We start from the raw sequence: 72089 nt of genomic DNA, 5'->3' as shown, positions 1-72089 counted from the left end.
GCGGTATGGGATCCGTACCAGATAGGATTGAGGGACGTCGTCGAAAAAGTTCAGAGAAGGGCAGTCCGTTTTCTACTGTCGCCAGATAGTGGACAGAGTGTCACAAGTACAATACGCGAGTTGTTGTGGAAATCTTTAAAATAAAGGCGTTTTTCTTTGTGACGAGATCTTTTCACGAAATCTCAACCACCAACTTCCTCCTCGGAATGTGAAAAAGTTTTGTTGCAACCCACCTGCATAGAAAGAAATTATCATCGTAATAAAATAACAGCAATCAGAGCTAGCGCGATAAGATTTAAGTCCTTGTTTTCCCGCGCACTGTTCGAGAGTGGAACGGTAGAGAAAAGTGCGAAAGTAGTTGGAATAACTGTCTGGCAGGAACTTTGGGGTGAAATATAGATTGAATTCATCATCCTCATTCGGTGCACAGAGAAATCACCTATGATTCGCACAGCCAATATCCTGGACAGCAGCTCTGTCATTTCTGCCGTGTTGTTGTAGGTGGCTATACTCTATATTAGAGATGTCTGTGGGTTTATATTTCAACAGGATAACACAATACTGCATGTAGCCCGCACTGTCCTGCCCTTCATTGGTACGGATAGTATTGAAATGATGACCCATACAGCATGTTCTCTGGCTCTTTCTCTCGTTGAAAGCCCCTGATAATTAGTTGCAGACAGTGGCCATTACGATTGATGGATTCTGGCACAGATTTGAAGCAGCGTGGAATGTCACAGCCGAGCTTCTTGACTCGATGCCAAGTTGTGTTACAACAGTTGTCGCTGCTGGAGGTGGCTTGGTTGACAGACGACTGATAACGCCTATTGTGTAGTATAGTTTTGGTATTGTTATGGGTGAACACGGAACTGAAAGGAAGGTGGAAGATGAAATTTTATGCGAAAGAAGGATTAAGGTCTATCCTCTCGTCGACGAGATAGAGCACATACTTGAACTGGAGATAGTTGAGGAAGGGTATCGACTGTATCCACTTCAAATGAAGTGTCCTGCACTTTAGCGGTTTAGGGAAATCGCCGAAAATGCACATCTGAATACTAGACAGAGGGTCAACCTGTTCCTCCCGGATAGCACAGAACCTACTCTTCAGCATTGTGATTAACTGCGCCACTCAGCTTGATGACCTCATCGGAAGGACGGATCATAATTATTGGCTTACAGCCATCAGATGAGGAAATATTCGTACAGGACGTCTTCTCGTTAGATAAACACTGTATCAGGACATTTTCTTCCATCAACAAGATTCGAATTGCCTCGCTACGCTTAGAGTAATCTGACAGAGGCGTACAAAATCGATATGTTACATGTGTATTGTTTCTATAAATTTATCTATCAAATATTTCACTTTCACTCTTTTCTTCAATTCCTACTCCGTATAGGACCCTCCGCCTAATTTATCACGGTCTCTCACTGTTTGGCCTCTTAGCCTCTGCTTCTGTCTGCCGAGATTGGAGGGGGAAAAGCTGGTCACTATCAATCCCTGCGTCCATGATCACCGTTGCCCGTGTCCGCCGCATGGAGTCAGGCTATTTCCTATAATCTTATTTTTTTTGTTGGATCAAATATTTACTTATCTAATTCAAAATAACAGTTTCGTAAAATGGAAATATAAATAAATTGTTTGATAATTTAGAAGATGTCTGTGGATGAATCCATCAGTATTTCTTATCCAGCCATTAACGCCCAAATCCATTCTTGTTTGCGTGTCATTGGTAGGACAATTTGATTAAGCTACACTACTGGCCCTTAAAATTGCTACACCAAGAAGAAATGCAGATGATAAACGGGTATTCATTGGACAAATATATTATACTAGAACTGATATGTGATTACATTTTCACTCAATTTGGGTGCATAGATCCTGAGAAATCAGTACCCAGAACAACCACCTCTGGCCGTAATAACGGCCTTGATACGCCTGGGCATTGAGTCAAACAGAGCTTGGATGGCGTGTACAGGTACAGCTGCCCATGCAGCTTCAACACGATCCCACATTTCATCAAGAGTAGTGACTGGCGTATTGTGACGAGCCAGTTGCTCGGCCACCATTGACCAGACGTTTTCAATTGGTGAGAGATTTGGAGAATGTGCTGGCCAGGGCAGCAGTCGAACATTTTCTGTATCCAGAAAGGCCCGTACAGGACCTGCAACATGCGGTCGTCCATTATCCTGCTGAAATGTAGGGTTTTACAGGGATCGAATGAAGGATAGAGCCACGCGTCGTAACACATCTGAAATGTAAAGTCCACTGTTCAAAGTGCCGTCAATGCGAACAATAGGTGACCGAGGCGTGTAACCAATGGCACCCCATACCATCACGCCGGGTGATACGCCAGTATGGCGATGACGAATACACGCTTCTAATGTGCGTTTACCGCGAAGTCGCCAAACACGGATCCGACCATCATGATGCTGTAAACAGAACCAGGATTCATCCGAAAAAATGACGTTTTGCCATTCGTGCACCCAGGTTCGTCGTTGAGTACACCATCGCAGTCGCTCCTGTCTGCGATGCAGCGTCAAGGGTAACCGCAGCCATGGTCTCCGAGCTGATAGTCCACGCTGCTGCAAACGTCGTCGAACTGTTCGTGCCGATGGTTGTTATCTTGCAAACGCCCCGATATGTTGACTCAGGGATCGACCCGTGGCTGCACGATCCTTTACAGCCATGCGAATAAAATGCCTGTCATCTCGACTGCTAGTCATACGAGGCCGTTGGTGATCCAGCACGGCGATCCGTATTACCCTCCTGAACCCATCGATTTCATATTCTGCTAACAGTCATTGGATCTCGACCAACGCGAGCAGCAATGTCGCGATACGATAAACCACAATCGCGATAGGCTACAATCCGACCTTTATCAAAATAGGAAACGTGATGATACGCATTTCTCCTCCTTACACGAGGCATCACAACAACGTTTCACCAGGCAACGCCAGTCAACTGCTGTTTGTGTATGAGAAATCGGTTCGAAATTTTCCTCGTGTTAGCACGTTGTAGGTGTCGCTCTGAATAGCTAATAATTTGCATATCACAGCATCTTCTTCCTGTCGGCTAAATTACGCGTCTGTAGCACGTCATCTTCGTGGTGTAGCAATTTTAATGGCCAGTAGTGTATATCTAACTGGCTGGGAGTAGAGCTAAGGTCATCTAAAGGTTTATAAACCGAGGTGACAATAGTTATCGGATACCTCCTAATATCGTGCTGGACCTTCTTTCGACCGGCGTAGTGCAGCAACTCGACGTAAATTGTGAAAGTGTTGTCGGTGCTGGATGTTGTGCACGGACTGAGGTCTCGATTACGTCCCATAAATGTTCGACGATACTCCTGTTGGGCGGTCTGCATGGCCAAATGATTCGTTCGAACTGTCCAGAAGTTTCTTCAAACCAATCGTGGACAATTGTGGCCCGGTGACGTGACAGATAAAGTCCATGAATGACTGTAAGTGGTATCCAAGAAGCCGAACATAGCGATTTCCAGCCAATGATCGGTTCGGTTGGACCAGAGGGCCCGGACCATTCCATGAAACACACTCCAGCACCATTATGAAGCCATCACCAATTTGAAGAGTGCCTTATAAATAACTTGGGTCCATGGCTTCGTGAGGTCTGCGCCACACTCAAACTCTACCATCAGCTCTTACCCACTGAAATCGGGATTCATCTGACCATGTCACTGTTTTATAGCCGTCTACGGTCCAATTGAGCCGGCCGTTGTTGTCGAGCGGTTCTAAGCGCTTCAGTCTGGAACCGCGCGACTGCTACGGTCGCAGGTTCGAATCCTGCCTCGGGCATGGATGTGTGTGATGTCCTTAGGTTAGTTAGGTTTAAGTAGTTCTAAGTTTTAGGGGACTGATGACCTCAGATGTGAAGTCCCATAGTGCTCAGAGGCATTTGAACCATTTTTGGTCCAATTGATATGGTTACGAGCTCAGGAGGTTTTCACAGACTATGTCGTGCTGTCAACAAAGGCACTCGCACATTCCTAACGGATACCTTCGTCGTACGTCCCACATTGATTTCTGTGGTTATTTCGCGCAGTGTTGCTTGTCTGTTAGCACTGACAACTCTACACAAACGCCGCTGCTCTCGCTCGTTAAGTGAAGGCCGTTGACCACTGCGGTGTCCGTGGTGAGAGGTAGTGCCTGAAATTTTGTATTCTCTGCACACGCTTGACACTGTGGATCTCGGAATACTGAATTCCCTAACGATTTCTAAAATGAAATGTCCCATGCATCTAGTTCTAACTTCCATTCCGCTTTCAAAGTCTGTCATTTCCTGACGCGTGGCCATAATCACGTATGAATCCTTTTCACACGAATCACCTGAGTACAAATGACAGCTCCGCCAATACACTGCCCTCTCATACCTTGTGTACGCAAATCTACAGACACCTGTATTCGTCCAACGACTTTTTGTCACCTCAGTCTAAGGGTCTTACGTAATCGGCACTGTTAAAAATACTGCCTTAAACTTACGCATGGTTTTAAAGTCTCCTTTCGGTAAGAACGACCGATCTGTATTCAGCCTCACGCATCTCTATGCAATAAGTCTGTTGTCAAAGTGCCTGTAGTCCATAAACAGTTAATATTCAACTGTCTCCCCCTCTTTCTTCTTCTTCCAACTGAGGTATTCCCTCGTTTAATTGTACATCGACTTGCCCTCAGTCTGACCTAGTGAATACACATTCTTTGTAAGTCTTTTTTACACACTTCGTCTGCTTATTAGTTTTGATGTTTCTATTAACCAAACGGCTTCTTATAAATGGCATTCATCGCGGGAGCGAATATTTTTCATTGCTAGGTTCCAATAATTAGTTCAGTATGGAGCGCATGCCTCTCGTATGCCAGCGAGGTCCGCCGAGTAATCTACATGCACCAAGAGCCGCGAGCATTTCTACGGCGCGTTCCGTCGCCCACGTGCCATGGACAAACTGGGAAGGACGGCGTCTATGAGGAAAACACCAAGTTTGGACCGACCACTGGAGCGGGCACATCTGAGGGAGCCAAGTCCACATTTCACAGCACGTTTCTTTTAATTAGTCACGCGGAGGAATGAGGTGTGGCTGCAGCGGCTCCTCTCGCCATTGGCCGGCGTCCTTGGAGCCCTGGCAGGAAAACGACACCTTGCAGCCGCACCGCACCCAGCGAGTCCAGGTCGGCACCGGCGCTGCCGCCCAGTTACGTAATGCCGCACAGCAAGTACGTTCTCCACTCCAGCGGCCTCCGCAAACCAGTCCTTTTCCTGCTGGCGACCTTACTCCAGAGACACGTGTACCGCTGAATCTTTCTTTTTGCTTCGACCACTTTCGGCACAATTTATTTCACAGCAACTCGTATCTTACCGCCGGCCTTGTTAGCCTACTCGGTGAATTTGTAACGAGGGTGTTTGGTGATTGGCGGATGCGAAAGAAGGTTATAGTTTAACATTTCGTCGACACCGAGACCTTTAGAAAAGGAGAAATTGCTGATTACGTTGGAGAGGGAGGAAGAGAGAAAGCAGTCGACAGTGAGTTTAACTTTCCCAAGCATTCAATCCGAGATTAACCTGGAGTGCATCAGAATGTGGTACCTTTGCGGATGTTATAACTAATCTGCTTGGAGGAATAGCAAGATAACAAATTTCTAATAATATTTTTTTCTCTTTTTTGCTTAAAAAAGTGGTTCTCCGCAAATAGACTCTATGTTAATGTTAGAAGAACAAAGTATAATTAGTCCTGCGCAATATCTACATCTACAGCTATATGACGCCTTTACAATTCACGCCAAAGTGTCTGCCAGATGGTTCATCAAATTACTTTTACGCTTCTTCTCAACCGTTCCACTCTCGAACTTTTCCATTTAGTACTCATTTGGAAAGCTCTGGTTTCTGTTAGTTTTCTCTCTATGCAGGTGGGCGGAACAGAATATTTTCGCATTCGCAGGAGAAAGTTCGTGGTTGAAATTCGTGAAAAGGTCTCGCCACGACGAAAAGCTTCAGTGTTTTCATGATTTCCTGTACAACTCGTATTTCATACCCGTGAAGATCTCTTCCCTGTCTCGCGATAACACAAAACGAACAGTTCTTCTTTGAACTTTATCTGTGTCCTCCGTCAGTCCTTTCTGGTACAGATCCCATACCGCGCAGCATTACTCCAGAAGAAGACGGACAAGTTTAGTGTAGATAGTCTCTGTAATAGGCCCATTGTACCCTTTAAGTGTTCTGCTAATAAAACTCAGTCTTTGATTCGTTTTGACAACGTTATCTATGTGATCATTGTAATTCAAATTCGTCGTAACTGTAATCCTTAAATATTTAGTTGAATTGACAGCCTTTCGACTTTCGTGGTTTATCATGTAACTGAAATTTAACTTTTTCCATTTAGTACTCATTTGGATGACCTTATTTAGAGAGAAATAACACTTTCACACTTGTATAAATAATTTTGCAATTGGTTTCGGTCTCCTGATGATTTTACTACACGGTAAACGACTGTATCGTCTGGAAACAGTCAAAGTGGACTGCTCAGATTGTCTCCTAAATCGTTTATATAGACTAAGAGCAACAGAGGCCCTATAACTCTTCCTCAGGGAATGTCAGGTATCAATTTTGTCTTACTCGATGAGATTCTGTCAGTTACTACGAACTATGGCCTTCGTGACACTAAATCAGGAATCCAGTCACTCAGCTGAGACCGTACTCCATAGGTGCGCAGTTTGTTTAGGAGGCACTTGTGGACAATGGTATCCACATATGGAAATATAGAAATGTGGAATCAATTGGAGATCTCCTATCGGAAGCATTCATTACTTCACGAGAAGTGGGTGGAGGCAGAATGCACCATATTAAAACTCGGTGAGAGCTTTGCAAGTGATTTATTGTTTCCAACTACAGTGCCCTCGTTCCTCTCGGTCTGTGTCACAGGGCCCCGCAATGCTGAGGACGCACCCCAGTGGCTCTTGCAACACAATGCTGTGTCGTGCTGGCCTTGGACAGCCACGGAATTGTGACGGCGTCAGGATGCACCGACAGTTGGCTCAACGGTCTGCATCCCTGCCGACTCTGTGCTGCTCGGTGTGAGCCGCAGGCGGCCAACTGCTGCTTCCTCTCGCCGGCATCGCTGAGATCGCGGTGATGAACAGCGCCTGTGATCCGGTGTCCAAATCTGCGGCCCTCACCTTGGGATGCCTCCTGCATGTGTTGGCAGCCAGGACGACTGCCCACGGTAGTGAGCTGTGGAGTGGCCCGCCTCTGGCTGGCTGGCTACGGACCCAGTGTCGGCCTCAGGGGGTCAAACCGATGACCCGTCGTGGACTGGAATGCTGGCGCCCCATCTGCTGCTGTGTGTAGTCGGTGGTGTAACACGCCCCGCCGTCCAGGAGATCTGCCACACTTGAAAGAATCTCGCTATCAAACGGCACCTATTTATACTCAGATGCATGCCTCTGTTTTGCCAAGCATGCCGCTTCGTGTCAAGTACTCATAACACGCTAGGGTGGCCAGTAGATCCCCTCTGCCTGCAACTTGCGACATGCATAACAGCTACATATACTCTTTCAGCAATTTGACGGCCCTGTGGCCTCTATTCTACTTCACAACTGTTTTGGTATGTGTAATTCACTGCAATCCAGCCCACACCTGCTGTAACCTGTGCTCAGAATATCGCACAAAACTAACTTTCCCTATCCTAAACGGTGGTGCCGCTACACCATGCTAAATTCTGTGTTAGTAAGATAGTTTTGTTCTAGGGAATTCATAAAGTCAAAACACAGCATATGTTCCAAAATCCTATTGAAAATCGACATCAGTGACCGAAAAATACCAACCGTTGCTGTACTATATGAACAGAAGACAATTGCTAATGTGGAAAGCCCTAAAACTTATCTGGAGAGCCTGTTTACTTATCTCTGTATTTGAATACATATGTCTATACAAGTTTCTTTGATGCTTCACCGTATTTTGCATGTAACGAATAAGAGCGGAAATGTTTAAACTCAGAAAAGTATTCCGGGAATCACTCTGTAGCAATTCTGATCATGTGGGGTGTCGCATTGTCCTGCTGGAATTGCCTAAGTCCGTCAGAATGCACAATGGACATGAATGGATGCAGGTGATCACACAGGATGCTTACGTACGTGTCTCCTGTCAGAGTCATGTCTAGGCATATCAGGGGTCCCATGACATTCCATCTGCACACGCCCCACACCATTGCAGAGGCTGCACTAGCTTGAACAGTCCTCTGCTGACATGCAGGGTCCATGGATTCATGAGGTTGTCTCGATGCCCGTACATGTCCATCCACTCGATACAATTTGAAACAGACTTGTCCGACCAGGCAACATATTTCCAGTCATCAACTGTCCAATGTCGGTGTTGACAGACCTAGGCGAGGCGTAAGGCTATGTTTCATGCAGTCATCAATGCTACACGAGTGTGCCTTCGGCTGCGAAAGCCCATATCGATGACGTTTTGTTGAATGGTTCGTATGCTGACACTTGTTGATGGCCCAGCACTGAAATCGGCAGCAATTTGTGGATAGGTTTCATTTCTGTCACGTCGAACGATTCTCTTCATTTGTCGTTCCTGCAGGATGTTTTTCCGGTCGCAGCGATGTCGGAAATTTGATGTTTTACTGGATTCCTGGTATTCTCGGCACACTTGTGAAATGGTCGTACTGGAAAATTCCCACCTCATTGCTACCTTTGGGATGCTATGTCCCATCGCTCGTGCGCCGACTGTAACACCACATTCAGACTCGCTTAAATCTTGATAACCTGGCATTGTATCAGCACTAACCGATCTAACAACTGCACCAGACACTTTTTGTTTAGGGACTGACGAGCGCAGCGCCGTATTGTGCTTGTTTCCATATCTCTGTATTTGAATACGCATGTCTATACCCGTTTCTTTGGCGCTTCAGCGTGTTTTGCATGTAACGAATAAGGGACGGTACAGTTATCTTCATTTTATCTTCATTTTATTACGATGCAGTTAGTCTCACGAATTAAAGGGAGAGAATGGAAGGAAAGGAAGAAGAAAGAAGTAACGAGAGAAACGAAGAAAGAAAAACTGGTAGGGCATTTTTGCGTGGGTGACTCCGTTAACAATGGCAATATTTGTGGCCTTGGGTAAACGTGAGACTGGTGTCCCTTTATGAAAGAAACAGAAAGTGTACTGGATTGTATCTTTACTACGGCGAATGGACACAGTGGCTATTGACAAGCGTAGAAACTGGGGTTGGCCGACTTTTCCGAGTAGGCTGTCGGTTGGACTTACTCGCAGATCCAGCGTCAGATGGTAGCGGCCGTACAGAGTTAACTTTTGATTGAGACTAAGGATGAGTGTGACAAGTTCGTGGAAGTTTTTTTTAGAGAGGTGGAGCCCCTCCACGCCCACACCGGCATGATGGCCAACTCAAAACGTCTACTGCCATCTTTGCATAAGGGTTAGTGTTCACTATAGTGAGGTGTCGCAGGATGTGAGTACTGCGATGTTTGCCTACGTCTGGGTAAGGTTAACCATTTATATGCGCTCATCTGGAGATAGATTGGGTCGAAAGACGACCGAAGGGTAGCGGTTTGAAGAGCTGAGGGAAAAAAGTTCAAAAATGGTTCAAATGGCTCTGAGCACTATGGAACTTAACTTCTGAGGTCATCAGTCCCCTGGAACTTCTGAAACAATACTAATTATACATGTTAACCCACCTTCTGAGATGATTTGTGGGTCGTAAAATGATACATAAATTGGATTACAATGCAGCTTTTACAACTACAGTTATGTTATTGAGCTACAGTTTAACTACTACAATGTGTTAGTTTTAGTTTTCTACAACAATGGGCAATTTGATCTAACTACTTGTTACTTCACTAATCTAGTATGACTATTACCTGCAGCGCCACAGGTGTGCCAGTAGAGTACAAACCTACTTAGGATAGCCAGGCTCCACGAGCTAAACCCGAGGAGCATGCCCCTGGCACTGGGCTGGCCAAGGTTAGTAATCGCTGCAGTTTCCTAAATTAATGTCCTAATCTAAGTCCTACAAAACTAACTTAACCTACGTCGTATCCGGTGCTTTGTCGTAATCGGTGGTGGTGACCCCCCCCCCCCCCCGCCCCGCCTAGCCCTGTACGTGGCGGATTCCAACTATGGTGGAAGTCGGCCAGCCCACGCACAGGCGGTATGGGAATGGGATATGGTCTCAATCGGTTTGATTTACGAGTTTATACCTATTCTAGGTTCCTCAGGTATTCTGCTAACACTTTCCGTGATACACCATCTGCCAATGCATTCAAAGTGTGAAAAGTGTCTTCTTGTCTGAGTAGTTGGTATGTGTTATTATTTGGAAGTCTGTCTCGGAGTGTTGTCGCGACATCATTGAAGAGAGGGCATTGGAAATTAGAACTACTTAAACCTAACTAACCTAAGGACACCACACACATCCATGCCCGAGGCAGGATTCGAACTTGCGACCGTAGCGGTTGCGCGGTTCCAGACTGTAGCGCCTAGAACCGCTCGGCCACACTGGCCAGCGGGACAAAAGTGCCAAGGCATGTGCCAAGGGAAAAAAACCGTCTGCGATAGTTAGGTCGGGTAGTAAGAGCAATAGCGGATGTCTTTGCGATGGGTTAAGTTAGAAGAGGGTATCATGCGATCAGATACCATGTCATGCCAAGTTTCGTCATAAGAGATCAGTCCTAGACGGTGCTGCAGCCCGGTGTGCTGCATTGTGAGCTGTGAGAGCCCCTGTCGCGCTGTCAGTGGTGACTTCGCGCGGGGGAGGGCCCAGGTCGTCCATCGGTGTCTGGTGGGCGTGCGTCGAAGCCAAGCGCTCGGAGATGCGTGGTCGCGTAGCGGCACCACTGCTCGCCTGTTGGCTGCGCTGACAGGCTCAATGATGGCCGCGGCTGAGTGTTCCCCGTGTAGCGGACGACGTAGCCCGTGCCCTCGAGCGTCCTGATCGCCCTGGTAGCCCACTCGTCGGAGCAGAGCTGCCCGGAGCCGATGGACTCGGGCGTTGTTGCGGCGCATTCCGTCTTCTTCTTCTTCGGTGTGTCCAGAGTGTCCGCCGCGGTGTGTCCTTCCGCCGGCTGCTCCGTCAGCGGAGCGGCGGCTGGCGTCTTGTCTTCCCCTGCGGCGTCCGCACAGATGTTGTGCGCCATCTGCGAGCGCAATTGCCGCAGCTGGCTGCATGCCTCCGCCGTCTCTGCAGTCATGGTGGCCTTAAAGGCTGCCCTATCCGCGTCCATGGCGGCTTTGAAGGCCGCAGCCGCCTCCTCCGCCGCGGCCGCCAGCAGGGCGCGCATCTCCTGCACTTGCGGCGCCTGCGGCTCTACCGCCGGCGCTCGGTCCCCCGCGCCACTCTCACTGGTGCGATATTCAGGCCGCGCGGCGTCGTCGTCGTTGCCTCTCGGTTTGCTCCTTCTCTCCAGCGCAGCCGTCAGTGGCGAAAGTCGGGCAGCCACGCCAGTTCGCCACATGTGGCCCTCCGCAGTGGGCACAAGTCGGCCTCTCTTTTCTTCTTCTGTCACAGGTGTGGGTGTCGTGCGCGCCGGCGTAATTTCTGCATCGCGGCGATTTGCGGCAGTATATAGCAACGTGCCCTTCGGCTTGGTACCTAAAGCACTGTGGCTTAGGGTCCATGCCTAGGGGGAGATCATCGGTGGTCACAGGAAAGCCTAAGAGCTTGCTTAACCCGAAGATGTCGCTGCCATCCGTCGCAGTTCCCACTAAGACGATTTACAGCGGCGGCCTCTTCTTATTCGTCCGGTTGTGCTGCTTTGTAGTTGCGCCCCGGAATCAGGCAAGTGACAGCCCTTCTTGGACCGTCATCTCGTTACATATCCAAGGCAGCCCCCTGGTCAGGGCCTTGGATTGCTTCTCGCGCTGTTTCGGCGCCGTCGTCTTCTCCACAGTAGGTGAATCAACAACATGGGCGGCCACAGCGCTCCTCAGTACGTGGTGGTCGGCCGCCCTCGCTGTATGCAGTTGGACGATGGCGCCTGATTCAAGGGACTCTACGCCTACTTCTTCACTGCAGTAGCTGCCTACGACATCATATATCTCTGTCCACGACCCTCTACAGCACTGAATATACATAAGGGGGATAGGTACATGATGCTCTTCGCGCTTTCGATCCGCATTCCTGCTGGGTTGCGGATTCGAAGGCTTCTCCTCTCCACCTGTCTTCTTCTTCTGTCCGTTTCTGCCCATTCTGTGACGCGTGGACACGAAAATTCTGCTGTGTCGTAAAATCGATGCACGACAATTTGCGTTAGCGTCACGCCACAGTCAGAGCACACCTTCACAGCTCTTCTTCTGGCCAAGCATTTATTTTAGCAACTTTTGTACACAAAACAAAACAAAAATTACAAATCTCAGGGTCGATTTGACTGGGCGTGGACACGTCTCAGCTATTAAGGGGAAGAAGGGGAGGAGGGGAATGAATCATCTCACTACTCTTCATAGACGTCTGTCGTGTGGTGGCGGCGGCGGCGGCAGGCGCTGGGTCGGGACGGGGCATCGCCTCGGAGCTGTGTGGGTTTAGTCGGCCACTCAGCCCAGCAGCACGTGGCTGTGCGGCGAGGGCCCGGAACGATGTCCGCGTTGACAGGTCGCCGTGTGTTGACGTGGCCGAAGCAGCGTTATCACGGTGTCGGAAGATAGACGTAGGCGACGGATGGAAGAGCCCCCATGTCCTCTAGCTTCCGCGCTGTCTCACTGACTCCTCCTTTTCTCACGCCTCATCTATCTCTCAGCTCCACTACTCTTCGATTTTTTTTTCCTCTCGGCGATGTCATTGGAGGACTAAATTCACACTGCGGGGTGGATATTTCCTATCTTCCGTGGGCTGGTGTGAGACTCGGGAATTGGTATGTTTCTCACGATTTCGCTGTCAAGGCTGCTCCCAGCGTTGCTGGCACATTGTTTCGATGTTTTTCTGCATTCCTAAGTTTTTGTGAACGCAGTCAAACAACACTTCAATGTAACGGCTCTCTCCATATGAGGAGTGGACAGTCTCATGTTTGAAACTTCCTGGCAGATTAAAACTGTGTGCCCGACCGAGACTCGAACTCGGGACCGTTGCCTTTCGCGAGCAAGTGCTCTACCAACTGAGCTACCGAAGCACGACTCACGCCCGGTACTCACAGCTTTACTTCTGCCAGTACCTCGTCTCCTACCTTCCAAACTTTACAGAAGCTCTCCTGCGAACCTTGCAGAACTGGCACTCCTGAAAGAAAGGATATTGCGGAGACATGGCTTAGCCACAGCCTGGGGGATGTTTCCAGAATGAGATTTTCACTCTGCAGCGGAGTGTGCGCTGATATGAAACTTCCTGGCACATTAAAACTGTGTGCCCGACCGAGACTCGAACTCGGGACCTTTGCCTTTCGCGGGCAAGTGCTCTACCAACTGAGCTACCGAAGCACGACTCACGCCCGGTACTCACAGCTTTACTTCTGCCAGTACCTCGTCTCCTACCTTCCAAACTTTACAGAAGCTCTATTGCGAACCTTGCAGAACTAGCACTCCTGAAAGAAAGGATATTGCGGAGACATGGCTTAGCCACAGCCTGGGGGATGTTTCCAGAATGAGATTTTCACTCTGCAGCGGAGTGTCACAAATGTCAACATGGAAAACACACAACACAGTAATAATTGTGACATGTGACACAAAAGTTGACCTTACACAGTTGTAATGTTCCTCAACGAGCTCTGAAAAATGGATACAAAGTGGGTATTAGTTAAAATACTTAGTCATTCAAAACATTACGTTTTCGGTGACATACATTATTGGACTGCCATGGGCCAAGCCAGATAGCATTGGATGGATAACTTGTTAACGTTTTTACCACCAGTGCACTGTGTTCATTCTCAGTGAGTTTCTGTTCGTAACGGGTTGTGACTCCACAGAACATTGCAGCAGTTGAAGCCATAGTGAAGGAAGGAGGTGGTTTACAAAACACTCTTTCGACCTATACTTGAGTATTGCTCATCAGTGTGGGATCAGTACCAGGTCGGGTCGACAGAGGAGATAGAGAAGATCCAGGGAAGAGCGGCGCATTTCGTCACAGGGTTATTTGGTAAGCGTGATAGCGTTACAGAGATGTTTGGCAAACTCAAGTGGCAGACTCTGCAAGAGAGGCGCTCTGCATCGCGGTGTAGCTTGCTGTCCAGGTTTCGAGAGGGTGCGTTTCTGGATGAGGTATCGAATATATTGCTTCCCCCTACTTATACCTCCCGAGGATGGTGCAAATGGCTCTGAGCACTATGGGACTTAACTTCTGAGTTCATCAGTCCCCTAGAACTTAGAACTACTTAAACGTAACTAACCTAAGGACAGCACACACATCGAGGCACGAGGCAGGATTCAAACCTGCGACCGTAGCGGTCACGCGGTTCCAGACTGTAGCGCCTAGAACCGCTCGGCCACTCCGGCCGGCCCTTCCGAGGACATAAAGAATATAAAATTAGAGAGATTCGAGCGCGCACGGAGTCTTTCCGGCAGTCGTTCTTCCCGCGAACCATACGCCAATGGAACAGGAAAGGGAGGTAATGACAGTGGCACGTAAAGTGCCCTCCGCCACACACCGTTGGGTGGCTTGCAGAGTATGAATGTAGATGTAGATGTAATAACACTTGCGAAAATAAGACGGGTACCTTGTTTTCTGCTACAGAACCTACAATCATTATACATGAAGTACGCATCACTGGTATTTGGGAGGCGTCCTTCTTATTTACTAGGTGGCATAGTATCGGTGTGCGAGCCACATAAACGGACTTGAAAGTCAACAATAAAAATAATCGTGCTTGTACCTAACTACAGTAATTTGAGATTTTAACCTGCCCTTAAATTCTAACATACAGAATAATCCTAATGTGCTCCAGTCCACCTTTCATGCACTACTCTACAAAGATAAAAAGTGTTATTCGCGAACGGAATGGCACCTTTGATGCGCCGTTATGAGCTGCAAAAGAAATCTCATCATATATTGATGCATGTGTGGTTCTCAGCATCCACTCCAGCGTCTTTCAATTCGACACAACGTATGGTAATGCGATAAATGATGGACACAACACACTGTATTACTGTTGAGTATATTGAACAACAACAGAAATAATGTACATGGAAATGGCAATGCGTCTTCGTGAGCTGAGTTGCAATCCCGCGTATGGGAAGTCTTATGATACAAAGTGCAGGCGGCTGTTCTCAGCCTTGTGTTGCGCATTGTGACGCCACATAGAACACACGCTCACACTCATAGGCGCGTCAGATCACCTCTCCTCGTACACACAAAGTGTCCTACAGTCCAGAGGCACACAAAAATGGCTATCGAAGACCAATAAATATGTAGTAATTACTATTACAGAGAATCTATTCACAACATACAAGGTGTTGTTAAGAGTCATCTACAATTTTCGATACCGCTATTGTTATATACTACTGTACTGAGCCAAATAAGCTCTCACGCTGTGGGCGTTGCGGTCACCATCATAAACTGTGCAGGCATTGCACTGAGTGTGGACAGTCGTAAAGGTGGAACAACTTTGTCATCTTTTTGTTTTCGGCATCCGACATCCTATGCATTCTCTCGGGGACTCGATCCCCGATCTTATAACTCTTCGTCCTTTATCCCTGCTCACTTTTGATTCTTTTTATCGCCTTCTTCATAATGAATTCACGTTGCTGGTGTGTCTCTGCGTCTCCTCCCGTCGGTTTAACAGTCCTGCCAGCCACGGCCTTCTTCAGTTTTTGGAACTGTAAGTACGAGGGCCGTTCAGAAAGTAACCTCCGGTTGATTTTAAAAAATACACCAAGTTAAATAAAAATATTTTAATATATACATCTTACAACTACATCTTTGCACTATTTTTCTACATAGTCTCCATAGCGATTGAGGCACTTATCGTATCTCTTCACAAGCTTTGAAATTCCTTCTGCATAAAAATCACCCGCTTGTGCCTGGAGCCAGCCTGTGACCGCATCTTTGAGCTCTTCGTCGTCATCCAACCGCTGTGACCCGAGCCATTTCTTCAAATGCATGAAGAGGTGATAATCACTTGGCGCCAGGTCTGGGCTGTAAGGTGAATGGTTGATAACGTCCCACTTGAAGGACTCAAGAAGGGCCGTTGTTCTGCGAGCAGAGTGAGGACGGGCGTTATCGTGCAAAAAAACGATACCGGAAGTCAGCATACCACGGCGTTTGTTCTGTATAGCCCGTCGTAACTTTTTTATTGTTTCACAGTACACGTCTTGATTAATGGTCGTACCACGTTCCATGAATTCAACCAACAACACCCCTTTGGCATCCAAAAACACCGTTGCCATCAGTTTTCTGGCAGAAAAATCTTGCGAGGCTTTTCTTGGTTTGGTAGGCGAATTTGAATGTGCCCACATCTTTGATTGTTCTTTTGTCTCAGGGTTCACGTACTTAATCCAGGTTTCGTCACCGGTCACGATTCTGTTTAACAATGGTTCTCCTTCGTCCTCATAACGTGACAGAAAGTCTAATGCAGAGGCCATTCTTTGAGTTTTGTGGTGGTCGGTAAGAATTTTGGGCACCCATCGTGCACAGAACTTACGGTAACCCAATCTTGCTGTCACTATCTCGTACAAGAGAGTCTTAGAAATCTGTGGAAAACCAGTAGACAACTCCGACATTGAGAAACGTCGATTTTCACGAACTTTTGCATCAACTGTCTGAATGAGTTCGTCAGTCACCAATGATGGTCTACCACTCCTCTCTTCATCATGAACGTTTTCTCGTCCACTTTTAAATAAACGTACCCATTCACGGACAACTACTTCACTCATAACTCTTGGTCCGTACACGGCACAAAGCTCACGATGAATAGCTGCTGCAGAATATCCTTTGGCTGTAAAAAACCTTATGACAGCACGCACTTCACATTTGGCGGGGTTTTCTATTGCAGCACACATTTCAAACTGCCACAAAAACTAAACTAGCGCAGGTACGACGTTCACTCGACCACGGCTTGATGCCGACTGACCTGTTGAGTGCGTGAACGCACAGATGGCGTCGCTACTCCCCCCACAACCCGCACTGTGACCAATCGGAGGTTACTTTCTGAACCGCCCTCGTATATTGGTATGCATCCTGTATTGCAATACACAGTTTCATTGAAGTACTTCTGTATCTTTAATAGGTACTGGACCCAGACATTGAGTTCGTCAGAAACCAATATCCTACTGAACCCTCCCACCTGTTGTATCTATCTTCTGCAGGACTGAATTGAGGGTTTTCAAATTAGGAGAATCTCACTTTGATTCCTTCCTTTTCTAATCCTGCCTTCCAACTCGGGGACGTGAACATTGTAGCGTGGTCTGAGAGGACTCTCTTGGGCTTACCACATGTGTGCACATAGCCACATAATCTTCCATCAAAATTTATGGAGCCATTTGTGGAGTAAAGCCTGACATGCTCAGTAAATGCGTCCACAACAACGAAAATAAACTGGTGCCCCCAACTGCCCCTTTGGCACAGGGCCGAAATGATCAACACACACGAGATCATTTGGTGCTGTAGTTTGATGGTATGCATTTCACTGGTAAAATCGCGTTCGGCTGGTTTGCACGCTGGAACATGTCGCATTTCCTAACTATCTTCGCAAATTTCCGTCTGAATATGGCATGTTCCCACTCCTTTGCGACTGTCGCATACGATCTCGTCGCTCCGCAGAGGCCAACGTGCTCGTGGTGGTGCTCGATTAAATCCCCCAAAAGTGCCTGAGAGAGAGAGACAAACATTTCACCTTCGTTCTTTCACATTCTACCGAGCACATACCCTCCGCCTGACGGACCACAATTCTCGCATCCTCTCCACCAACACTGTACAGCAGAGAGACCTTTATTCTCCAGATTCTGGCTGTTGATTTTGTATGTTGGCTAACTCCCTCCTATATTATTGGATGGAAGCCTGGTCCAATTGGTGTAACACTGCCATTGTAATATCATTCTTTGTCGCTCGACGAATTCGTCGCTGTCCTTTCATGAAGAATTTCAGCTTAACCAGTTAGCAAATTTGTTATGTTTAAGCCGGCAATAAGCGATTTCCAGATCGCATTCCTGACTCACCAGGGCCCACCGTATCACTCTGTTACTCCTGTATCTGACGGTTCTTAGGAAGGTTTGATCACGGTGTTCCATATATAAACGTGTTTTCCCGATGGGCAGATAACTCATGAACTGTTTTATCGCATAGACCATGACCAGCATATGTATTTCGGTAGTGAAATACCGTGTCTCTGTGTCCAGTAGCTTCCGACTACCTGTGGCCACAACGTGCACATCTTCATCCTTGCCTCCCTGTTGCACACATCCCCCAGTGGCATGAGCAATTATATCTGCGAAGAGTTGGAAGATGCCAAAAAGTCAGGAAGCACCGAACAAATACCGTCATGGAACGCAGTCTTTACCTTCTCGAACGCATTTTCCTCCTCGTTTCCCCACTCCACTTCTTGCCCTTGTTCTGCTTCTTCAGCAGCATGTATAGAGCACTTGACAATGTGCCTCCTTGTAAAATGAAATCGGCCTGAAGAGCTGTCTTAATAATCGTATGCGGATTACTCGTGTCATTTTAGTGATTTCCGTCAATTTGCACTGTTCCGGATGGATACTTTCCGGAGAGATCTCCAACCCGAAATATACCACCCTGTCTGCGCACAGGTTCGTTTCCTCGGACCTGAGCGTGACGCTGTATCTGTGGAACACCGGCAGCAGCTGATTTGCACTGATGAGGCAAAAAATTCTAACCACTTACTTAAAAGCTTGTTTATCCGTCTTTGGAACAAAAATACATAACTGATTATGCGTATCAGGGATCCGACAGTTTGTTGGTAGGTGTGTGAAAGTATGTGGCATTAGATGTCTACGCACAGGTCGTGTAATAACGGGCTGTTGATTTGCGTACACGGTGATGGCGCTAGACAGCGACCCAGATGGGTTTCATAGGATTTACATCAGACGAATTTGGTCGTCGAGACATCAACGTGAATCCACTATCATGCTCCTCAAACTACTGTAGTACGGTTCTGGTTCCGAGGTACTCGCAGTTACACTTCTGAAGAATGACGTCGCCGTCGGGGAAGAAATAAAACATGAAGGGATGCAGGTGGTTCACAGGTGTCAGCGTGTCTTCGATTACTACCACAGCTTCCGCTGAAGCGCAGGAGAACTGTCACCCATAATATAATACTGCTCCCACCACCTCGCGTCCATGGCTCGCTACACGTTTCCAGATTCCGTCCACCTCCATGACGGCGTTTGTGGAGACGACCATCGACATAGTGCAGAAAAAAAATGTGATTCAATGGAAGAACCGACACATTTACATTGAACGACGGTCGAACCCTGATTGTCCTGTGCCCTCTGCTATCGTAATTGACGAAGTCGTTGGCTCAACATGTGAACACGTAGGGGTGATCTGTTGTGGAGCTCCATATTCAACAATGTACGATGAATGCTATGCTCGGAACATTTGTGCGAGCACCGCCGTTGTGTTCTTTCGGCAGAGATGTCACAGATCACCATCTATCCTACTTTTCAGGGCAGACAAACTTCCGAACTCCACTTTCTGTGAAGATCGTGGTCGTCTAACCATTTAGTTGCTAGTGGTAGTTTCACTGTCCTTCTACCGCTTTCCGTAGATGCTCACGACAGCGGCACGTGAACAGTCGACCAGCTTCGCTGTTTTAGAGATACTCTTTCAAAGGTTCTGCTGAATAATAGTCTGCCCTTTTGTCAAATTCGCTTATCTCAACGTATTCCGCACTAGCAGCCCATATCTTAGCTATGGTGATCCCCTGTCCGTGTCTTCTCCGCTTACATACTTTTGTTACGGCGTCCCGTGTCCACAACGCCATCACGCGGCATGCAACGTTGCGGTGGGCAGTGGTCATGTTTTGGCTTATCTGTGTATGTGGCACATGTGTTCACTCTCACAAATGACGAACTTGAGTCCTTAAGATAGAATGGTTGTTGGTTGTGTACACACTCTTCTCTCTCCAATAGGAAGACAGTGTATTTTAGACAGGATGGATAAAGCTGAACTTGAGACCCGCCCGGTTAGCCGAGAGCGCTAATGCGCTGCTTCCTGGACTCGGGTAGGCGCGCCGGCCCCGGATCGAATTCGCCCGCTGCATTAACGGCGAGGGCCGTTGTGCCGACCAGCCTGGATGTGGTTTTTAGGCGGTTTTCCACATCCCCCTAGGTGAATACCGGGCTGGTCCCCACGTCCCGCCTCAGTTACACGACTCCCAGACATATGAAATACATCCGCACTTTTCCATGATTTACACTAGACGCAGACAGATGGGGTAGTCTGATTCCGTCCCGGGGGGTACGGGGTGGGGGCAGGAAGGGCATCTCGCCACTCCTTCACATTAACATGCCAAATCCGAACTAACCACGCCAACCCCGCGCACGATGTGGGACAAAGGCGCAAGCGATAGAATGATAGTTTAAAGCTGAACTTGATTGAAACCGGCTGTAATGTCAAATGTTGGTAGCCTAATTTTTTTCCGAGAATTGGCGCAGTATGCTGTGGATAGGTTCCAGTCTTGTTCCGTCTGCCTCAATGTGATAATTTAACACCCTCAAATCGGGGTAGTAACGGACTAATATGTGCTTCTTAGGCACAATCGTGAGCTGGTTCACTTATTCCAACGCGGCCTGCGATATGATTCCGGCTGTCTTCATAGCTTGTACCGCTTCCCTGGTAGCTTTTCGAAAGCGTCCAGGCCACTGAGTACGCTTTCCTTATCGGCGGCCAATCACACGTTACTCTAAACTTGTGGACCGCTCCCCGAAATCTTCCCGGCAGGAAAGAGAATGTATCCTTGAATTCCAAATTTCTTTCACCAACTCCTGTCTCTGCTCCCGGCTCAACCATGTGTTATCTTAAATGATATTTGTAAGTATTCAAGTCGGATCAGTCTGTGGATCCTCCACACACACTTCTGGATGATCGTCAGTACTCAGGGCACCATATGACGTCGCCAATTTATCTCGCCACTTCGACGCAAGGAAATACGTGCTGTCCTCCGAAATCTGGCGCCCGTTGGCGGAACAATATTATTTTCTACTACTGTACTCGTACTTCCGTGACGCACCTCGCAGTGCTTCTCGGCCAATCTGCAATTTTCTTCTCACTCTCCGCTCCACGAGAGCCTCTCAGTAGCTGTAGGTACTTCACCTTCAGCTTTTGTCATTATCTCGGCGCGCTTGATGTCACAAATCTTGAAGGTTGTTTCTCTTCCAATGTTATTATGTTCTTTTTGGAGTGTGCCTTCCCTACTCACGTTGGCGGCTTACGGTGTCACGGGAGTGTACTCATTAACGACTTCTGACCCTCTAAATCCTAGTAGCACATATGCGAGGGTCTCTAAGTCACAACTAGTATCATCATGTCCGTCAGATTCTCTTTCACCGGCTGTGTGCCAGGAATTTTCACCACGACTTGTGGACGTCAAACTAACTTCATGTGGAAGCCATGTTCCCTACTATGAATCAACTTTTAGATCCAGCGGCCCACCTATCAAAATTTCCTCGTCCTCTTTACACTGCACCAAATTAAATTTGCCCTTAGTGCTTCCTGCGCCCCATGCGACCGGATCTTTGAACAAATTGAGCACGATTTTAGTAGCCCAGTCCATGATCGCCGCTCTTCTCAAGAGTATGTCATTGTCGAGTATCGCCGCTTAGTAACACCAAGACTTACTTTTCTACCTTCTTCCTTTTCACCCTAAAAGCGGGAATTAGTGAGATTCCTTTTACGGGTACCTCAGTTAATTTACTACCACTTTCCTTAAGTTTTGCGAAAAAGACGTAGACATTACTGTCACTTCCGACCCAGAATGCAGACATGCTCTCGTATTAGTTCCTTAGTTCAAAAATGGCTCTGAGCACTATGGGACTTAATATCTATGGTTATCAGTCCCCTAGAACTTAGAACTACTTACACCTAACTAACCTAAGGACATCACACAACACCCAGTCATCACGAGGCAGAGAAAATCCCCGCCCCGCCGGGAATCGAACCCGGGAACCCGGGCGCGAGTTCCTTAGTTCCTTCGACTGTTATCTCAAAAAGAGGGCACCGGTTATCTGCTTTTTCCGGCTACTCTGGGTCAACGCAGTGAACGTCAGTTTCCTCTTGCACTTGAGATTGCTAGTAGCGCACTTTGTGTTTGTAATGTCCCTTCTCTACTGAGGCGTCCCTTGTGACATCTCATTGTCTTTGGTCATTCACTTGTGCGATCTCGCGCATGTCCGAGCTGGGACCAGTGGTGGGGAACCTCCATTACGGCTCCCGCGACGCTTGCACGAAATTCAGATGGCATCTGTAGTCCGGCAGTTCCTACCTGCCCTGTTTTGCGTGGTGTTGACCACGGCACCTACCTTGCCTTCGCCCATTTCCTTCTTCTCTCCTTCGACCTTTATTGTGTCAGATCTGCCTGTCATTGCGTTGCACATATCCTTGTGACGCCCTATTTTCTGCCCTCATAGTGTTAGTATCTGCCATCCTTCGTTTCTCCTGCTCCTCAGTGCCGTCCAAAGGCCTTGAAATATCGAGGAACTGTTCCCTCGTCCGCAGCTCGTGGTCGTGCTGTAGCGTTCTCGCTTCCCGCACCCGGGTTCTCGGGTTCGATTACCGCCGGGGAAGGGAGTTTCTATGCCTCGTGGTGACTGGGTGTTGTGTGATGTCCTTAGGTTAGTTAGGTTTAAGTAGTTCGAAGTTCTAGGGGACTGATGACCTCCGATGTTAAGTCCCATAGTGCTCAGAGCCATTTGAATCATTTTTTGAACTGTTCCTTCGATAGTGCCCCGGGGAGTATATGTTGTACGGGAGCAGTAAAACGTGAGCGTATCGTGCTACACAATTCCTCATTTGTCATTTTTTCGTCCAAGTATCCCTCCAGAACGACAAAGGGAGCAGCGTATGTTGCCATCGATTTGGATTACTGTGGCGCGGACTGTCACTATTCACGCTCATCTTTTCGCTTGCCTGTGCGGCCAGTTTCCATTACGTTTCCAGGAATTTGGCGCAGAAATACTTTTAACTACTGTTCTTGCAAACTGTTACGTCAAAACAGACAGCCTCTCCTGGTCGAGCGTCTGGCGGGCAGCGAGTAAAACATTGCGTTCCGTCACTCCTTTCGCAAGAAGATACGCGTCTGAAGTTGGTATGCCGTCGGCTGGGCACTGCGCGTACTACCGAACTTGGACAGTGGTACATCTAACCCCTGCATCGGGAATGCGGCCTGCGAGTTACTTGCCGTGACTTGCGTTACAGAGTCATTGACTTGTCGTATTGCAGACACTCTAGTTCAGTGCTTCCTTGAACGATTTACTTTCTTCATCTATGCGCGCGCCGGCCGAAGTGGCCGTGCGGTTAAAGGCGCTGCAGTCTGGAACCGCAAGACCGCTACGGTCGCAGGTTCGAATCCTGCCTCGGGCATGGATGTTTGTGATGTCCTTAGGTTAGTTAGGTTTAACTAGTTCTAAGTTCTAGGGGACTAATAACCTCAGCAGTTGAGTCCCATAGTGCTCAGAGCCATTTGAACCATCTATGCGCGCGGATATGTCTGTCATCTCCGTTTTTAAATTATCAACCTTCGTTTCACACTCTTTTCGCACGTGCGTTGTCTAGGCTGTTGGTGACCTCTGTCCGTATGTTGTCGGTCTCGGTCCCCAATTCGAGCCTAACTTCAGCGACCTGCCCATCACTCTTCTGACTGCGAGTCTTAGCTCGGCTTCCAGTCTTTGAAATCGAGTTTTATTTTCGTCCCCACTAGCGGTTATATGAGATGTGTGGTTTTCTTTCCGTATCCGCCACAGACGTGCCTTGTGTTTCCTTACTCATCCCCAAATTTTCCTCAGTTGGCCTGTCGGTATCCATATGTATCAATCTCCCAGAGCTCAGTCGTCTAGAGAGACGAAACCGCAAACAACAAGCACTCCATAGAACGAAAAGAGACACACAGTACAACGCTGACGGCAGCGATGGTAGCAGTAAACAGGCCAATCCAAAAGTGGAACAGAATAATCAGAACAACAAACTACACATTCTAAAACTACATCACAAAATACGGGGGAAACGGTGGGGACCGAAACTAAATTGACTAGCTACCGTTATGTTTTATTCATACCGCACATTTGCAACACGTTCAGCATACATAAACACACTATCCGTCAACACACAAACAGGTTAGCATATTATAATAAAGGAATGCGAATTCTTTCTGAGTCACGTCTCGAAATTTAGAGTTCTCACACCAGCAAAAATGTGAACATAAAAACAAAGCCAAGCACCACGCATGACGCGAAAAATGTAATGAATTGGAAAAGTCTTTGGGATACCACATAGCTTGAAAATTAACAATGACGTCGACACACGCTGGGCGTCAAAACGTAGAGAACTGAGAATTTTTTCCTATCTGGCATGAAATTACATGTGATTTGCTAATGAGATTGCCCCACTGTGGGTGCCAATAATTAAGTCTTTTAAATAACTTTTAGTAATTTCAAATGCTTAACAGATAACGAAACTTCTTTTACGTTTTGATGCATTTCCATGTTGTTGTTGTTGTTGTGGTCTTCAGTCCTGAGACTAGTTTGATGCAGCCCTCCATGCTACTCTATCCTGTGCAAGCTTCTTCATCTCCCAGTACCTACTGCAGCCTACATCCTTCTGAATCTGCTTAGTGTATTGATCTATTGGTCTCTCTCTAGGAATTTACCCACCACGCTGCCCTCCAATACTAAATTGGTGATTCCTTGATGCCTCAGAATATGTTCTACCAACCGATCTCTTCTTCTAGTCAAGTTGTGCCACAAACGTCTCTTCTCCCCAATCCTATTCAGTACTTCCTCATTAGTTATGTGATCTACCCATCTAATCTTAAGCATTCTTCTGTAGCACCACATTTCGAAAGCTTCTATTCTCTTATTGTCCAAACTATTTATCGTCAATGTTTCACTTCCATACATGGCTACACTCCATACAAATACTTTCAGACACGACTTCCTGACAGGCCGGCCGAAGTGGCCGCGCGGTTCTGGCGCTGCAGTCTGGAGCCGCGAGACCGCTACGGTCGCAGGTTCGAATCCTGCCTCGGGCATGGATGTGTGTGATGTCCTTAGGTTAGTTAGGTTTAACTAGTTCTAAGTTCTAGGGGACTAATGACCTCAGCAGTTAAGTCCCATAGTGCTCAGAGCCATTTGAACCATTTGACTTCCTGACACTTAAATCTATACTCGATGTTAACAAACTTCTCTTCTTCAGAAATGCTTTCCTTGCATTGCCAGTCTACATTTTATATCCTCTCTACTTCGACCATCATCAGTTATTTTGCTCCCCAAATAGCAAAACTCCTTTACTACTTTAAGTGTCTCATTTCCTAATCAAATTCCTTCAGCATCATCCGACTTAATTCGACTACATTCCATTATCCTTGTTTTGCTTTTGTTGATGTTCATCTTATACCCTCCTTTCAAGACTGTCCATTCCGTTCAATTGCTCTTCCAAGTCTTCAATGTCATCGGCGAACCTCAAAGTTTTTATTTCTTCTCCATGGGTTTTAATACCTACTCCGGATTTTTTCTTTTCTTTCCTTCACTGCTTGCTCAATATAGAGATTGAATAACATCGGGGAGAGGCTACAACCCTGTCTCGCTCCCTTCCCAACCACTGCTTCCCTTTCATGTCCCTCGACTCTTATAACTGCCATCTGGTTTCTGTACAAATTGTAAAAAGCTTTTCGCTCCCTGTTTTTTACCCCTGATACCTTCAGAATTGTAAAGAGAATATTCCAGTCAACACTGTCAAAAGCTTTCTCTAAGTCTACAAATGTTAGAAACGTAGGTTTGACTTTCCTTAATCTAGCTTCTAAGATAAGTCGTAGGTTCAGTATTGCCTCACGTGTTCCAACATTTCTACGGAATCCAAACTGATCTTTCTCGAGGTCGGCTCCGACCAGTTTTTCCATTCGTCTGTAAAGAATTCGCGTTAGTATTTTGCAGCTGTGACTTATTAAACTGTTAGTTCGGTAATTTTCACATCTGTCAACGCCTGCTTTCTTTGGAATTGGAATTATTATATTCTTCTTGAAGTCTGAGGGTATTTCGCCTGTCTCATACATCTTGCTCACCAGATGGTAGAGTTTTGTCAGGACTGGCTCTCCCATAGCTGTCAGTAGTTCTAATGGAATGTTGTCTACTCCCGGGGCCTTGTTTCGACTCAGGTCTTTTAATGCTCTGTCAAACTCTTCACGCAGTATCATGTCTCCCAATTCATCTTCATCTACATCCTCTTCCATTTCCATAATATTGTCCTCAACTACATCGCCCCTGTATAGACCCTCTATATACTCCTTCCACCATTCTGCTTTCCCTTCTTTGCTTAGAAGTGGGTTTCCATCTGAGCTCTTGATATTCATACAAGTGGTTCTCTTTTCTCCAAAGGTCTCTTTAATTTTCCTGTAGGCAGAATCTATCTTATGCCCAGTGAGATAAGCCTCTACATCTTTAAATTTTTCCTCTAGCCATCCCTGCTTAGCCATTTTGCACTTCCTGTCGATCTCATTTTTGAGACGTTTGTATTCCTTTTTGCCTGCTTCATTTACTGCATTTTTATATTTTCTCCTTTCATCAATTACATTCAATATTTCTTCTGTTACCCAAGGATTTCTACTAGCCCTCGTCTTATTACCTACTTGATCCTCTGCTGCCTTCACTACTTCATCCCTAAAAGCTACCCATTCTTCTTCTACTGTATTTCTTTCCCCCGTTCCTGTCAATTGTTCCCTTATGCTCTCCCTGAAACTCTGTACAACCTCTGGTTTATTCAGTTTATCCAGGTCCCATGTCCTTAAATTACCACCTTTTTGTAGTTTCTTCAGTTTTAATCTACAGTTCATAACCAGTAGAGTGTGGTCAGAGTCCACATCTGCACCTGGAAATGTCTTACAATTTAAAACCTGGTTCCTAAATCTGTGTTTCGCCTTTCCATATTACATGTGAAATTCAAAATTTTGTCAAGTTCCAGTTAAAATCAACGGCTCATTCCTCATATACTTACCGAAAAAATCCGCAGAATTACCAAAAAATAGATCAAACCGACTCTATTGGGCTAGCGCAATACTGTAAAATCGATGAGTGAATGGTTTCTTTTGAACTTTGCTTTTATTCTTGTGACATTTACATTTCTCACAAATTTTTAAAACATTCTACAGTGCCACGTACCTTTCCATTTAAAGTTTTCTTTGTCTTTTGTTATAGATAAATAGATATTATCAAAGGGGGCGGGGACCGAGTGATGTGCGCTAGTTCGGCTTGCAAGTATATCTCAAATTTGGAGACACTATTAAGCAGTTATACTGCTCTATATACTGGAGAATCGTACGACGGGTGACTAGTGTCACAATAACAGTTCATTCTGAGCATTTGTTAGTTGGATCAGCTCTTAAAATTGAAAACCGTCGACAAATCCAACGACCAGATCAGTGAGGACTCTGTTATCGAGTCGACACCGGGATTTGCGGCCTCACCGCCCGGCATTGCTGACGTCGCCGCGCTCGTCAAGCTGAGGTTAGCGCCGCGCTACAAGCACAGGAGACGCTCAGGCTTGCCAAGGCCATCACTGACGCTGTCACTGCAGCAGTGACAGTCAGAGTACAGAAAACTCGGGAGACAGCTGTTAGCGGCACGAATGCTTTAACGAAAGGTCGAGATGTCTGACTAGACTGAACAATACCAGCGACACAATAAACGTAGACTGTTCGGGATTCCTGAGAACACTAGAGAGAATGCAGATGAATTAGTGATGAATCCTTCGCAGGAGAAGTCAAATACATCAACCAGGTTGTGTTACCCTTTTGAAGATATTTGAGGTGTAAAAACCTTTAATGACACACGATAAAGTAAAAGATTTAACGAAGGTGGTGAAATAGGTCACTCCCATCCATCACAGATTTTATGAAGAAATTATTAATTCGCAGGCTACACTTTCAGAGTCTGATACAAATATATCTTTGAATGGAAAAGGCGAAAATGAGTGACTGCTTGTTTACTGGTAGACACATCTAGACATTTTTGTACTATTACCTTAAATAGTTACATTATTTGGAGTACTAATGTCAGTAGAGAAAGAAGTTCTATTTAGCATCCCATGTTTTTAGCAAAATGTGAAATAAATTTTGTTTATTTTCTTTATTAGATACTGTTTATTTACTTTAAATAGTGTTATTTCTATCATTTTTCTTACAACCATGAAATGTGGGTTACTTCATTCTGGCAGTAAATACGTATTTTGTTCGTAGAGAGCAACAATGACTTATAAAATTACAAAAATGTGGAATATACCAATAAAGTTTTCAAATTGTTCTTGGAGGTAAATTGGTGTAACCAATAATTTTGGCACTGAAAATGAATTTTTTAACCTCATGTAGAGAGGAAATATTTACATTTAATGATATCACTGCAAGTACAAAGAAAAATGTATATAGCAGTAATAGTTAATTTATACGGTTTCTTTAACTTTCACTCCTTTTCTGAAAATATAAAAACAAGGAACTTGTGCATTACACCATTTCTGCAGCAAGCCCCTCAGTTGATAAGGCTTTAAATATATTAAACGAAAGAAACATAGAAAGAGATAATTACTGCATATTGTCCCTCCAAAAACTTATGAAAATTTAAAATCTACTATTATTCTTTTAAGATTACATGACAATAATTTTGAAAATGGTTATTACATTATCAAGGACAAGTTAATGTTCTTGAAAAACAAGTAATTACTTTTCGAAATAGACATCAACTTTGTGAAGAAATTTTAAGAAGAAATTATGTACATAATTCAATAAATTTATCTCAAAGAATGAAAGAAAGGTTTCATATTCTTTGTTATCAAAATATTTTCAATACTTACATTAATGAATTGCAAGAAGTATTGATTGATGATATAATCAATCTTGTGTCTTTCAACAGCTGAAGCTATGTCCAGACTGTGTCCACTCTTAAGATTGGCAACAGTGTCTGCGTCTTGATAACACTTCTTAGAAAATAAAACTGTATTTCCAAGTACCTTTTTCATAATTTAATTTTATATAACATTCACAACAATTTTTGGAAACATCTAGTACAATTAATTAAAATTTAAAATTCTCAAATAATTCTGACAATGTCATTCTTATTAACTTTTATTGTAATATCAAAATATAGTCTATCTTCTTTAATAAGACAAGAAGCATAATGAATATTATGTTCAGTACCAGACATGTCTAAATTTTCAGTAATGAACTCCATTTATATAATTTTTTTAGTAAAATAATTTTATTTTCAGTGATCAATTCGTTGTGTGAATGATCAAATCCTAACTATTTAGCATATACTTTATTACCTTTCTTTTTCAAAAGATTTTCAACAAGACAAACGTCTGGCTAATGGGTTTTCAATAGATCTTGTTCATAAAACTTTCTTTTTATTCCTTCTTCTTTAAAATCTATTAATCTGTATGTTTGGAATCTGGTTTCTCAGGATAGAGCAGATCAGGTTATGTCTGTGGAGGGAGCTGTAATCAGTTATTGTTAGTTGCACAAAACAAACAAACTTTATTTTCCTAAGAACACTTAATTACACATTGCCTTAAAAGGATCAAATGAAAACAATAGACCTGAAGGCCTAGTAAAGAAAACTGGCAATACCTCCTGGGCTGAAGGCCCAAAACCACATCCAAAACAGGAATGGATGAAGGTCTGAACACAAGTTCAAGAATTACTTTAAAGAATACACATGGCTGAAGGCCTTACCTAAAAAAACAATATTTCACATAAATACTTGGTTGAATGCCACATACTGGACACTGAACAACTCAGGGCTTAAGGCCTGTATAACATGAATTTTAGAAAGAACAAACTTTAAAATTTAATTTTTAAACAAAATAATCTTCATATTTTAAGTAAGCTGAAGGCCTTATTTTATAATTAAAACAAAATAAATTAATAGACGGCTGAAGTCCTTGTGCAGTACATCAGACTAAATTAAACATCACAATCTAAAACCAACAGAACAGTGGTGCTCAGAAGTGTTCCAAGGGTCGGACTGAGGAGGTAGCTCTAACGTAAGGTGAGATGAGACAGGCAGCCAAGAGTAAGGTTAAATAATCATATGGGAACCCGACACAGGGACGGCTGAAGGACTGACCAAGAACCTAATCAATTCGCTTCTGCCCAACCAACGGTACGACAATGGAAAATATCAGCCAAGGATGGAGATACCAGCTGCACTATGTCTTCAAAATTGGAGTCTAAAAACAGCCAAGGCACAATAACCACTCTTAACAAAACATATGAACAAACAACTAAAAGGCTGTCGAACTACATGCTGTCCTGGATACCATCAACATGGAGAGTAAAAACACACTGCTGTAAAACTATGCTAACGACCAACGAGGTAACTGGGGCGTTAATGGCCACAAGGCAGAAAATGCCGCTGGTGCACTTCACTGACAAGTACCAACAAATTTAGTAGTTAAAGACCACACAGCAAGACAGCTGCAAAATTTTGCCGACTCCAACACACCATACTCTGCTGCTAGCCAGAATGGCCCAGGAAGCAACAACTGACCATGAACAAAGAGATGTCATAGCTGTTGAGGTTTCATAACAGGTTAACTGATCACTCAACTTCAGTGTCCAGGTTTGGTGGACAATGAACTTTGCAGCTCACACAGGTAGAGCCTCACAATTCGACTGAGTGAGCACGCCACCAGCAGTCACGACCTGACCTTATGCCACAGAGACTACCTCAGTGCTCTGTCCCAAGCGACCGACAGTCGCACATACCACCACACGGAAATATAGCGGTCACACCAAAGATGGTACAGCAGTACAGCTGCTGCCACTCACGGAGGCAAGTCAGTAATTTGTTATGGTAGTAACTCTGGGAGAAATAAAACGCCACTGTATTGTGACAAAATGCCAAAGAAAAAATGGTATGAACGCGAGCCAGCCACAGCTCAATGTCAATGCATTAGAATGACTAAAACCTTCAATTCCAAATATTTCTGTTGAATAATTTGCAGTATATCCTTTCTCAAAGACTCCTTTTAATTTACTTATTCTAACCTTATCAACTAGTTTGTACTGGCTGTTGGCATCTGATAAATTTGTACATAAACAGTCTTCAACAAACTTTTTTCATTTGGTTTACATCTTTTAGATTCATTTATATTGTTGAATGTTTTGTGTTATTATTTTTATTGTTTGCATGTTTTATGTATATCAACTAAAACATTTTTGCCTAAATCAATCCATTTATAATTTCCTCGTAAGTCAAATTTTTCCCACATCTTTGCTTTCAATATTCTATTAAATCTTTCAACATCAGATACTTTTAATTCAGAAGAAGTTGAATGATGATTAATATCACATTTTTCCACCAGATCTTGAAATTCCTTGTCATAAAATTCATTACTGTTATCTGTTTGTAAATTTCTCGATTTTCTGGCTACAGCAAAAGTGGTCTTTGGACTGGTGGCTGCCAAAGCAATCTTGAGACTGTGTCCTTATAGAGCTTTGAATATTTTTTTCAAAACTATCAACTACATTTTACTTGCCTTATCTTTAACTGGATTTGCCCACCTACATTTTGAAAAAAAAACAATAACAATTAATAAATGTTTATATCCTTATGTATGTTTGAAATTCCCTTCAAATTTCCAGAATCCATTTTGACTAAATCAGGTACTCTGTGAGTACTATGTGTTTCAGTAAATTTTTTATATTTGAAACAGTATATGTGGTTATCCATTTATACAGATAAAAAATTACTAACTTTTAAAACATTGTTCCACCTTTCATAATCATTTTATTCTAAAGTAAGTTTACCAAACATAAGTAATTCACCTCAAACATGTATGGGTTTAATATCTCCATTTTAAAGGCAGTAAGTGACGGATCATTATCCACATTAGCCATAAATAATATAATTCTCGATTTTTACATCATACTCAAATGTGTACTTTAATATATCACTACCCTTATCAAAACGAAATCTCAGTTTATGTTTGTCAACCATTCTTTTTTGAAGGTTACTTAATTGACTTAGGTATAGTGTTAAATCTGCCTTTGAGTAATAATCTGAAAAAGTTTTCGTTTTTTTTCTGTAAAGCAATTCATTACATCAGTTTTTACTAAGCTGATTAATTTTTTCATTGAAGTCCAATTTATTAACATAATTTTTTAATTATGTTAAAATAATTGAAGAAGAATTATTGAATTTAATTGATGAAAGGAGAAAATATAAAAATGCAGTAAATGAAGCAGGCAGAAAGGAATACAAACGTCTCAAAAATGAGATCGACAGGAAGTGCAAAATGGCTATGCAGGGATGGCTAGAGGACAAATGTAAGGATGTAGAGGTTTATGTCACTAGGGGTAAGATAGATACTGCCTACAGGAAAATTAAAGAGACCTTTGGAGATAAGAGAACCACTTGTATGAACATCATGAGCTCAGATTGAAACCCAGTTCTAAGCAAAGAAGGGAAAGCAGAAAGGTGGAAGGAGTATATAGAGGGTCTATACAAGGGCGATGTAATTGAGGACAATATTATGGAAATGGAAGAGGATGTAGATGAAGATGAAATGGGAGATACGATACTGCGTGAAGAGTTTGACAGAGCACTGAAAGACCTGAGTCAAAACAAGGCCCCCGGAGTAGACAACATTCCATTGGAACTACTGACGGCCTTGGGAGAGCCAGTCCTGACAAAACTCTACCATCTGGTGAGCAAGATGTATGAAACAGGCGAAATACCCTCAGACTTCAAGAAGAATATAATAATTCCAATCCCAAAGAAAGCAGGTGTTGACAGATGTGAGAATTACCGAACAATCAGTTTAATAAGCCACAGCCGCAAAATACTAACACGAAGTCTTTATAGACGAATGGAAAAACTAGTAGAAGCGGACCTCGGGGAAGATCAGTTTGGATTCCGTAGAAATACTGGAACACGTGAGGCAATACTGACCTTACGACTTATCTTAGAAGAAAGATTAAGGAAAGGCAAACTTACGTTTCTAGCATTTGTAGACTTAGAGAAAGCTTTTGACAATGTTGACTGGAATACTCTCTTTCAAATTCTAAAGGTGGCAGGGGTAAAATACAGGGAGCGAAAGGCTATTTACAATTTGTACAGAAACCAGATGGCAGTTATAAGAGTCGAGGGACATGAAAGGGAAGCAGTGGTTGGGAAGGGAGTAAGACAGGGTTGTAGCCTCTCCCCAATGTTATTCAATCTGTATATTGAGCAAGCAGTAAAGGAAACAAAAGAAAAATTCGGAGTAGGTATTAAAATCCATGGAGAAGAAATAAAAACTTTGAGGTTCGCCGATGACGTTGTAATTCTGTCAGAGACAGCAAAGGACTTGGAAGAGCAGTTGAACGGAATGGATGGTGTCTTGAAGGGAGGATATAAGATGAACATCAAGAAAAGCAAAACGAGGATAATGGAATGTAGTCGAATTAAGTCGGGTGATGTTGAGGGTATTAGATTAGGAAATGAGACACTTAAAGTAGTAAAGGAGTTTTGCTATTTGGGGAGCAAAATAACTGATGATGGTCGAAGTAGAGAGGATATAAAATGTAGACTGGCAATGGCAAGGAAAGCGTTTCTGAAGAAGAGAAATTTGTTAACATCGAGTATAGATTTAAGTGTCAGGAAGTCATTTCTGAAAGTATTTGTATGGAGTGTAGCCATGTATGGAAGTGAAACATGGACGGTAAATAGTTTGGACAAGAAGAGAATAGAAGCTTTCGAAATGTGGTGCTACAGAAGAATGCTGAAGATTAGATGGGTAGATCACATAACTAATGAGTAGGTACTGAATAGGATTGGGGAGAAGAGGAGTTTGTGGCACAACTTGACCAGAAGAAGGGATCGGTTGGAAGGACATGTTCTGAGGTATCAAGGGATCACCAATTTAGTATTGGAGGGCAGCATGGAGGGTAAAAATCGTAGGGGGAGACCAAGAGATGCATACACTAAGCAGATCCAGAAGGATGTAGGTTGCAGTAGGTACTGGGAGATGAAGAGGCTTGCACAGGATAGAGTAGCATGGAGTGCTGCATCAAACCAGTCTCAGGACTGAAGACCACAACAACAACAAAATAATTGAATATCGATTCTTTGTAATGAGATTTTTTAATTCTTCTTTGTTGATGGAATTAATGAATTGCATTACAATACTTTTGTATTCAGGTTTCAAAACAAGAAATTTTATTTCGTTTTCCAGATGACATTGTAACTATTTATAGGATCTTTTACTTTAGATAATCTCTTATCTTTAAAATCAATACAATTTTTACTTACTTCTATAACTTAGCTAGTTGTTTATGAAACATTTTAATCAGATTTTCTTTTTGTGAAGTTACTGATGACTGAAAATTTTGGATTTCTTTAAATTTGGTTTCTAATGACTGTATAATGATGGTTTTATTTTTTCCCAAGTTCAAGAAACCTGTTATAAACATTAAAGAAGAAAATTTTTAATAGAGTTGTAACTGGGAGTGACAATATATTATTAGTGGGTAAAGGAGACAGTAGTGGATAGTTTTAGGTTTTAATGGTCAAATTGTTTAACTTAATCAAAACCATTTGGTAGTAAATTACCAAATATAATTCATTCGAATTAATAAATGTAAATTTAAGTCTTTCTGATATAATGTTTGTTAAACATACTGATCATTTTCATCAAGAAACTAACATTATTTCTTCACTCAAAGGAACTGCTGAGTTTTGAGGACCAATAATTTATGAATCAAATTTTCCTGTAAATATACCAATTTTTGATACTACTCAGAATTTAGAAACATCTATAACCAATGAAAATGACAATTTGATTCACCTTAGCATATCATTTCTAACAGTTATTTCGAAAATGTTTTAATAATTTTTTCCTTTGCCACTGAATAAGATTGAAAGGTATCAGTTTTACTCCTTTCCCTTTAATGAAAAAACTAAGAATAATATAAATATTCCAAACAAGAATATCGAAATCAATATTAATATTGAAGATGGATGGATTCATACGTATCATTCACAACTTTAAATGGATTGCAGTATTATTGGAACTGAGGGAACAGATTATGCTACTTACGACAAAAATTAACTGATAGTTATTTGGGAAAATTGTCTAACATTACTACAATTAAAAAAGTAAACAATTTATGTTTGGAACAGAATAGCCATTTGTTTATTCATTATTTGTTATTCTATTAACTTTATCTCTATCAATAGAATGTACTATGGAAAGACATATTCTTAGTAACGCAGAAATAAAATGTAAGAAAAACAAAGTATTGTATCTATTAGAAATATTCGGCAGATTTTTTAAAGAATTTAAAGAACTAATTTGGGATGGAGATTTAACAGCAATTTTCACTTGGAGTTTATGTTCTAGAGATCCTGTTCATGGATGGTTCTAGCATAACCAAAGTGGAGTTGAAGATGTGACCACACTACCAAAACCAGATAAAATTGTCATAGAATCGGTGTAAATCCGTGCTCCATTGACTGAAAATGATTATGAATATGAATATGAACCAAAAACACTGAAAACTCCAGAAATTCCTATTTCTTTCTTTGAACCATAAACCATAGAGATTGCTGGATTAAATGGAAAAAGATTTGAACTAGATACTACTAATTATAATAATTCTAAAGAATTTGATATGCCTTACTTTATTTTCATTGTTTTTCAAACTAATGGAGAAAATAACTCATTTTCTTAATTTGATCATGCTAAATTACAAAATATCCTATTAACAAATGGAAGACAGTTTTTCCTCAAGATTCATGGAATCTTGATCCACTGAATAATTTTTTAAAGGTTACAATGCTTTATGTGATTTTAAAGGACTAACACAAATAATGATGTTAATATAAGTCCCCTACATTTTACTGAAAATTATCGTATTAACGTCATAAATAAGACTAGATAAATGAACGTTTTAACTATACAGAGACAATGATGAAGTTATGTGCCACTGTTAATGAAAACATACTGAATGATACTTTTGTGTATGTAATTTTGATTGGTATAAAGATTTAGTACTAAGTGTAGTTCAGTTCGCTGTGAAACGAGGTGGCAGTCAAAGTCATGCACCTTCTCATAGATGACACATGATACAATAGCGTTCAGATTAGCCTCATATTTTGGGCCAAGATAATTCATCTTAGCACAAATCTCATCTTCACTCCTTGGTAAATCTTTCTGCAGCTCATTACCCCAATAATTAAATGCATTGTCATATGACCACCTCCTTTCAAATGTACCTTGCCAGTTGAGAAGTTAGTCACTCCATCACTCCCACTTAAAAAATCAGTGCCTACAATACATTCAGTTATGATATCATGACCACTTACTTTCATATGTAGCTTTCCAGCGAAGATGTCGATCATTGCGTCCATCTCTCTCAAAAGGTCAATGCCTACAATACGTTCAGTGGTCAGACTATTTCTTAACAGGTTTAGATTCGAGGCTAATTGCTTTCAGAATGTTATAACTGCTTACAGAGAATGTCAGTACAGTCTGTTGTTCATAATTCTGATTCTTAAAGGATTTAGATTTGGCGCTAATTGCAGCCACTTACAAGGAATATCTGTACATTCTGTTGTTCATAAATGCACTTTGCTACACTCCAGAATCAAGAACCATCGTCACCGATAATTTATTCACCATGGTTTCCATTCAGATTGCACACTGCGTTCTGTGTAGTGATTACATTCACTGTGCTCTTGACACAACTCACCTCTCATGTTCATGTTGTCATTATATCTGATCATTCATGCTGTATACCTCTACTGCTCTCTAACACTGGGTCAGTGGGGCCTCTTATGGTCTTAGTTTGTTGACTTATTTTGGTGAGCGACAACGTGAACCTTGGTAATAATGACTCCATGCTCCGATTTCTGGACCAGTGTTCACACGTGCCTGCTATCAACGGTCTGACTGATGATAGTTCTGATTATGATCACGCTTGTTGTCATGATTATGATTTTCAATTCGGTCATCATGTCTCTTTTGCTGCAGCCTGAGACTCAAAAAGCATGAGCAATTGTTTGATTCTTGCCTCTCCTCTCAGTGATTGTAGTTCTCAAAATAATCGGATTTTTTTTATTGTTGTAGTCGTATGGACACATGTTATTGTCCTGCTGTAAAGCACATACGAGGTGCGGCTAGAAAAAAACCGGACTGATGCTGGAAAAAACATTTATTTACAATTATTTACAATTTCATGTTATCTCCTTCAATGTACTCTCCTCCTCGGTCTCTACACCGCTCCATACGAATTTTCCACTGTTCATAGCAATGCTGCAGATCATTTTCGGTAATTCCATACATTACTTCCGTCGCTTTTTCATTTACTGCTTCAACAGTCTCAAATCTAGTTCCTTTCAAAGCTGACTTGACTTTAGGGAAAAGAAAAAAGTCACAGGGGGCCAAATCAGGTGTGTAGGGTGGATGATCTAAGATGGGAATGTTGTGTTTTGCCAAAAACATCTTCACTGACAACGCACTGTGAGCTGGGGCATTGTCTTGGTGAAGAATCCATGACTTTTTTCTCCACAAATCGTTCCGTTTTCTCCGTACTCGCTCACGTAGGGTAGCCAGGACGCTAATGTAGCAATGCTGATTCACTGTTTGTCCCTCTGGTATCCAATCAATGTGCAGAATCCCTTTGATGTCAAAAAAAAAAAACATCATTGCCTTGAATTTCGATTTTGACATTCGTGCTTTTTTTGTCGTGGAGAACCAGGAGTTTTCCAATGCATCGATTGGCGTTTAGTTTCTGGAACGTAAGTAAAAAACCACGATTCATCGCAAGTAATAACATTTTGTAAGAAGGTGGGATCACTTTCAATGTTTTCCAGGATGTCAGAACAAATCATTCTTTGGCGTTCCTTCTGTTCAATTGTGAGACACTTTGGAACCATTTTTGAACACACTTTGTTCATGTTGAAACTTTCATGAAGAATCTGCCTAACACTTTCCTTGTCAACTCCTGTTAACTCAGACACTGCTCTGATTGTTAAACGGCGATCTTGTCGAACAAGTTTACCGATTTTTTCAATGTTTGCATCAGTTTTTGCTGAGAATGGTCTGCCAGTGCGAGTGTCATCACTGGTGTCTTCGCGGCCATCTTTAAATCGTTTAAACCACCCAAACACTTGTGTTCGCGATAAACAATCATCGCCGTACACTTGTTGTAACATTACAAACGTTTCACTTGCAGATTTTCCTAGTTTGAAGCAAAATTTGATGTTAACACGCTGTTCTTTCTGTACACTCAACATTTTCCGACGCACAGACAAAACGTCAACTACTTAAAACAGACGCCACGGGCAGACTGAGTGCAGGAGGCAGATGGAATTCGAGCAGTAGGCGGAGCGAGAGTCACGTGACAGGCCACGCGACTTTCAGCCTTATTGCATTTGTTTTATTGTTTCACCAGTACTAGTCCGGTTTTTTTCTAGCCACACCTCGTACACTTTGCACAGCCCTCGCGTCTTCATGAATTGGGTCACTATTGTTCGTTATAGAGAGGAAGGTGTCCATATCTTCATCTGGCGTGTTAACCAATTTCATGCGAATTTGGGTGGCCAGATTTGCTTTTAAGATGTGAAGAACATCACGGTTCTTGATGGTCTGTGCAAGCTGGTAGCGGCACCATAATGGTGTGGGCTGTGTTTACACGGGATGGGCTGGGTCCTGTGGTTTAACTGAGCAGATTATTGACTGGAAATCGTTATGTTCGGCTACCTGGACACCATTTGCGGCCACTTCACGTTGCCAGACAGCGATGGAATTTTTATGGATAACAATGCGTCAAGTCACCGGACCACAGATGTTTGCGATTGGATTGAAGAACACCCTGGGGAACCTGGGCGATTGATCAAGCCACTCAGAATCCCATCACATGAATCCCATCGAATATTTATCGGACGTAATCGAGAGGTCACTTCCTGCACAAAATGCTGCACTGACAACACTTTTGCAAATATGGACGACTGTAGAGACAGCGTGGCTCAATATTTCTGCAGTGGATTATAACGACTTGTTGAGTCCATGTCACGTCGAGTTGCTGCACTGAGCCGGGCAAATGGAGGTCCGACACGATATTAGGAGGTGTCCCTGACTTTTATCACCTCATTCTATGTGGCTACGATTGGATTTACAGGTTCTAACCTGCTTTAAACAATACCCCGGTCTGCTTTTACCGCGCACTTGTTAATAAATACCATAAAATTGTTCACAATGCCTCAGTTTGATATAATTAATTTCAAACATTACGGAAAAAAAGCATTGGCGACACGATCAGATTTAGGCTGCACCTTCACACCGACTGAAGAGTCTCGCGTGCAACAGTAATTTCAAGTGTACCTCGTATGACTTCCGAGTGATTCGTACATTGTCAGTAGATTACTAACCGGCATTTGTTTCATGATATAAATAATTTACTGCGTGATGGAATTACGCTTAGGCAACCCCTAGCGGTCATTATCTCAAAATTGGCTGGTAACCATTAATATAAAATATAAAAAGGTAGCAGTGCTGTGCACAAATGTTGGTGGTTCCCTGTCGTTTAGAACAACCACATTAGATTCATTCGCACGACCATCTCACTGACAATGTTTCAGCAGCATTTGGCGTTAACAGCCTGTCAGTGTACGTTCCATTAATGGGAACTGCTTTCTTATTCGGCATAGTAGCGCTCTGTATTGCTGTTTAATAGAGAGAATTTTTATTTTAACTGTAGCGTTGAAGTACAATGCTGAAATTATCAAATAAACAGTATTCAATGGAACCTCACAAGGGACTATTGAAATAAAAGCAACATTTGCATCGAACTCTAGCTGAATGGATGGGACCTACTGCAAAACCTGTTTCAGTGAGCTACTGGACTGGAAGTCAGGTGCCGTTTTATCTGGCATTAGTAACCTAACATATTTGCAAACACACCTAGCAATGTGGTACAAATTCTTGTTTGTCCGTTTTCTCCATTCTGACGCCTATACACACCAAGATTTTTCTTGGTATTTCGACAGCTCTGACGCCGTGGAGAAACGAAGTTAGAGTTTCACATTTCTAGGCACGAAGTCATTGAAGGTGGAGATTTAACTCTGATTCGGAAGAGGGCATAGGAAGGAAGTGAGCGTATGTTTCTTAATTGAATCCTAACAAGAATTCGTCTGGAGTGTTTCTGGCAAACAACGAAAAACTTTGCCCGCATCTCGTGGTCGTGCGGTAGCGTTCTCGCTTCCCACGCCCGGGTTCCCGGGTTCGATTCCCGGCGGGGTCAGGGATTTTCTCTGCCTCGTGATGGCTGGGTGTTGTGTGCTGTCCTTAGGTTAGTTAGGTTTAAGTAGTTCTAAGTTCTAGGGGACTTATGACCACAGCAGTTGAGTCCCATAGTGCTCAGAGCCATTTGAACCATTTGAACGAAAAACTTTAGGACTGCCGGACGGGGATCTGAGTCGCGCTGTTCGCGAATATGGGGAGAAAATCAACGATATTCCACATGAATATTTGCCGAAGTAAAGACAGCAAGTTATGTGCATAAAATTCAAGATATTTCTATGTTGGTTCTCAAAATCTAGGGGAAATATTGCAAAGTAATACGGCATGGAGTATAATTCTTGGGAATTACAGCCCATCTACTAAGGAGAAAGCATACAAGATTCGAGTGCGTCCTATTCTAGAGTCCTTCGCCAGTTTTTGTGGCAGTTATGAAGGTGGTCTGGCGGGAGGCGTCGAAAGCAGGTTCCTAACAGGTCGGCGCAGCCCATACGAAAATGTTACAAGGACGCTCAGAGAGCCTACGTCGGTTCTATTCTAGATTACTTCATCAGTTTTCTTGACAATTATCAAGGTGGCCTGGCGGAAGGAGTCGAAAGCAGGTTCGTAACAGCGTTGCACAGCTCACACGAAAATATCGCTCTGAGAGACCCTGCAACTGAATCTCTGGAGAAAGGCGAAGCACTGTCGCGAGAATGTACAGAACTGGTGTCCTAGGTAGACTGGGCACGTCTGCCGTCTCCGTGGTTCATCCCGTGTATGGATCATTGGATTAAGGTAAGATGAATTACGGCAGACTTAGAAGAATGTAGAAAGCCATTTTTTCTTACTTTTTAGCTAACTGAAATAGGAGAGGAAGTGATTAATACTTTTACAACGTATTCTATGCCATGCGCTGTATAGTTGATTTCGGAACTGTATAATTGATTTCGGAGATATGAAAGCTGTGAAGAGTCCCTTCGCTAGATGCATCAATTTAGCATTCACTCCATCCACTTCTTCCACAGACAGTGTCATTTCAGTCTCTAATGACTCAGTAACGCATCAGTGATCGAGTATATTTTATAAATTTGGCTTTTTTATGAGTTAGGTATTGCTCACTGCTAGGATCAAGTAGTGCAGGTACTAGTTGAGGAAATGCGCTCAGCCGTCAAGTAGCAAAAGAAATGTGTCTGGCGTATGGTTGATCAGCAACCTGTTCATGGTAGACAATATGTGGGGCGTCTATTGCCGTAAACATCATTAGCCTTTTGTGACCTCGCACTCAAGAGACAATGGTGTAATTCTTCCACGGAAATATCATTGTGGTAATGATAACAGAAACTAAAATGCACCAGCGTTCCAGTGATGAATATGAAAGAGATTCCTGACCTTTCGAACCACGGTGCCACAGCACCAAGGAACTAAAAGTTGCAGTTCATAGTCCCAACATCGTGTAGAATGCATACAGCAGTAGATAACAGTTAAATGATTAACTATAAAAAGGCGATGAGACCGGAAATGCTGGTTCAGTTTGCTCAGAATTTCTGTGAAGCACATGTCCGTGGGGTTGAGTTTGACTTTTGTAATGCCATCCAGTGGTGATACTGGTCCGCGATACATCAGCGGAGGTCGGCTACTCATTGGGAGAACTCACTCGGTCTTTGCTGTGATTATCAGAATTCTTAGAGCATCGCCAAATCCTTGATTGATGAGTTAACTACAGTGCTTTTCGTACCCACTTGCTCTTTGCAACATTGATCAAGTTTTCAAATTCCCTCTCTCACTTCACCAGTACTGAAACCTAAGGATATCCTACATATTGAATGACGTTAGTAGCAACCACCGACTTATTTACAATGTAGTCTACAATGGAGGCACTGTTCTGTGCCTAGGCCAATATATTCGAGCTTTGCCCAAAGCGATCCTTCTGCGTCACTTCAATCATTGACTGTCACTGTCAGACTAAACTGTGTATCTTTACCAGTTGTTCTATACGTGGCAGACACGTCCTTTTGCTTTCCAACTCGATATTTCATTCCTTTCCTGCAATATTATATACTACTTTTCGAGCTAAATGCCTCACTTACCCCATTCCCAACACTTCCATCTTCCATAGCATCCATACATCTACGTCAAACATCCGTTCCAGTGCTGCTCCGCACGCTATCTTTCAGATGGTTTCATTCCACTCATGTTTCTCTGTAGCTCCGGTCCAAGACCTTTACATAATATTAGTGCGTTCACTGTGACATACTACCTAACTTTGGTGGGATAGTCCAACGCCACACGACAGCTGAAACTGGATGACTAAGCAAACTATTTGTAGCCAGTTCCTTCCAAATACGAGGTCAGGGTTGCGGACAGTTTGCATCTCCACTTCATCATGGTCCTCGTTCTGTCAGTATAAATGTGCAGAATCACACGTCGACAGGTACATTTACAGTAACATGCAAGAGGCGAGGGACACGAATTGTAAATGATGTTCTCAACTGTGCGAAGTAGTACACTAGGGACAATGATACTGCTACACGCAGTCACTCGCAGAAAGCACCGTCCCTCTGAAGGGTTTTCAATCTGAACTCATCAGCGCTTGTAATAAGCGTAAATTTAATGAGAGTAGCACAAAAATGTAGTGTAAACAAAACTGTTTACAGCATGGGTTTCGAAAACATCGAAGATGAGGAAAGCGACTTAGGTCTCTGCTAAATGTATTAGTCTCTAAGAAACTGACCTTCGATTAGGTTATTTGAATTACCTCGTAAGACACGATATCGCCAGATAAGTGTACGCTGAAGGCCAAGTCTTGAATTATTCATGAACTGTGCTGATTGAAAAGGCGCGAGTAACTGCCAGAAACGTATATTAATCAAATTCTCCGACAGCCAACAGAGAGTTCTAACATTGTTAACAAGATAATGGTTGTGGTGGTGACGAGACCTTGATGAATGTAGCTTGTTGTTTCTCTACCATTTAAATAGCAGCATAATCGTAAATAAAAAATAGGACGGCACATGACGTACAAACACTTACGTTGTTCACTTACGTTTAAATAACATAGTCGGCACGCACCAGTTTGTAGTAGTTTCACATTGTGCGCAAATGACTCCAGAAAGCTTCTAAATCAAGGCATTGTACCTGTATTCTCCCTCCCTCCCTTTATTTTCTGTTCCATTCACAAATTTATGAAGGTAAACTTCGTCGTCATTTCGCGAGATATATATTATGGGAAGAGGAGTTACGTCTCTAATGACTTCAAATCGACGGGACGTTAAATTAAACCCCCATTTTTCGCTTTTTTTCATCTTGTAACAGCTGCTCGTGGAATATTAAAACTGACCATCTCCTATTATAGTACGAGGAACTTTTCATAACTAATGCACACAGGCTAGTATTACTGTGGATTGTCTGATGCAACAACAATGAAAATTACGTCAGTCGTAGTTTGGAGCTTGAGGAAGAGGCACGTGTTTTTCTTTTTTCCTGTGGACTCTAATGCAAAATTGGTGAGAGGTAGAAATGGAAACTTGACGCGACAAAAACGCGACAGAAATTCACAGTGCTCTAAGTGAAGTTTATGGTGAGATTACAGCGCACAGTAGCTCAGTTTTATCTTGGGTCATAGGTTTCCGTGGTGGTCGTATGAGCGTAGACGAAAATCCAAGACCCAGAAGGCAAAAAATGTCAACAGATGAACGAAGTGTGAAATGTGTGGCAGATGCTCTTGAAGAAGATCGCAGTGGACTTGTGAGGAACTTTCTGAAGCTATGGGTATTCCAAAAGTATCAGTATTCCGTTTTCTGATAAAATATTTGAAGAAAAGAAAAATTTCTGCGAGATGGGTCCCACACTTTTTAAATGCTGGAGGGAAGCAGAAACGCCTGGACATTTCAACCTTGCTCAAACAACGATTCGGCCGTGAAGGTCAAGGATTCTTGTGTCGAATTGTCGCTATTGATGAAATATGGATTAGAGGCTTTGAACCGGAATTGAAATCACTGTCCAACGAGCGGAGAGCCTCGTGTTACCCACATCCAAAAAAAAATTTCGACGTGCTCAATCAAAGCTCCAGCAAATCAATATTTCTGGAAGAGCTTACCGTTACCCGCGCCATTTGAGAGATGAACAGAATTGGTTTCTTGGATGTCGAAAAAAGTGTCAGTAAAAAAACTGAGTGCATTATTTATGAAATGTCCAGCCTATTTCTATATAAACAGTTAAATAAGCATTTATCCGCTTTATCATATCTCTGAAATAACTGACTGCATTCCAGCAACGTTCTTCGAGCCACATTTCTATTTATGTGTGCTGGCCGCGGTGGTCTAGCGGTTCTGGCGCTGCAGTCCGGAACCGCGGGACTGCTGCGGTCGCAGGTTCGAATCCTGCCTCGGGCATGGGTGTGTGTGATGTCCTTAGGTTAGTTAGATTTAAGTAGTTCTAAGTTCTAGGGGACTTATGACCTAAGATGTTGAGTCCCATAGTGCTCAGAGCCATTTTTTTCTATTTATGTGATTTTCTACATTTTTATACTTGCTCGACCGTTCTTCAGCACATTCATGTTTTTCAGATGTCTTAAGCTTAATAGATTCAGTTAGAAAAGCGGATTCTTGCGCCACTGAAACACTTCATTGTTTTAAGAAATAGGTACAGTACCACTATAGCTGAAATATTTAAATATCATAGTATTTCTTAGTTACAATCAATATTTCTGCGAATAGTAATCTCCAGAATGTCACTTCTTTTCTAACCAGTCATCATGGAGTTTCTTTCTAAACTGTTTCGTGATTTACCTGATTCCGATCGTTATTAAGGTAGAGCCTGCTTCTTTTGGTGATGTTGTCTTTTAATTTAATTGTGATTTTGACTTATTGCTTAAAAATTTCTTTTCATCGTCCACATCAGTACATTTCACGAAAGCAAGATCGGTACTGAGATCCAGGAGTGAGGCATTAATGGCAGCTGGTTACGTATTTAAGATGATAGTTCATCTTGCAGTATGTGTCTGCTGCAGTTCTGAGCTACTACTGGTCGCTTTTGAACTTGCTAAAATAACCTGTAACAAAAGGCGCTGATCATCTGTGGATTTTCTCTATATTTTCTGCTAATTCCTCGCAAACTAGGTTCGCAAACTAGGTTTTCAGACTAGCGAGCAATACTTAGTAATTGGTCGTGCGAGGGCTTTGAGAGTTACCTGTTTGAATTTGGAATGAGATTTTCACTCTGCAGTGGAGTGAGCGCTGGTATGAAACTTCCTGGCAGATTAAAACTGTGTGCAGGACCGAGACTCGAACTCGGGACCTTTGCCTTTCGTGGGCAAGTGCTCCACCAACTGAGCTACCCAAGCACGACTCACGCCCCGTCCTCACAGCTCTACATCTGCCAGTACCTCGTCTCCTACCTTCCAAACTTTACAGAAGCTCTCCTGCGAATCCTGCAAAACTAGCACTCCTGAAAGAAAGGATATTGCGGAGACATGGCTTAACCAGAGCCTGGGGGTTGTTTCCAGAATGAGATTTTCACTCTGCAGCGGAGTGTGCGCTGATATGAAACTTCCGGGCAGATTAAAACTGTGAGTCGGACCGAGACTCGAACTCGGGACCTTTGCCTTTCACGGGCAAGTGCTCCTTCTGGAAAATTCCCCTAGGCTGTGCTTAAGCCCTGTCTCCGCAATATCCTTTCTTTCAGGAGTGCTAGTTCTGTAGGGTTCGCAGGAAAGCTTCTGTAAAGTTTGGAAGGTAGGAGACGAGGTACAGGCAGATGTAGAGCTGTGAGGACGGGGCGTGAGTCATGCTTGGGTAGCTCAGTTGGTAGAGCACTTGCCTGCGAAAGGCGAAGATCCAGAGTTCGAGTCTCGGTCCGGCACACAGTTTCAGTCTGCCAGGAAGTTTCATATTAGGGCACACTGCGCTGTAGGATGAGAATCTCAGTCTGGAAACATCCCCCAGGCTCTGGCTAAGCCATGTCTCCGCAATATCCTTTCTTTCAGGAGTGCTAGTCCTGCAGGCTTCGCAGGAGAGCTTGTGTAAAGTTTGTAAGGTAGGAGACGAGGTACTGACAGATGTAGAGCTGTGAGGACGGGGCGTGTGTCGTGCTTGGGTAGCTCAGTTGGTAGAGCACTTGCCCGCGAAAAGCAAAGGTCCCGAGTTCGAGTCTCGGTCCGGCACCCAGTTTTAATCTGCCAGGATGTTTGAATCTGGTTTTCCTATTATTATGCTCTCGTTTCTCTTTAATACCTGATACACATATCTGGAAATATACCGGCTTCGAACATTTCCACTCATTTATAGTTTCGTTCTGGCTATTTGTGCGTAATGCACATTTGATTTTTGCGGGTGAAATGTCAGTTCATGCATCAAGCATCGATCCTTTATTTGCTACACTTTGCTGGCGTTTGTCTTGCATAAATACAACAGAACAACCATTGAAGTGCTACTAAGCTTGCAACGTTATTCAAATCGTCATTCACACACAATACATCTACATCTACATACATACTCCACAATCCACCATACGGTGCGTGGCGGAGGGTACCTCGTACCACAACTAGCATCTTCTCTCCCTGTTCCACTCCCAAACAGGACGAGGGAAAAATGACTGCCTATATGCCTCTGTACGAGCCCTAATCACTCTTATCTTAGCTTTGTGGTCTTTCCACGAAATGTAAGTTGGCGGCAGTAAAATTGTACTGCAGTCAGTTTCAAATGCTGATTCTCTAAATTTCTTCAGTAGCGATTCACGAAAAGAACGCCTCCTTTCCTCTAGAGATTCCACCCGAGTTCCTGAAGCATTGCCGTAACACTCGCGTGATGATCAAACCTACCAGTAACAAATCTATCAGCCCGCCTCTGAATTGTTTCTATGTCCTCCCTCAATCCGACCTGATAGGGATCCCAAACGCTCGAGTAGTACTCAAGAATAGGTCGGTCGTATTAGTGTTTTATGAGCGGTCTCCTTAACAGATGAACCACATCTTCCCAAACTTCTACCAACTAACCGAAGACGACTATCCGCCTTCCCCACAACTGCCATTACATGCTTGTCCCACTTCATATCGCTCTGCAATGTTACGCACAAATATTTAATCGACGTGACTGTGTCAAGCGCTACACTACTAATGGAGTATTAAAACGTTACAGGATTATTTTTTCTATTCATCTGCATTAATTTACATTTGTCTATATTTAGAGTTAGCTGCCATTCTTTACCCCAATCACAAATCCTGTCCAAGTAATCTTGTATCCTCCTACAGTCACTCAACGACGACATCTTCCTTTACACCGCAGCATCATCACCAAACAGCCGTCCGCAGCTCGTGGTCGTGCGGTAGCTTTCTCGCTTCCCGCACCCGGGTTCCCGGGTTCGATTCCCGGCGGGGTCGGGGATTTTCTCTGCCTCGTGATGACTGGGTGTTGTGTGATGTCCTTAGGTTAGTTAGGTTTAAGTAGTTCTAAGTTATAGGGGACTGATGACCATAGATGTTAAGTCCCATAGTGCTCAGAGCGATTTGAACCATTTTTAAACCAAACAGCCGCACATTGCTATCCACCGTATCCAAAAGATCATTTATATAGATAGAAAAACAACAGTGGACCTACCACACTTCCCTGGGGCACTCCAGATGATACCCTCACCTCCGAAGAACACTCACCATCGAGGACAATGTACTCGGTTCTACTACTTAAGAAGTCTTCGAGCCACTTACATACTTGGGAACCAATCCCATATGCTCGTACCTTAGTTAGGAGTCTGCAGTGGGGCACCGAGTCAAACGCTTTCCGGAAGTCAAAGAATATGGCATCCGTCTGATACCCTTCATCCATGATATCATGTGAAAAAAGGGCGAGTTGCATTTCTCAGGAGCGATACTTTCTAAAGCCGTGCTGATGCATGGACATCAACTTCTATGTCTCAAGGAAATTCATTAAATTCGAGGAAATTCATGTTAATGAGTCAAGACATTATAACCACCTCCTTAATATCATGCTGGCCACCGTTAGGAAAGAAATACAGCAGCACTTCTGCGTGCTATGGTTTCGACAAGTCACTGGCACGTTTACGTAGCTAGGTGGCACCACCCGTTTACACACGAGTCACCCAATTCCCACAAATTACAGACCGATGGTTTGAGAGCTTTCGAGCTGGCAGAATGTGGTGCCACACAACGTGGCATTACGCAAAAGTGGCGCTAATAGCATAGGCACATTGGGAACACACAAGACACAGATCTGTAAGTCCACGGTATTGGTGATAAGTTGAGAAAACCGTCCCGAAACACATGTGCTAAAAAACGCCACTGTTTCCTGCGCATGTACCCAGACATCAGTATGGGATATGATCACCATGCACAAGTACACGGGCCGTACGACGGGTTGGCACTCTCTGGATCAGCTGGTCGAGCAGCTGCAGGGGTATAGACTCCCATTCTTGGACCAGTGCTTGTCGGAAATCGTGAAGTGTCCTAGGAGTGTGAAGACGTGCAGCGATACGTCGACCGAGAGCATCCCAGACGTGCTCGATGGGGTTTAGATACTCCCCCACGATGGCAGCTCGGTGGGGCCGCGCGTTGTCATCCATCAGGAGGAAGGTGGGTCCCACTGCACCCCTGAAAATGGGGACATACTGGTGCAAAATGACGTCCCGATACACCTGACCTGTTACAGTTTCTCTGTCAAAGACGTGCAGAGGTGTACGTGCACGAATCATAATCCCACCCCACACCATCACACCACTATCTCCATACAGGTCCCTTTCAAGGACATTAAGGGGTTGGTATCTGGTTCCTGGTTCACGCCAGATGAAAACCCAGCGAGAATCACTGTTCAGACTATACCTGGACTTGTCCGTGAACATAACCTGGGACAACTGTTCCAATGACTATGTACTGTGTTCTTGACACCAGGCTTTACGGGCTCTCCTGTGAGAAGGGATCAGTGGAGTGCACCTTGCAGGTCTCCAGGCGAATAAATTATGTCTGTTCAGTCGTCTGTAGACTGTGTGTCTGGAGAAAACTGTTCCAGTGGCTGCGGCAAGATCCTGAGCGAGCCTACTTGCAGTACTTCGTGGCCGTATGCGGGCACTTATGTTGAGATATCGGTCTTCTTATGGTGTTGTACACTGTGGACGTCCCTTACTGTAGCGCCTGGACACGTTTCCTGTCTGGTGGAATCATTGCCATAATAGATCACACTTGTGGCATACGGAGGGCCTGTCCTACGACCTGCTGTGTTTGACCATCCTCCAGTCGCCCTAGTTTTCTACCCCTCAAACGTCATCAATATGCGTTCTTTGAGCCATTTTCAACACTCTGTCACCATTAGCACGTCTGAAAACGTCTGCAGACTTACTCGCTGTACCGTACTCTGACATGCACAAACACACCTCCGCGTATGTGGACTGCTGCCAGCGCCACCGTGCAACGATCGCAGGTCAAATGCACCGCATGGTCATATTTAAACCCGCAAACCGCCCACCAGAGCGTTGTTTCACCATGTACCAGCATTATCCTTAATTTATGAGCATGAGTGTAGAACACGCAAATTTGGTGCAAAATACATCAACGAGATTACAGTATCATGCTGCTCCAACCTCTGTATTAAGGTTCTGGTCTTGTGACAGGGACAATTATCCTGTTGAAAGATGCCGTCACCGTCGGGTAAACATCAAGCTTCACGGGATGCAGGGGGTCCGTAATAACGTTCACGTAGACCGTAACTGTCAAGGTGCCTTCGATTACTACCACAGATTCTACATCTACATCTACATATATATTCCGCTAGCCACCAAGCGGTGTGTGGCGGGGGCGCACAATTCGCGCCAAAGTCATATTTCCCCCCCTCTGTTCCACTCGCGGATCGCGCGAGGGAAAAACGATTATCTGAACGCCTCAGTACGAGCTCTAATTTCTCTTGTGTTTTAATGGTGATCGTTGCGCTATTTGAAAGTTGGTGGGAATAATATACGCTCTACATCCTCGGCGAATATCGGATTTCGGAATTTAGTGAGCAGCCCCTTCCATTTAGCGCGTGGTCTATCTGCGTGTCCCATTTCAAACTTTCTATGAGCTTCCATGGAAGCTCAGGTGAATGTCACCTATAGCATAATACCACCCCAACTGGCCTACGTCCTTGGCGATGTGCATGCTTCGAGCAGCGATTCACCTGTGTGACGGCGTACCCAGACACGCCCTCGACCTGCAGTAAGAAGAAACCTGGTCAAGTTGTCTTGGTGACATGTTTCACTGATCTAACCTCCAGTCTCTAATATCCCGTGATGACTGCAGTCGCAATTAACGATGTAAGAGTTCCGCTTCTGAGTCCCACCCTCAACAATGAGCGCTGAGTGTGCTCCTAAACACATGTGCCTGCACCATTAATGTACAGTGTTGTCAGATTTATCACAGATCACCGTCTACCCTGCGTTACGTAGCAGGTTAGCCTAAGCCCTCTATGTTCTCTGATGAGTCGTGGACGTCCAGCACCTTGTCTCCTACTTGTGGTTTCACAGAGCTTCAACCACTTTCCATGGATGCTCTCGTTTCCGATATGCTTGTTCCAGGTCACCGCGTCATAACAGTCTCTCGTTTGTCAGAGTCTTACGTCAGTGTGTTTCGCCACTTACAGCCCGTATCGTCATTACATTGATCCCATGTTCGTCTCTCCTTCCCTTTACTGTCCTTGGTGCGTTACGTGTCCATAACAATGCCAGGTGGTATTCAGTTAAGCAGTGCGTAAATGATCACTACGTTCTTGCTCATCAGTATACTTGAACTCATGTTGTGATGTGATAGAAAACCATTGCTTGATTTATCGTCACCACATAATCCCATAGAGATAACGCAAAAAATTCTTCAAAATGTGATTGAGAATCTTTTGGCAGCATTTAACATTATTTACAGATTCTAACAGTGGGAGGACACGCTTGTTAAATTCTGTCGTTTTCTGTGAGCGGAAGATCACGATGTAACGGCTAAAGAACTTGGAGCTTCATGTTCCGCGAGACCGTATCCACATGACCCACTTGTTAATTATTCTTGGGCTACTGAATAAATAACGCTTTGAAAGGCCATGCGCGTAAATGTTATCGTTCGTGGAAGATAACTCTCTTCCTGCTGGAAACAAGATTATAAAAATAAATTTATACGATGATTGCTCTCCATGACGCATTTCGGAATTACATTTCTATCAATAGCTGGAGTAATTAAGAACTGTTGGTATATGTTGGAAATTGCTTCCTGTCTGATTTCCTGTGCAACGCGGTACAAACGAAAGGCATAGGAGGATTGTCATGTGGACTAGTAACGGAAAGCGTGTAATATCTCATCTTTATTTTAAAGACTCCAGTGCAGGAATGATAATTTTATTAAGATATATTTAGAAACGCTGTCCTCTGCGATTCTTAGCAAGGAGCGATGTACATTTTTAAACTCTCTGTTTGGGAAATTGCCTTTCTACCGTGAAGACGCGGACGTTACCAGAGATCAGTTCTGCTTAATTTCCAGTTACAGACTGGCGCTCTTGTAATATGCTCAGTCGGCGTTTTGTGGAAGCATAATATGAGCATTTATTACTGCGGCGTCTAACGCACTTAGCCATAAGGGTAGCATATATGGGTGCATCTTGGCAACCTACAGTTGGCAATCCGCCTGTTCACTTCCTGCTCTGACCGCCCCGGTAGTTGAGTGGCCATCGTGACGGATTGCCGTCGTACGGGCCAGGGTTCCATTACCGGCTGGGTCAGAGATTTTCTCCGCTCAGGGACTGGATGTTGTGCTGTCTTCATCATCATTTCATCCCTATCCGGCGCTCAGGTCGCCCAGTGTGGCGTCGAATGTAATGAGACCTGCACTAAGGCGGCCGGACCTGCCCCGCAAGGGGCCTCCCGGCCAATGACGCCAAACGCTCATTTCCATTTACCTCCTGCTCTCCCCCTCTCTCTCTTCACAATACCACATCCAATCCAATAGGAGGCTAGTGGTTCTTGCCCCACAGTATTTCTTTCCAGATCGTAACTAATTTGCCTGCCAAATTTGATTGAAACCGTTCCCAGCGTTTTGGATGAGATTTTTACTCACGGCTTTTTCTGTGTACACACATTTCAGATATGTTTCACATATATTTAACATATTTCACACGTGTTTGTTCAGATATTTCACCTGTATCTCTAGCGAATTTCGCCTTGGAGTTTCATTTTCACGCAGCTGAGTGCTTATGACATCCTATCTTCTGAATTATGTCTCGTACAATGACTTAATTTTGCAGATAAATCCAGTAGTACATGTGGCTGCTGTATGAGAAATCTGTTGTGAGTAAAGCTAGAAACAAAGAAGTAATAAATACGAACGTAATACATAATGCGGCAGTTTTTGACGCATCTCAGTGTTTATGACGTCAAACCTGATGAAGTTTGTGGCCTACAAGGACATATCTTTTTCTCGGTACATTCAGTGGTATATGTGAACACTGTCTGCAAAATGTGCTGTGAATTCAGTTTGCAGTAAAGAAGTAATTACTCCATGAACAGCAATAATGTAGTAAGTGATACACTTTTTTCCTTTAATCATTTTATGCCGGTTGTCAGCGATAAAAGGTTTGGTTCAAATGGTTCAAATGGATCTGAGCACTATGGGACTTAACATCTGAGGTTATCAGTCCCCTAAACTAACCTAAGGACTTCACATACATCCATGAACGAGGCAGGATCCGAACCTGCGACCGTAGCAGCCGCGTGGTTCCTGACTGAAGCGCCTAGAACCGCTCGGCCAGAGCGGCCGGCAAAAGTTTGGTAAAGGTTTGATATTATGTGTAAAGTTTGTTGTAAGTGAGTAAGTTCTATCATTCGCAAAGGCTAGGTAGATGTATGGGTGTTTGCGTGTCGTAAACTACACTTCATTTTCACCTCCACCACTACCTGTTTGGTAGGTAGGTGCACGTAAGGTAGCCCATTGTTAATTCATGGTATGAGCAGTCTCTATCCCAAATTTCACCCAAATCTCTCCAGTCGTTCCAGCGTGAAGGAGTAACAGACATACCAACTCACACACACGCACTCACAAACTTTCATATTTATAATGTACATGCAGGATGTTCGGAAATTCCCATTACAGACCTCTAGGGCTTGTAGAGGGGAGTGAGTAAATAATATTTTGAGCAGGAACTCATGTGCCGAAACGTATCGTTTCCGTTTTACGAGAGCTTTAATTCATAAATGTCTGCTGAGGGAAAGAGAAAAGTCTCAGACTTGCTTGTCTTGGTACGTAACAGGAAGACGGGATGATGTGTAGTACGAAAGATGGTCACATGACGTCACTTAACGTCTGCCTTGCTGCGAGACTCCTGTAGGGGCAGAGCAAGAACTGCTGACATGAGATCTCGCCTCTGCGCGAGAAACTGTAGAAATATCAGATGGGGTGAGCAGTGTGTACCAAAGCATGCTTCGTAGGTGCAATGTCTGTAACAAAGTTGGTGGTCTCCATGTCAAGCCGCTGTTGTAAAGCATCAGACATGTAAAAAGTTCTAGTATTCGAAAATGGCCTAAAACCAAAATCTTTATCGTATAACAATAAAATAAAAAAGTATTACAGTCAAATGGCAGCAGTATCATTCAAAAAATTATCATAACTGTGACTCTAGACAAAATAAAAGTTGACAGTGACATGTATGTGTTTCTGATACAAAACCGAGAGTGAAGGGGGAAGCTGAAACCCTGTGCCTTCTTGTAGCTTTTAAGACCATCCTGGGAGCCGATGAGCTTGACGTCTCCATCCGACGATTCACCCTCAAGACTGTTTCATGTGCTTAGTTTATGAAACATTACGGAGAGTTTTCGTAAAAAGTCCATGATATTGATGGTCACTCAAGTGATCACAAAGTAAATGCCGTTATGTCTGAAACCTAGCCATCAAAGTACGCGTAGTGAAAGTTACTCCCAGCGCCAGAATGCGAACGGGATATCTCAGGCTCGAGTACCGACGCTATTACTCGTATTTGCGACCTTCGCTACGAAATAGAATAAAACACAAGCACAATTACCATAATAACACTTCCTGAGCGGATAAGTAAAATGGCACCAGCACACGTCCTCGACAAGTAGTCTAGGTACTGGACAGACAGGTGCCCTAACTGGAACATGTTAACGGCGCTGAAAAGTGTTTAGTAGCGCGTACCAGTCTCGCCGTGCCCAACTGGTCTACGTTCACTTATAATCGTTGCTGTCAGGAGGATTTATTAACTCCTCTACTCCGCGGGCAATATTACGAAAGCCTCGAAGTCTGACATATTAAGTATGTCCCACCTAAGGCATTAACTGTCCATTCTGCAGAAAACACCAGGCGTAAAGTTGTTTGACGTATGAACTAGCGGCATATGACCATGCCAAACCGTTAGCCTGTATTACTCTGTCTTCCAAGCTACATTTATACTACAATTTCTCTTTAATAATATAGAAGTAGTATACTTATGAAGAAAAAAATTCTGTGGCGGTGTACCAAACCGCTATTCAGAAATAACTGAATTACAATTGTTACGTAGTTTATTGTTGAGACGATAACGGGAGATGGGATGAGCTACGAGCTAAGGATGCATCTTCTGAAATACAACAGACTTTGTCCTGTCGTTTCGCAACAACACAAATTGTTGCTGACCACAACGTAGAGGAACACAGGTTTATAAAGTACAAAATTCTACGTGAAGTGCGCAGATAAATGTATATGGGAGCAATTACGCATATCAAATCCCTTTCGTTTGGTTAGAATGATGACACTCGATGTGAATGTAGCTGGTTCAGATCCCGACAGTGACAGAAAATATTATCCCTAACACACAGCAGACAGAAAAGTGAAGCATCCAGCAGAGCAGGAGGAAACTAAATAAAACTTTGCGAATCGAGATGGTATGTGGTGTCATTCCAGCGCTTACAAAATCGAGTCAAATTCAAAAGGATTCAAATAGCTCTGAGAAATATGCGACTTAACATCTGAGGTCATCAGTCCCCTAGACTTAGGACTACTTAAACCTAACTAAGGACATCACACACATCCATGCCCGAGGCAGGGTTCGAAGCTGCAACCGTAGCAGCAGCGCGGTTCTGGACTGAAGCGCCTAGAACCGCTCGGCCACAACGGCCGGCAGTCAAATTCACAAAGAACTTGGCCGTATGACCCCACGTATCTGTATGACGTTATATCCCCTCTGGCTTGGACGCATGCACTGAAGTAGCGTCACCAACGATGGCTCCCCACACCGTTGTCTCTCACCAAGACATTTAAGAATGGCTCCTCTCCCCAGGCTGCCGCCAATGATAGTCGTGCAGAACTGCCCCACCGTTCCAGTTCACCATGACAGAAATGCTACTCGTATTTCGTAACAGACGGACAACAAAATAATATGTTCTTCGCTTAAATAATAAAATTCAGAACGCCACAACGAAGACACATTAAATGTCAGTTAGTGGCAAAGCAAAAAGCACAGCTTTTCATCGTTATTTCGTAATTACAAAACAGAAATGCATTAAAAGAGCCCTGAACACAGTGTCGCGCCAAGGAAATGACGACGGTGAAAATCTGTGTCGAACCGGGTCTCGAACCTGGATTTCCGGTTTTGGGCGACCGGTTGCCTTAACCGCTTTCGCTACTCGTGCACGACGCACTGCCAGACCCCAGCTTCCATATGTTGTCAATCCTGCGTCACAACGTGTACTCGTGCACACATTATGTAATTCCCGTACAAGGGAGGATATTTTAATTGGAAGTCGTTGCCTGGTATCGGCGGATAAATACACTCATGCTCATAAATTGAGGAAAATGCTGATACATCGTGAAACAACGCTCTGGTGGGCGGTTTTCGCGTTTAAATCACCTCGGGATATGACCATGCGGTGCATTTTGATGTGCGTTCGTCGCACGGTGGCGCTAGCAGCAGTCCACATACGCAGAGGTGTGTTGGTGCATGTCAGAGTACAGTGCAGCGAGTAAGTGTGCAGACGTTTTCAGACGTGCTAATGGTGACTGTGTGTTGAAAATGGCTCAAAGAACACATATTGATGACGTTATGATGGGTAGAATACTAGGGTGACTGGAGGCTGGTCATGCACAGCAGGTCGTAGCGCTGGCCCTCCGTGTGCCACAAAGTGTGGTCTCAAAATTATGGCAACGATTGCAGCAGACAGGAAACGTGTCCAGGCGCTACAGTACGGGACGTCCACAGTGTACAACACCACAAGAAGACCGATATCTCACCATCAGTGTCCTCAGACGGCCACGGAGTACTGCAGGCAGCCTTGCTCGGGACCTTACCGCAGCCATTGGAACAGTGTTCCCTCCAGACGACTGAACAGACATGGTTTATTCGCCCGGAGACCTGCAAGGTGCATTCCACTGACCCCTGGTCACAGGAGAGCCCATAAAGCCGGGTGTCAAGAAGACAGTTCATGGTCATTGGAACAGTTGTCCCAAGTTATGTTCATGGACGAGTCCAGGTATAGTCTGGACAGTAGTTGTCGCCGGGTTTTCATCTGATGTGAAACGGGAACAAGATAGCGACCCCTTAATGTCCTTGAAAGGGACCTGTATGGAGGTCGTGGTTTGATGGTGTGGGATGGGATTATAATTGGTGCACGTACACCCCTGCATGTCTTTGACAGAGGAAATGCAACAGGTCAGGTGTATCGGGACGTCATTTTGCACCAATATGTCCACCTTTTCAGGGTTGCAGTGGGTCCCACCTTCCTCCTGATGGATGATAACGCACGGACCCAGCCGTCGTGGAGAAGTACCTTGAAACAGAAGATATCAGGCTAATGGAGTGGCCTGCCTGTTCCCCAGACCTAAGCCCCATCGAGCACATTTGGGATGCTCTTCAAATGGTTCAAATGGCTCTGAGCACTATGCGACTTAACTTCTGAGGTCATTAGTCGCCTAGAACTTAGAACTAATTAAACCTAACTAACCTAAGGACATCACACACATCCATGCCCGAGGCAGGATTCGAACCTGCGACCGTAGCGGTCACGCGGTTCCAGACTGAAGCGCCTTTAACCGCACGGCCACACCGGCCGGCTGGGATGCTCTCAGTAGACGTATCGCTGCACGTCCTCACACCCCTAGAACACTTCAGGAGCTCCGACAGGCGCTGGTGCAAGAATGGGAAGCTATACCCCAGCAGCTGCTCGACCACACAAACCAGAGTATGCCAACCCGATATACGGCCTGTGTACGTGTGCACGGTTATCATACGCCAAATTGATGTTGGGGTACGTGTGCAGGAAACAGTGGCGTTCTGTAGCACATGTGTTTCGGGACGGTTTTCTCAACTATCGCCAATAGCGTGGACTTACAGATCTGTGTCTAGTGTGTTCCCTACGTGCCTATGGTATTAGCGCCGGTTTTGTGTAGTGCCACGTTGTGTGGCACCACATTCTGCAATTATCCTCAATTTATGAGCATGAGTGTATATTGCAATGCCTATGTTGTTAAGAAGAACAATGCGATGTTTCTTCGGACATGCACAAGCAGCCTACGCATGGAGCGGCAATTCCCTAATCCAGCTTTTCCTAATCTCCGACAAATGGTGCGGGATGGCAGAGAACTTTGCAGTCAATTCACTAATTTAGAATGAGATTTTCACTCTGCAGCGGAGTGTGCGCTGATATGAAACTTCCTAGCAGATCAAAACTGTGTTCCCGACCGAGACTCGAACTCGGGACCTTTGCCTATCGCGGGAAAGTGCTCTACCATCTGAGCTACCGAAGCACGACTCACGCCCGGTACTCACAGCCTTACTTCTGCCAGTATCTCGTCTCCTACCTTCCAAACTTTACAGAAGCTCTCCTGCAGGAGCGCTTCTGTAAAGTTTGGAAGGTAGGAGACGAGATACTGGCAGATTAAAGCTGTGAGTACTGGGCGTGAGTCGTGCTTCGGTAGCTCAGATGGTAGAGCACTTTCCCGCGAAAGGCAAAGGTCCCGAGTTCGAGTCTCGTTCGAGCACACAATTTTGATCTGCCAGGAAGTTTCAATTCACTATTTTGTTCTCGGACGCCAGATGCAAATGTGAAGCGTTTACAATGAGCTTGGTGCACAACACGGCGATCCTCCCTCGTGATGGTCAGTTTCGGTTGACTGTAGTCTTATCGCCGTATATCCTTGCCCTTATATTCCTATGCAGACCAACACCAGGCCTCTCACATCCGAATGCCTCATAAGTCTCGTTATTGCATGATTCGATCGATCGAAGGAGATCGACAATGGACAGACTGAAGTCATGCCCGATGGCTCCCCACACCATGACGCCATCAATAACACCGTTGCGTTTCTCCAGAATACTGGAAGAATGGGACCTCTCACAAGTAATCCTACCCGGAACAGTATAACGGCACTGTGAAGTGCCTAGTAGCGTGTACCAATGTTGCCGTGCCCAACTGGCTTACTTTCGCTTCTAAACGTCACTGTGACCGATACTGATAACGCTGTCTCACTCGAGAACACGGCGTCTCCACGTCCTTCACAGTGATCTCTCAACGCCCGACGCTGTTCAAGCCCCTTATACATGGTGTAGAGAACACTATCGGACTGGAGAAGGATGGGGAATGAAATTAAGCGTGTACTTCGCAAATGAACCATAGCGGCATTCAAGTTGAACGAAATGGAAGTTACGGTATACAGAAAACTGGAAGGCTGAATTACGAATTTAACAGAGATTCTTCTGAATGTTGGCCGGCCGGTGTGGCCGAGCGGTTCTAGGCGCTTCAGTCTGGAACCGCGCGACCGATACGGTCGCAGGTTCGAATCCTGCCTCGGGCATGGATGTGTGTGATGTCCTTAGGTTAGTTTGGTTTAAGTAGTTCTAAGTTCTAGGGGACTGATGACCTCAGATGTTAAGTCCCATAGTGCTCAGAGCCAGTTGAACCAGTTCTGAATGTTGGCCCAGTTTATCATTACAGAAGAGCTACTCGTATTTCGTAACAGACGGGCAACAAAGTAATATGTCCTACGCTTAAATAATAAAATTCGAGACGCCACAGTAAAGACACATTAAATGTCAGTTAGGGGCAAAGCAAAAATCAGTTTTTCGTCGTTATTTCGTAATTTGGTGGTGGTAAGTTCCTATGGGCCCAAACTGCTAAGATCATCGCTCCCTAGGCATTCACACTACTTAATCTAACTTAAACTAACTTACGCTAAGGAGAACGCACACACTGATGCCCGAGGGAGGACTCGAACTTACGACGGAGGCAGCCGCGCGAACCGTGGCAAGGCGCCCTAGACCGCGGGGCTACAGCGGGCGGCTCTATTTCGTAATTACAAAAACGAAATGTTCGTATGATCTGCCTATCAACTATTTTTCCTCTTTAAAATTTTTAGTACTTCTGAAGGAAACATAGTGATAATTCATGTAAACAGTTTGTAAAGTGCATCCCTGTTCCTACAGTTTCTAAAATCCGTCACACGAGTTTTGTCAAGAGTATTCATTATAATTTTCAGTTTGCCTCTCAATAAATACAGCTGTTACCTTTGCATGTTCTTTGATTCTGTTGTTAAATTCTAACTTATTTTATTTAACAATCTACACTACAAATATTTTACACAAGACAGTGGCAATGATAAGAAATTTTATGCCTGCATCCGTTCATCCCTCGTCAGTAAAATACACTGCCGACAAAAAAGTGAAGCACACAGAAGACATTGTCAGATGTGACTGTACTCGTAACTTCGCACACATACGCACATACAATTGTAATACTACAATGTGCTACGTCGTAGAGTCCATGAGTGCCTTATACAAAAGCAATAAAAACAGCATTCACTTAACCTTATTATAATTAGTAGTGATGGTAGTTTATTAGTAGTTGTAATAGAAGTGGCTGTAGGTCGTGTTTGTACAGTCTGTGAATAAAGATCGTATAAGAGCAACTCAAATGAAAACGAGATAGATTGAAAAAACTATTCGACGTAACTATTAATTTATTTATCCCACCGTAAGACAAATTTAAGGCTTATTTATGAAGTTCCACAACCGAACATAAAGTCACAAGATAATAACCATTCTTTTAATTATGCCCCCCCCCCCATATGAACCATGGACCTTGCCGTTGGTGGGGAGGCTTGCGTGCCTCGACGATACAGATAGCCGTACCGTAGGTGCAACCACAACGGAGGGGTATCTGTTGAGAGGCCAGACAAACGTGTGGTTCCTGAAGAGGGGCAGCAGCCTTTTCAGTAGTTGCAGGGGCAACAGTCTGGATGATTGACTGATCTGGCCTTGTAGCACTACCCAAAACGGCCTTGCTGTTCCGGTACTGCGAACAGCTGAAAGCAAGGGGAAACTACAGCTGTGACATTGTAATTCGGTCAGAGACAGCAAAAGACTTGGAAGAGCTGTTGAACGGAATGGGCAGTGTCTTGAAAGGACGGTATAAGATGAACATCAACAAAAGCAAAACGAGGATAATCGAATGTAGTCGAATGAAGTCGGGTGATTCTGAGGGAATTAGATTAGGAAATGAGACACTTAAAGTAGTAAAGGAGTTTTGCTATTTGGGGAGAAAAATAACTGATGATGGTCGAAGGAGAGAGGATATAAAATGTAGACTGGCAATGGCAAGGAAAGCGTTTCTGAAGAAGAAAAATTTGTTAACATCGAGTATAGATTTAAATGTCATGAAGTCGTTTCTGAAAGTATGTGTATGGAGTGTAGCCATGTATGGAATTGAAACATGGACGATAAATAGTTTGAACAAGAAGAGAATAGAAGCTTTCGAAATGTGGTGCTACAGAAGAATGCTGAAGATTAGATGGGTAGATCACATAAGTAATGAGGAGGTATTGAATAGAATTGGGGAGAAGAGGAGTTTGTGGGACAACTTGACTAGAAGAAGGGATCGGTTGGTAGGACATGTCCTGAAGCATCAAGTGATCACCAATTTAGTATTGGTGGGCAGCGTGGAGGGTAAAAATCGTAGAGGGAGACCAAGAGATGAATACACTAAGCAGATTCAGGAGGATGTAGGTTGCAGTAGGTACTGGGAGATGAAGAAGCTTGCACAGGATAGAGTAGCATAGAGAGCTGCATGAAACCAGTCTCAGGACTGAAGACCACAACAACAACAACATTAATTATGCACTAAAACAGTCCGGAAACATAATTTTAAAGAACATTAACATACTAAAAATATGTAATTTAATTTCTTTTTAATTATGTTTATTTTCAATGAAGACAAGTGTACCTACAAATTTCCAAATCTGTTCTATGCAGTATCCAGCAGAACTATATTATTTACTAGATAACATTTGATCACGTGACTGTAAAAATTCGTTTAACTTCACTTAAAATCTCGTCACAGGCATAAAAAATCCAATTTTGCAAAGCATAAACAGTTTTTCAGAGTCAAATATTTTGGACATTTTAATTTTATTCTGGTGATATTTAAACTTTCCACAGCCACTGATATGATTTACAGGCTTTTTAGAAACCATAAGCGCAATTCGTTCATTGCCTTTAATTGTTTACAATTACCGTGTTTAAATATATAAATTCATTTGATAGTAGTGTTCTAGTATATTTTACAACAATGTAACTTACTATAAATACTGGCGCTTGGCGCCAAAGATTGCCGAGTCGTATTTCACATTCATTAGAGTAACAACGTATGGTCTATTGTGTTGTGGCTATGCGCTCTTTGTTAGGCAATTGTTTGAAAGTTTTCAGAAGTGCTTTGGAAAAAGATGGTTTATGGCAGAATGTAAGAAAGCTATTGTGACTATGTTTTCATATGCGCAATTGAATAAATCCCGAAAATGATCAATTACTAGTTGTCTCATTCGCTATGATGACAAACCGAGATCTTCAAGAATCACCGTGAAGACAACTGCCACAAACTGATTCGAAAAAGATGTGTATTTTATTTTCTACATTGAAATGGTACTCATCACTTAATCCATAAATGTACAAAATCTTAGTTGATATACAGAGAAAGTGCTTGGGAGTCAACGATTTAACTTACTTTATTTAAACAGCTGGTAAAGGGCCCATATCACTACGGAAATATAATTGTACTCAGGCGTGCATCTCTTCTTCCGAAGCTGATGTAAATCGACATACACGAATTCTTTCTCCAGTGCCTCAAAAATATGGAAATCGAATGGGGAGAGGTCGGGACTGTGTGGATGATATGTAAGGATTCCCACGAAACTTCTGCAGCGTAGTCGAAACAGCCAACGCAACATGTGGGCGAGCATTATTCTGCATCAGAATGATGACGTCCGTCAACATTCCCAGGCATCAGGAGCTGATGGAGCGCTTAAAATTTGCAAAGCATTACGGTGCTTACTTCTGGGACAATAAACAACTTACTTAGTTTCTTTCCACCTGTTTCATTTTCATTTCAATGCTCCTTAAGTTTACAGGCATATAAGTATCTAACCTACAAGTTACCGCTTATATGGAGCGTTCAGTGCACAAGAAATCATGTCACAAGAAAGTTCTGAAATAAACACACTTAAAGTTTTTCTGACTAGTTTATAACAGTAAAAGTTCACAGTTTTAAAATGTTTGGATGACAGAAATTTTTTGTATGTTGTATTCACATATTGTAAAAGTGTAAACTGAAGTGCTATTACATGCTGCTTTGCTAGAAAAGCAAAATTGTAGACTTGATTATTTTTCTTGCTGAATGTCTTCAAGTTGTATTTTGTCTTTTTTTTTTAAGGAAAATCCAAAGAAAATAAATTTCTTGCAGATAGACAAGGGGTGATCAAAACGTTTCCGTTTAAGAGCGTTGTTGTAGTGTTTATGTAACGAAGCGCGACTTCGTTGCGGGTATATAAGCACCGACATGTAGGCAAGTGGTTAGTGTAGCATTCGTGTCTTTCCGATATATGTGCGGTAAATGCGGAAACATGAACTATGGCGACGTTATTATCAAATGCGTCCAAACAGGACCAACGTGCTGTTATTCTTTTCTCGCTCACGAAGGACAAACACCGGTAAACAACTATCGGAGAATAAAGAATGAATGCAGAGCAGCATGTCTGTCGAAAACCACCCTTGTGGAATGTTGCGCCAACTTCAGATTTGGTCGCAGACTCGACACAAGAGGCCGGTCGATCTGGGAGGCCAGCCAAATCAAGTGGGAGATACTCGGGCGCCCGGCCTACAATCCTGATCTCTTTCCGTGCGGTTACCACGCCTTTACTCCCTTAAAAAAGGCGTTGAAAGGTCGACATTTCTCGTCGGACGAGGATGTGCAGCAGGCAGTTACGGGCTCCTTCAAGCAACGCAAACGGGTATCTTCAACCTGGTCGGTTGCCTCAATAGTCACAGAGATTCTGCCTTGATTGGCATAACGATTCTAGACTATACGGCCTTTGAAGGAAACTTTTTGATCGCCCCTTATAATTATAATTTTACTCCCTGCGTCTGATTGTAACAAATATATCAAAACGGGAGGTTATGAACTTCAGATCCAAAGGAAAATCTATTAACTATAGTCCGCTTGCTCTTGCAAAATTGAGGAAGCTCTTGTGGCAGTGACACGCGGTAGGTTCTTGAAAAGATGGTGTGCGCACGCGGAATTTATAGCAGTCAATCTCTCACGTCCTTTTCCTTTGCTTTTGTTATTGGTCGGCCTTTGGTATAAAGAGGCTCTGTTTAATGTGACAAAAGTATGTCGTGGGATGGCTGGGTTTTGTTTCCTAGGTCAACTTCCTCAAACTTCACATTATGGTCCAGAGTGGTTAACAATCTCAGCCTGTTTACACCACATCCATCAATAATTTTCTTCTGTTCGTTATTGAATTCTCTAACTTTTTGGAGGATAATGAGTCTTAGGATTTCATTTCAGTGACCTCAAATCTGGGGGACTTTTTGTTTGCTTGTCTAATGACATCCATCCAATCGTTAATGAGTAAATGTGTGGAGTCTTCCCACTGGCTTTCTCCACTAAACCAAAATCTATACCATTAGGTAAGTAAGAATGTCTTGATACCAAAAATTCGTGATCAATAACTGAGACTTCACATTTGGATCTTGACTTAGCTTCTTGAGAGACTATGATATTTTCGTTTTACCGTTTTGACCGGTACAAGAGCCAGAAAACAAGGTTATTATGTGTAGAGGCTAAATCCTTACAGACTTCACTCCAGTCCTTAAGATGTATTTGAAGCTAACGCCTTTAGGAATTCCCCAACAAACGTTTGAGAGGCCTCATAGTCAGACCTGACTGAAATACTCCCTGAAGATACACTATTTGCCGATTACTTTCACTATGCTTCCAGAAGGCTTGAGATATGTTTTCTCTCTCTTTTTCTTTTTTGAGGTTGATTGCGGCCCTGGCAACTTGCAACAAGGGGCTTTAGCAGCGAAGCTTTTAGCTGGAACTCTTATGCCTTTCCTTGCAGTATACTTCTACCCACAGCCCCTCTGCTGTTGTCTGATGCTACTTTTCCACTTCTCAGGATGTCAATAACTTCTTCCATATCTTCAAACGAGATCACTTACAATAATCATTCTGCTGTAATTAAAACTCACAAACCAGCATAACCAACAATGCACACTGTGGCACTGGACATGTTCCCATTTTGCTCTGAATGAGACTGCTTCCTTCCATACTCAATAGTGTTACCTATCCTAGAGCAGTTATTTATAACATCTGGACATGAATCTTTAATGCTCTGAAAGCAGCTTTGTAAATAGTACTTAAAAGTGGAGTAAATGTAAAAGACCAAAAATGGACTTGATTCTCTTGTGCTCTGAATGCCCCATATGTCTATCTCACCATTTTTCCGTGAAGGCATTGACCGTCTTGTCTCACAGTAGGATAAACATATTAATAGTTTTGGCGATTACTTTTGAAATAATGAACAGTTTACTTCCTTTTTTCCACATGTCTTGCTTTCATTTTCCTGGTCGTTATATTTACATGCACATAAACAGTTTACCTACAGGTTATGAGATACATGTGTACTCCAGGATTCCCAGCTTTGGATCAGTTTATTGGCTGATATGTAATAGCTGTGCGAGGAGGTTGTCGAACGGTTTTCTGAGCTGTGTAGTTTTTTGAGAATGTGAGGGTGCACCGTACTTCGTTCCAACGGGCCGGGTTTGGGGCGCACCATCCTGCAGCGAGTAGTGTGAAGTAGCATGCATGAGGGTGAGCCGCTAGGTGGACGTGCTTGTCCGGTCCGTCTACTGACTAGTTTGATTTGAATTACACGGCTCCTCCCCAGTTATCCTCTCGCCGGGTATTATGTGGTGTCTTGTCCTCATGTGCGGGCTGCATAGAGAGCGAGCTAACGAAGTTTAATGGTAGGATCCTGTACTGTCAGATTCGGGAGAAGTATGTTTCTGTCACAATTTAACACACAAGTCGCAAAACACGGAACAAAGCCTACGTTTGTTTTATTGGTTCCACACTACTCCCACCAAGATAGTTTTCTTTAATGATGTAAGACCAGAAACACATGATTCCAGAAACAAGCTCCTACATACAGGAAATAGAATATAATTCAGAAAACTGGTTGACAAGCTACAAACTCACACACACACACACACACACACACACACACACACACACACACAGAGAGAGAGAGAGAGAGAGAGAGAGAGAGAGAGAGAGAGAGAGACGCACCCGCAAATGCGAGCGGGTGCGCACGCGCGATCCAATAAACTAACACAAAATTGGGACACCTGAGACAGACAGGAATCGCACAGGGTCTAGTTCGAGGAGCATATGTCAAGTAGTCAGAAGCAGTCTTATAGTAGGAACCATCGCGGCATTTTCTTGCAGTAATTTATGGATACCATGAAATACCAGGTGGAGATTGGACCCTCTATCCTCCCACAACAAGCTTGCTATGCTGAAAACTGGAGAGCCTCGTTCGGTTTATCCTCAGTGAACAACATTGTCTTTTACAAGTAAATAATTTGGTAAAGTAGAAATCTACTCCTAAACTGTTCATTCATTCCTCAACACTAACTGCTGTACACATTACACATACTATCAACTGCCATCAGGAACATGGCGATAGTGTATGGTTTCCATGTTGTATACCTTAAGCATTATGCTATCTGATTGCGTAAAAAAAAAAGAGTCAGCATGCCTCCACAATGAGTGAGATATTAGGAAGAGGACAACATATTAGTATTATCGACTGAAGAGCCTTTTTGTAATTTTTTCCAAACAGAAAAAATAGTACGGAAGTGTGTTATGAGGGGGTTTTATTATTATTACTCACTCAAGCCACATTTTTCACAAAATTCCTCTTCTTCATTATTGAAGTAATGCTTTACTTAATAGAATGTTTTGCTTACTGGTATTTCTTAACCACCTTTTTAAATAAGTTTCTTGTAGTAATCTCAATAAATCGTTAGGCAACTTATTGTACAGTTTTATTCTTTGACAAAAAATACAGTTTTTAGTTTTCAGTTTATTGTTTTTTAACTCTACATCTTTTACCAAGGTCATAAACAGAGCTATTTCTGGCGAAGTTTCTTTTCGATAACTTCAGTAATGTTTTATCGTAAAGATAACATAATTGAAGTTGTTATTAGCAACTGAGCAAAATGACTGTAAATATTATCAGTATTACTCTTTGATGTTCGTAACCGATTGATAAATTTTCTCAGATGATGATGTTAAAATCCCCAATTTTCTGCAGAGATTTACAGTGTACTATTTTTGGTTATTTTAAGTTATCACGTAACTAATGAGGAGGTATTGAATAGGATTGGGGAGAAGAGAAGTTTGTGGCACAACTTGACTAGAAGAAGGGATCGGTTGGTAGGACATGTTTTGAGGCATCAAGGGATCACAAATTTAGCATTGGAGGGCAGTGTGGAGGGTAAAAATCGTAGAGGGAGACCAAGAGATCAATACACTAAGCAGATTCAGAAGGATGTAGGTTGCAGTAGGTACTGGGAGATGAAGAAGCTTGCACAGGATAGAGTAGCATGGAGAGCTGCATCAAACCAGTCTCAGGACTGAAGACCACAACAACAACAACAACAACATTTTTGGTTATTTTTGTTATGGTACTTTTCTGTAGTTTGAACATGGTGTTCATACGTTGTGTATTTATTTCCCAGAAGAGAATCCAATAGCTGAGGACCGGGTGTATGTACGAATAGTATCTAACAAGACTCTTTGGGCGTAACATCCTTATGACACTCTTATGGAATGTATCTTTGTGTGTTCTCACCGCTTCAGCTGATTAATTCATTTGACGTTGGGTTTATTTACGCTCAATGTAATTCGTTCGTTTTTTGCAGTGACTATTATGTTGCTGTCATCAGCAAGATCATTTCTCCCCACTATCTGCTACTGTTGGGAAAGTCATTTATCAATATTTTTTTGCCTTAACAGATGACGAGACACGATGAATGTGTCGTATGTTACTGAGGAAGCAGTCCAGCAACCCTTCCTTTATCGGTTACTGGTGTTTTAACATCTACTTCCGAAAGAGGCCCAGAAAGGTTAATACAGGGAGCTAATAATAGGGCTAACAGTTGTTCAGAATATTCATATTTTCTCCCTTTTCGTAAGTGTTGCTACCGATACATGAGCAACATGCATAGTAAACACTGTTTCCTTGTCTTGTAGCACGAAATAAGGAACACAGCCACTGTAGGTCTGAAGTGCTCGCCAAAAGTATCGAGCCAGGTACACGTCCGTAGACGCCGATGACAGAACACGAGCGGCGTTGTATCTCGCTTGCCAGCTGAACTCTCTTCAAACTGATGGCGGACCTATTTTCTGGTTCACAACGGATAAAATGGGGTGCTAATAGATTTGCCGGCAAACGATAAGGGAACATACTGCCGATGAGGTACTGAGGTACATGATTTTGCTCGTCCATGGTACCTCTCAGAAGAGTTCTGCCTTCAGCGAGACGATTCGAAGAACATTCCACAGATACACGAGAGCGCTGTGTGGCGCTCCCTCTCCTCATCGCCAAGACCGCTTGCCCTTGATCCTAATGACCGTAAGTGGAACGACGTCCAGTAGATCTACGTGCACCTTGGACTCAGCTCTGACCAGCCTTCTTGAGCTGCGGACAGCTTTTAACAGTATGTCTCGTGGAGTCGGTCATCAAAGCTAAGTCATATGCTAAAATATGTTAGGTAGGTGTTCCTGATTCAGCTGTTTACGGATGCAAAAAGCTAACACTCTCACAGCATTATTGGAGACGATAGCAGTATTTTGAGACTGTAAGGACTTTTTGATTTCAGAATTGTAGAACTGCTCTGAAAGGTACAGGAACGAAAAAAGTTGATAGGTGAAAATGCCATTAAATTAATATCTACAGTTATGTGGTTCCTCTACAAATTTTCTCACAGAAGTGTAAGTGTACTGTTTTGGAACCAACTACTAACCCTAACGTTGAAAATGTTTTAGAGCTATTTAGAGCAGGTTTAGAAGATTTTTAGCATAGTACTAAAAAAAATTGTTACAGTGATTTGCTCACCACTTACTGAAATACCTCATAAATGTTTGTTATGGTTATATAATCTACTACGTTGTGTTTAGGGGCAGCAAAGCTATATGATTTCAGTTATGTAGAAATTAAGATTCATCTTAATCTTAGAGGCTTACTGTTGTCTTCGTCGACTCATAGAAACAGGAAATATACGACAAAAACAAAAACGTTATGACGCTGATGCTTTACCTACAACCGAATTTAAAAATAACACACGCTAATGTACTGACACGAACAACAGAGTCAAATAGAATTAACAGAATACTAGAGCAAGTAGACAGTAGGTCTCAGAAAGTATTACGTTCCCTTGTTACAAAAATTCAAGACTCACTCTTACGGCATTTGCTATTAACGACGATTTCGATCCATATTTACGCCCATTGGTTTTGGTTGACCATCTCGAGTTTTTTTATGGAGGTGCCTATCACGAAGATGGAAGAGAAGCACAACTTACTTATAGATTTGAAGTTCGGTTTTATGACTGCCTCTTAGTTGACTGGGCAATACATTCCGTATTGTAGATGGTAATGAAATGGTTTTTCTTTTACAAAACTGTAACCGAAGAATTGTTTTGTTATGTACAACGCACTTGACTGCCAACTAATCTAACTACGAAGGTAAAGGCTAGAGGCTTATTTAGCTGATATAGCTATCTTGATGAACGTTGTTTTCCATAGTTCTTCAAAATTATTTCAGGAGTATGTTCGAACGCTTCCTACAAACTAGCAGTGATCGATACCAGCAGCTCTCATTTCTCATCCATTGCTTCTAAAGAGGCGTACCCATTACTACCAAGGCTGAAGGACCGAAGCAAAAGCAGATAGAGGCGTACAAGTTCTTCAAGATTCGTCTGAAACAGACCTATCAGTAAGGTAGCATCGTTCAGTGGCACTTTTCAGAAGGCCTTCAGGTTAACGGTTACATTGAGCAGGCACTGGTATGTAAATATGATTTTACTCGTGACTCCATAGCTAAATATTTTCTATCTTGACAAAGGCTTTGTGTGTGTTGATAACCGCGTGACACACACAGTCGTTCATCCTGGGATCGGAGCCACCAAAATAGGTGCGTCTGCAGAATGGCTTTTCTTGTTTAAGTTATACAAATGTATCGGTCACCAAAGAATGAAGAACAAAATTGTCCAATTATAGTCTTGAGATTGCTTCTCTTGATTTTCAGATAACCGGTTTCCGGCCAGCTGTCTTTCTTCACATAACTTGTTACGGAGTAACTTGTAGCTATGGAATTGACAGTTCACTGTCATGACAGTGTCCACAAAAAATGTTCACTAATCCTGTTCTACGATGGATGCAACGCACTACTCTTTCAGCATGTGAAATATAGTTTTTATTGGCTCGGTGTTTTCATTCTCAGTATGTAGCTTCAACTCCGCCAACTCTACGATGCTCTGAATAACTGGTTTGGGTGATATCTACCAGTGCTGTGTTAATGCGGTGCTTTCATCTCAGGTCTTCAGGAATGTTCAGTTTCCGTTCTGCTTGTGTGTGACGTTACGGTCCTCGCTTGTCCGAGGCCATGCATCAGTAGCAGAACAGCGTTAACCCATTGGAGCAAACAAGCTTTTATTGTCGTCGTGAACTCACTGAATGTCCTTACACGGCGCTAGCTTTGACCATGGTGGAGCTAGATGTAGCTCACGGAACTAGCCACTCGTCTCCTCTGAACGGATCAGTGGCGGGCTGGCGTGCAGCAAGTGACACAGCCCCGGGAAATTTACTAATCAAGTCAGCTGGCAGCAGGCAAACGTGACGCAACACCAGAGCCACGCCTGACGAACGTTACTCGCGGCACATGTTGTTCGTGTGTCTGTAAGGAGCTTCTGAAAGATATACACTGCAGGCCATTGAATTTGTAACGCTAGGAAGGATACTAAACCACGAAGTGTTTCTCATTATGTGTATAGAGCATAGCAGGAGCAGAGTGTGATTAAATTTTCAGGCACTTTGGTGGTATACAGCGAGCGAAATTTAGCGCGCAGGGTTGACCCCTCTGACAGCAACTATGGGTCTAACCAGGCTGGACATAGTTTCGAAATGTATTTGACTGAGAGATAAGATATGTCATTCCATGGCGCTTCAACTCTGTGACGGTGTTCATCAGCTGTAGCGACTCTTGAGCGGTGGTGTACCAGTCTATAGGCAACCCATAACATGGGTGTTGTCAGCTGGTGAGACATCTGGAGAACGTGCTGCCAGGTACAGAGGTAGGTCAAGAAAACAGGAGCAACATGCGGTCATATGTTATCTTGTTGAAAAATATCACGGAGCCTTCGACTCGGCATATGCACAGGCTTTAACATGTCAAAAATGATAAGGCTGTTGTCGAAATTACCAGTTATGTCATCGAGAGGTGATCGTTGTATCGTGTAACATCCACGAGGTGCTGAGCTCGTATGGTGATACGAACGCTTTATGTTAACGTTCGTTCTCTTTAGAGCCTCCACACACCAATACGAATACCGTGCGGCGAGCGAGGTAAGGCTTTGATTACCACATTTGACTCGTATTCGGGAGGACGATGGTTCAAACCCGCGTCCAGCCATATACATTTAAGTTTTTCATGATTTCCCTAAATCGCTCCAAAAAAGTGCCGGGATGGTTCCTTCCCCGTCCTTGACACCATCTGAGCTTGTGCTCCGCCGCTAATGACCTCGACGACGACGGGACGTTAAACTAAATCTTCCTTTTTTTCGAATGTTTTGATGATGTGTGCAGAACCGAAACTAGTTTGAGAAGACGAAACCTGCCTCGCGACTCAGATTATGTCATATGGTTGCATGATCATGCACCGCTGAGCGAACGATATAAGGGACGGACAAAAATACGGAAACATTAAAAACACAACACAGTACCATGGCTAATACGGGGTACGAGTCGAGTCGTCTTGAAATGGATAAGTGCAGGTCCTGTAGGTTTTCAAGGTGACCATATGTAATTCTTCCTGCAAAATAATGAGGAATTCAGTTAACGATTATGCAGGTGGTTAGCGATCATTCACCCTTCTCTCTTAAGTAGATCACAAAGGGTCAGTAACATAGAGACCTGGTGACTGTGGTGGCAAGGAGAGATGTGAAGATTCATCCTCGTGCTCACGAAACCAGTGCTGGACCATGCAAGCTGTGTGAACAACCAGCCTTCCCTCCTTGGCATATAGCGTCACCATTGGGGGACGAACATAGTAACATGGGATGGAGCTGATGAGCCAAAAATGTTACGTAATCCTTGGCAGTAATACGGCCTTACAGAGTAGCC

The sequence above is a fragment of the Schistocerca nitens genome, chromosome 6 (genome assembly GCF_023898315.1).
Source record: "Schistocerca nitens isolate TAMUIC-IGC-003100 chromosome 6, iqSchNite1.1, whole genome shotgun sequence".
In the NCBI taxonomy this organism is placed as follows: Eukaryota; Metazoa; Arthropoda; class Insecta; order Orthoptera; family Acrididae; genus Schistocerca; species Schistocerca nitens.
The sequence above is the reverse complement of the archived record's forward strand: the minus strand, read 5'-3'. Positions refer to the sequence as shown.